The sequence below is a fragment of the Dipteris shenzhenensis genome, chromosome 10, assembly GCF_047967505.1.
Source record: "Dipteris shenzhenensis isolate YYH24624 ecotype China chromosome 10, Dip_SZ_1.0, whole genome shotgun sequence".
Classification (NCBI taxonomy): domain Eukaryota; kingdom Viridiplantae; phylum Streptophyta; class Polypodiopsida; order Gleicheniales; family Dipteridaceae; genus Dipteris; species Dipteris shenzhenensis.
In genome coordinates, this window is record NC_141605.1 from 21,985,259 (window position 1) to 22,057,347 (window position 72,089).

General features: G+C 41.8%; 1 protein-coding gene across 2 annotated transcripts; it reads left to right on the plus strand.

The window, feature by feature from the left end:
• The first annotated feature begins 4,000 nt into the window (after positions 1 to 4,000).
• Positions 4,001 to 46,580, plus strand: LOC147897553 (metal transporter Nramp1-like). 2 transcript variants are annotated; one of them, XR_015541662.1, is made up of 14 exons: positions 4,001 to 4,198; positions 5,029 to 5,107; positions 5,202 to 5,242; positions 5,508 to 5,586; positions 18,092 to 18,196; positions 24,832 to 24,941; positions 25,077 to 25,258; positions 25,387 to 25,456; positions 25,547 to 25,720; positions 27,923 to 28,027; positions 44,728 to 44,859; positions 45,127 to 45,222; positions 45,310 to 45,744; positions 46,216 to 46,580. XR_015541662.1 is itself a non-coding variant. In XM_087380211.1 (13 exons), the coding sequence occupies exons 1-13, from the start codon at positions 4,115 to 4,117 to the stop codon at positions 45,682 to 45,684; spliced, it is 1,632 nt and encodes a 543-aa protein (XP_087236337.1). In that variant the 5' UTR covers positions 4,001 to 4,114; the 3' UTR covers positions 45,685 to 46,194. The 2 variants fall into 2 exon arrangements, 1 of the variants encoding a protein (XP_087236337.1); XM_087380211.1 differs by lacking the exon at positions 46,216 to 46,580 and having other exon boundaries at positions 45,310 to 46,194.
• Positions 46,581 to 72,089: the final 25,509 nt, after the last annotated feature.

A 72,089-nucleotide genomic window follows, 5' to 3' on the forward strand; every position in this document is an offset into this window, starting at 1 on the left:
CCCATTAAACCTGATAGAGGTTTCAAACACCCTCCATAATCTCAAGCATGAGAGAGGTTGGTGCTTATAATTGGCATCCATCTATTCTATGGTTCAAGTGCCCATTGAGTTTGCTACTACTGCCGTGTATGTGGTGTCATTGCACCACCACCATTTGTCTTCTTTGCTCACCTACCATGGGGCTTTATGGGTGGTGCATGATCGCATACTGTGACAAGCACATTAGGGTATATAGGGTGTCGCCATTTGTACCACATGTTGGCACATGAGCTTCTCTTTTCTTTTTCCTAAGCTATAATCTATCACACCATGTTGTTGCTAGTTCTTTACTATTGTTGTGTTAATTTTAGTCTACTTGATCTAGACGACATGTATGATCACAACTCATGCCATTGAATGATTTCCTCAATGATTTCATGCTACTAGCTCTAAGACACGATGACAAGAATGGTATATTTGGAAGCTCAATTAGGTTGAAAGTTTCTTTAATCCAGGGATGATGTAGTGATATTTCTCAATAGAGGAGTTCTCCTTAAAAAAGTGACCAAAACATGGAAACTTAACAATGAGGCTATTGAGTTTCTATATGATGGAAAATCTTTGCCATGGTGGCAGGTCAATTTTCTCAGTAGATAAGATTTCTAATATGATGGGTGTATCTCTTTATTACTTGTGATATATGTAGGATAGATGTATTAAATATTCTCATTAGATAAGTTTTATCAATGTGTTGTGTGTTATGGATTGTTTTATATATAACATAAACTGGAAAAAGCTACAAACATATGCTATTTAAATACACATATGTTTGGAATTTTGATTATTCATTCAAGATGATGTTGACAGTTTGTGTATAGACAGACAATATGGAAATGAAAATGCTTTAAGGCCTACTTCAAAGAAGCTTCGTATACATTTTAAAGGCCTTGAGAAGATGTTGTCAATGTGTTGTGTGTTATGGATAACATAAACTGGAAAAAGCTACAAACATATGCTATTTAAATACATATATGTTTGGAATTTTGATGTGGATGTCGTTTAGATTCTAGGAGAGTGATAGTTTTAGATGCCCTCCTAATTATAATTTTTGTGTTTGTTTTTTTGTGTGTTAGCATCCATTGACAAAGTGATAAGATGAGGTTTCTACATGTAACATCTAAATTATTATTCATTCAAGGTGATGTTGACAGTTTGTGTATAGACAATATGGAAATGAAATTTACAAAAAGCTTAAAGGCCTACTTCAAAGAAGCTTTGTATACATTTTAAAGGCCTTGAGAAGATGTTGTAGTGTCACACCTTTCACTTTAAGCTTGCTAAAAGATAACTTCAAAAGTTGAACTTTTAACATCTTAAGAGCTCGTGCCTACGTGCATATTTGAGGAAAAGGCCATCTCCTTATGGAGAAGTATATGTTTTTGAATCCTTTATCTTTCTAAGGTAAAACAATATGATTCACACAACATGACACCTTTTACTATAGAATCAATGGTTAGGTTATAAGGTTATGTTACTCTTTCTGTCACTTTGACTATCATATCACATCTAGTCGTAGTAGTCACTCTTAGTATTCCGAGTTAAGTTTCTATAAAAATAATGCAATTTTGAGTTTGTATGTCGAAAATGGTATATTTGCAAGCTTAATTAGGTTGAAAGTTTCTTTAGTTCATGGATGATGTAGTGTAATTTATGTATATCAATAGAGGAGTTTTCCATTAAAAGCAACTAGAACGTGGAAACTTAACATGGAGGCTATTGTTGTTTATATGGTGATTGAAAATCTTTTTCATGGTGGCATGCAATTTTTTCTCATTAAATAAGGTTTGCTAATAAGATGGATGTACTTCTTCATTACTTGAAAATCTATGAAGAATAGATGTAACAATAAATATTCTCATTGGATAGTTTTATCAATATGCTGAGTGTGTTATTTGATTACTTCATAGAGTAGATACTTGACACATAAATCATAACCTTGGCTACACAAAATGGCAAGAACCTTGGTTACTTCATATAGTAGATATCTTGACACGTAAAGCATAACCTCGGCTATACAAAATGGCAAGAACTACAAAAATATGCTATTCAAATACATCTATGTTTGATAATTTGATGTGGCTATCATTTAGATCCTAGGAGAGTGGCAATTCTAGATGCTATATGACATTAGATTTTTGTGTTTGTTATTTTTTTGGTGTTGGTATTGTGACGCAAAAAATTGATATTTTTTTATTTGGCATTGGTATTGCTTTCTTCTATGTTTGATAAGAGTTTGAGTATCAAGTTATAGCCTAGCAGCTCTCACTTATTTCTATTTTCTAAGATATTGTATGAGATTGAGAATATGAGTGGAATGGATCATTGTAAATACCATGTGTATGAATGATAAATAAGTTGGTAGGGGATGAGAGTTATTTGTGCATGGGATATTATGGGGTTTTTAGAAAATAGGAAGAGTGAGTCATATAAAGAGGTGGGCTCATGTCCATGTGTTCCAATAATATAAGAGAGGCCACATGCCAAGCGTGTGGAAGGCATGTGGAGGAGTGTGGAGTCAAGAGGAATCCTTCTAGAATTTCTACGTGGAATAAGGAGGATGTGGATATTTGGAAAAGAGAGGGTCCCTCGGAACCTACCCATCCGACCCAATCAGCCCCTTCAAACTTCTTGATATATATCAGTTCATGTCATGTTGAGCCGCAAGATCTTCTTCCAACAATGTATCGCTCTAAAAAAAGTTCGTTCCATAGGAGGACATGGTCCCCACGATTGTTAGGGGCATAAAGGTTGATAAAACCAACCTTATGTCCCCCAATCAAAAGACTCAAGTATGTAAGAGCACATTTTCTTGTAGTCCTCCTTGGTCAAGATAACTTTGCTTCCTTCTAAATTTGAGATAAATTTGATATTGCACCTATTTCCATGCACGTTCAGTACATTGGATGTTGCATGCTTTGAAAACTTAAAGCCTTTCTGTCTAAGGGCATCGAGACATGCATCATGGCTTGGCCTCCTTTGTTGAGGTCATACTCGTAATTTAAAATGATGTGAACAATAGGTACATTGCTATGTATTTGAAATGAATGAACCAACACATTGCTATTTTTAACCTTAGTCATCATTTAATACGTGATATTGTTTGTGGGGTCATTTTGTTATTTTAAATCTAAGGGACAAGTGGCTTGGCTCTTCAATGATTTGTTATACTTTGTGCTTGCATTGAGGCTTATATGAGCTACTTACAGTGTTTCCATTTCCATATGTGGAAATTCTTTGTTGCCTATTCTTTTAGTAGTCGAATTTGCTTGTAAAATGAACAACTGTTTAATGACACGTTGAAAGCTTCAAGTGGGTTTAAAGGCTTAGAGATCAATTTCTTGTAAGTGTCATCATTGTATAATTTTGCAAATGTTATCCTTGTAGCTAGGAACCAATTTTATTATTGTAAGTGTCATCATTGTATAATTTTGCAAATGTTATCCTTGTAGCTAGGAACCAATTTTATTAAAAGAGAAGGCATTAGGCGGTTTATTGAAGGTATTTTTAAATTGTTATTAGAACTATTGTTAAGTGTTTGGAGGGGGGATTTTCTATTTTTAGGGTTGGAAAGTGATTGGACACTAGAAGAGCACACGGGGAATCTTGTTCCATCAAGGAATTGATGTTGCGGGCTGCATGGCACCATTGAAGGAGGGATGTCAAAAGAAAAGATGGGGAATATTGTATTTAAAAATCCATTAAGGCAAATGATGTGTGGTAGTGCCATTAAAGGAGGGTTCTCCTCAGTGTGCCTCGCTCCTCTCCCTTTCGAGACTGCACAGATCAAGAAAAGATGGGGAATATTGTATTAAAAAAGAGTCTTTGGGGGGGAGCACGTGTAAGCTGGTTGAGAGGGACACGTGTCGAAAGGGGGGCAATGTGATGTATTTATATTTATATAATTTATAATTATAATATAAAGATAAAGAAGATAAAGAAGATGAGAATCGAGTCAAATTTGAGCATTTGCACGTGAGCCGTCCTGCTTCTTATTCGTTTGTTTCCTTGCAAAATCGCACATTTTGTCGTCCTCGCCACCCTTTCCTCCTGCTGCCGCTGCTGCCCTCTCTCTGCCATGGCTCAATCCCCTCTCTCCCACACCCGCTTGCCCTCCCTCTCTTCCGACGGCGCTGCATCATACCAAGTCTCTGTACCAGAGGTAAGCTCCAGGGGTGATGGGCGAGGCGGGAGAGCTGCAGCGAGCGAGCGAGCGAGCGAGCGAGAGAGAGAGAGAGAGAGAGAGAGAGAGAGCGAGCGAGCGCTTAATTAGATCGACCCAAGTTGCTTTGCAGGAAGAAACAGAGATAGATAGATAGATAGAGAGATTGCTTCGACCCGAGGAAGAGAGATGGGTGCTCCATGTTTGGTTGCGCCTCGCTCCCTCTCTCTCTCTCTGGTTCTCTCCCAGAGACAGAGAGAGAGAGAGAGAGAGAGAGAGAGAGAGAGAGAGAGAGAGAGAGAGAGGACTCACGCTCTCACGTATGGCTCGCATTTCATTATCGGCACCGTGAACGTCCGAATTGCAGTTTTCTCGATCGTCCGGAGGAACACAAAATTTAAAGAATGCACACATTTTGATTGTACTTGCGAAGCTACTATAGATCGTTATAAAAAGAGCGACCGCGGACTCAGGGTTGCATTGCGAACGCAAGAGCCAAGACTGTCATGTCTTGTAATTTTCGAGGGTTTTCATGCAAAAGGACGAACTATTAGTTCGCAATTTCGGAATCCCTCTCATTTTGTAGAGGCGCTGGCTCTTCTGGTTTCAGATGGATCTTTCAAATAGCTAGACCGGCTAAACTAACAGCTCTAATTATTTCTGAATTCTCCATTTGATGACTAGGGAGTGAAATGGTAGTTAAAATCGATGCCATTCTTTGTTGAAAACTTCTGGCCTCGCTAGTTTACAAGCCTATATTTGGACAGATTTTCCTTATCGTGGTGTAATCATCAGAACTTATGAATGGGCCCTTTGAAACTTGTTTGCAGAAACGAGGCTTCAGAACATTGTTTGCATATCTAGGTCCTGGATTTTTGGTTGCTATAGCCTACATTGATCCTGGAAACTGTAAGTCTTCCAAAGTAATCTCTTTCCAAGCAGCGACTGAGTTTGCCCGCTAAAATGAAGGGGTTGATTCTTATATATTTAGCTTTTCTGGCAGTTGAGACCGATTTGCAATCAGGGGCGCAATACAAATATGAGGTTTGTGTGCTGCAACTCAGGCTAAAGCCAATAATTTCAGTGTTATCTCCTTTTATACTATTGCAGCTAACCTTTTCCTATCTAGTTTTCTTTTTCTCCATTGAGTGTTCAGCCCAGATTTGGATATCAGACTTTGACAAGGGAAAATTCATTGCTCAGTATGAAAGGATATGTGACGTTTTCCTTGCAATGGAAACGGAGCTTTGTAAATCTAGAGAGGGATTGGTTGACAAACTGATACCATGTCATTTTTCCCCCTTTTCAGCTGTTGTGGGTGATACTTCTGGCCTCTTGTGCTGCGTTGTTAATTCAGTCACTTGCAGCAAATCTGGGGGTTGTTACTGGTAAAAGACCTTCTGTTTACACAATTTCTGAACAAGTGTTCAATAAGATAAAAGGACGCATCTTTCTATTTGAATTTTGCGCCTCAGCTGCAAGGTGTTCGTAATCTATGTAGTTCATTTCTGTTGTGCATACGTGTTTCTCCCCAGTTATGACGTATTTTGCAAGAAGCAACCGTTTTTTCTTATTGAGTACTGGATATCAGTATTGGTTTAGGGCTCTTGAGTGTGAATGATAGATCTGAGTGTTCTTTGAGCATTCTAGCTCTTTTTGAAGCAAAGAAAAGTAATATATGCCTGTCAAAATAAAGAAAAGTAATATATGTTCACTCAGACTTTTTTACCATTGGTTTAGGGCTCTTGAGTGTGAATGATAGATCTGAGTGTTCTTTGAGCATCCTAGCTCTTTTTGAAGCAAAGAAAAGTAATATATGCCTGTCAAAATAAAGAAATTCATTGGACCTGCAAGTCTCGTACCCAAAGAACAAACCCTTTAGACATTCCCCAGCACATATGCGTACAGAAATCAAGTATTTATAAGTCTAGTTTGCAAACGTTGCAGACCAACGATGGATGAACAAAGGCAGGCCCTTTCCAATGCATGACGCTGTCTCGAAATAGGCTTAAGCAAATAGTGTACAGCTTCTGCTCTCCCAAGCAATGCCCTCCTTCACTGAAAGTTGAGTAGGCACCAATACTTCACAAAGATACGGTGAGGGGTGATTAGGTGGGGGGATGCAACCTCTACTGATAGTGGAGGGCTGAACCGTTACATTTAGCATCCATACTCCTCAAGGAGTGATGAGAGGTTGCATGATTAAACAGAGGGGGGGGGGTTTGCAACCCCTGCTCATATGGAGGGCTGAACCTTCACAAGACCAACCTTGGCAGTGGGGTTGAGGGCTGAACCTCACATGACCGATCTTGGCAGTGGGGTGTAGGGCTGACCCTACATGGCTGCCACATGGGACCAGGCTAGCTATGTGGCGGCCAATTGGCTGTTGACCTGCAACGTGGACATGTGGGAGAAAGCAATGGGTGAGTATTATAATCCTCCATTCTTAGTTCATTGAGGTATGCCATCCACTTTAGGACAACACTTGCAGCCTGAGTGCTGCTACAAACAAGTACCAAAAGGGGCCAGACTTGCCTAAGGGCCATTATTTAAGGGATGGCTGACCTTCCCCTTCCGACCTGACCTCAAATGGTGGGCTGATCCACTCTTTTGGCCAACCTGTTCCAGGCCCTTTGGCTGACCCTACATTCTCTCAGCCCATGGTGGGACTCTTCCAGGGCAAAGCCCTTTCCTGGTCACTCAGTCCATGTGGTTGTGGCTGCATCGCTGTTCATGGAGCAGCTAGATGTTGCATAGATATGCTGCACCATGTGGCTCATCATGCAGCCTAATATGGCTGCAACTTGCTGCTCACGAGGCAGCCCATAAATCCCTAGGTTGCTCAGGTAGCAGCCTATACTCCTGTTAATGTGGTAGTTATTGTGGGTGTCATGCCCCTTTGTCTACATCATTTGGGGTCTCATAAGTGAGTTGCTGACCCTCATATTCGAACAAAAGCAGCAATAAAGCAAGTCTTAGGTGAAGGAAGGGCAATCTGAAGCAGGCTTAAGGATTGCCAAGGATGCAAGGAGCACATGGATGGAAGGCTGGTGTTAGGTGGAAGATTACTTGCGAAATATTTAATTAAACTAACTTTGGGTTATTAATTGCATTAGTTTAATTAATCATCATTAGACCTTTTAAAATTTCAACCACATTCCCCCTCTACCAATGCATATATTAAACTGTACTTGCTAGGCTTGTAAGTTAAACTAGGGAACTTGAATTAACCCCAAATTTTCATTAGCCAATAGCTTTCAATGTGATCTGTCAACTATGCATGTGAGTGAAAATATGCAAAAAGACGAGTGGTTCTAGAGATCATGTCCATCTCACTTTGTATTCTATGTTATCTCATTCTGACCTCATTATCATCACCTTACACTCCAAGGCTCACCTCCCAAGGGCTGTACAAAGGTATTAGGAAATAGCTGATGACTATAGAAACCTAATGGATGTGGAAACCTTGTTTTGGTTGTGGCTTTGGACCACCCTTTGGCCACGAAAGATTTCTTATTTCTTCTACTGTTATCTGTGGACCAGCCTCAAGCCATGAAAGATTTCCTATTTTTTATAATTAGTGGCGCATGGTGGACTTCACGTTGGCCCCTTGTTGAAATGGGGAGAGATGTTACTTACCACTTATGCATGACAAGATTTCAGGGGACTGTCTCCCAGCGCTTTGTTGGGGCCTAATATCGGGGATTTGACAATGTTCATCAGTTGGAAATCATGTCGGAAATGGTAGCCGGCTGATGGAAGGGGCATGAATTCCTGTGGACCAGCCTCAAGCCATGAAAGATTTCCTATTTTTTATAGTTAGTGGCGCACGGTGGACTTCCCGTTGGCCCCTTGTTGAAATGGGGAGAGATGGTACTTACCACTTATGCATGACAAGATTTCAGGGGACTGTCTGCCAGCTCTTGTTGGGGCCTAATATCAGGGATTTGACAATGTTCATCAGTAGGAAATCATGTTGGAAGTGGTAGCCGGCTGATGGAAGGGGCATGACTTCTTCATTGAGATGGTATTTTTTGCTTAGTTGGAGACGTTCAGGCTCCGGGAGCCCCCTCCTAGGTAGTTACCTCCGAGTTTTTCAGAATGCAGCGTTTGGGGAGACCGTGGCCAGTACTACAGCCTAGAATCTTTGGATAGGCGGATGCTGCGTGGTGATAGCAGGGTGACATATTCGTTGGAAATTATTTACACCTTGGATGATTTGAAAGCAAGGTATTGAGGGTTCTTGGATGTTGGTGCTTGCTCCAAGGCTAGTTTAGGCGATAAGTTGGTTCTTGGTGAGGCCGCAACTTAGCTCTTTTCTCCTTTTACTTGTATGATTTCAAAGCATCTAAGAGTAGCTACTTTTTTGGGAAAAAGGCGATTTCCCCCCACAACAATGCTTCGTTGGCTGCCTCACTTCATCCATTTGTCTCAAAGTGAAAAGAAGAGGAAATTCCAGCTTAGTACCAAATTGTAGAATATTACTTGCTAAAAATTGTCAAAACTTATTATCTTTGTTAGACACAAGTGTCTTTGGGATACCATGTTGATAGGATTAATATCTTTCAAAGTTTTCTTACATCGAATAAAGGGTGCTTGCTTACTAAACCTATCCAACACTATTCAAACCATGTCATGACCTTGTGATGGTTTAGGAAACGCTATAACAAATTCAATGGTTTAGGAAACGCTTGGCAGTAGCAAAGGATGTAATAATATACTAGTAAACATCCTTTCACATTTGAAGTCAATGGCCATGTGCTCCCACAGCACTAGCAAAGGATGTAATAATAGACTAGTAAACATTCTTTCACATTTGAAGCCAATAGAAATACCTATAAAGTGGTATACTTGAGTTTGTTGTTGACTTTGCTAAGCATTCTCTTCTTGGGACTTGCGTTTGCCTTCTATGTGCATGTGTCCACATGTTTGCTAATGAGGTCTCAAGTGCCAGGTGATCTCTAGGAACACTCCCCTGAGGGGGTTTGGCTTTAGCAAGCAAGCCTCAATTATCTGATAGGGTATCACAACCCAAAAGACTAATGTTAGTGATGTAGTAGGACAACTAAAGGTTGAGGACCTTTGGGAGGACGAGACTCCAACTTAGTCTGGTGTGCTAGTGTCAAGTGTGAGGTTAGGAGTTTGACTTGTTGAGCTAGTACTTTGTTTCCTCTTTGGTTGGGCTTCACAAACGTTGATTCCCAGTTTCTGAGAGGGTGGCAAGCTAGATGGGACATAACATGTCAAGTTTTGTGGAGGTCCGTTTAACCTAAGGTCCCCTAACTTGGGACAATTAGGATTTAACATACCTTTGTATAGTTAGGGTGGGTGTTATGGTTGAGACACTGACACGTCCTCCCAGGCTCCTAAAATCTTGGACTTGCAAACAAACATAGAAATGACGAAGATGGGATCAGGCTAGCTCACACTTGAGAATTCGGACGTCCCCTCCGAGCCACGAGCTGAGCTGTTGGCACATGATCCCAACCAGCCTGGTGTTCCATACCACCACGTGGTGCCCGAGGGCCTTGGATTACCTGTTGGGTCTTGGGCTATGCTAGAAAGTAGGTGCGGGTCCGCAACACGATCCAAGATCTAGACTAGCAGGGAAGAGCTAAGCTGGCTCGGACTTGTGCCACAGAAATAATCCTTGGGCTCCTTATATAGGCTCATAATGAGTGCGCTAAAAATAGCAAAAACCCTAATTCGAACCCTAATCCATGTGTGCCCTTGCAACTCAACCCGAGAATCGCCTGCCTAGGCCTAAGCCTCCCCAGCCTTCTTGAGCTAGTCTTGTTCGCCTAAAGCACTCGTCAGATATTGTCCGTGCACATGACATACTCCCCCTCCTCTAAGAACTCCCTCTTGAGTTCATAAGAAAGTCTGGAAACTCTCTTTGAAGGTTAGTCAATGCCTCCCATGTAGAATCCTCCTTGACACGATCCTCCTCAACACCCAGTACTTCCTTTAGTCTACTAACATGAAAGATTGGATGAACTGTTACATTAGGAGATTACAATTCAAATGTAGCTTGTCCAATTCTTGTTTTAATCCGAAATGTACGTATCTAGGGGATAACTTCTTAACCTTACCAGTACTTAGGCTCTTGGATTCCTTGGGGACTCGTAAAAATACCCTCATTTCTTCCGAGAACTCTCTCAAAGAACGATGTCTCTATTAGAAGAAAATCTATCCCGATCTTGGGCACTTCTAATAGACTCCTTGGCAAATGTAACATTTTTTGCATATCTTGCAAGAAGGATTTGACAGCATCATTTTTAATTCCCTTGAATCCTACCATTACTCGTGACTTGGGTTGTCGTATACAAGCATAAAAGGACTGAACCATGTACTTGAATGTTGTGCACTGTTATAAGCAAATTCAAGCATGGGTAGATATTCTTCCCACGAAGAATGTCTCTTGGAAACATATGCCTGAAGCATATCTTCCAAAATTTAGTTGACTATTTCCGTTTGACCATCAGATTGTGCATGTTTAAAGGAACTTAAACTAAGAGTGGTATCTAACTTGCCAAAGACAAGTATCCAGAATTCACTCGTAAACTTAGAATCCCTACCATTGACTTATGTCAGCAAGCAACCCATAGAGACGAAATATTTGGTCGACAAAGTGTTGAGCCCATTGACTTGCTGTAACGGTTGTTCGAGTAGGTAAGAATCTAGCCATCTTTGTCAAATGGTCTACTCTAACCCATATGGCATCATGACCCATGCACGTTCTTGGCAAACCTGAAATAAAATCCATGGAAATACTTTCCCATTTATTACTAGGGATTTCCAAAGGCTGTAATAAACCCGTTCTCCAAAGGCATTCAGCCTTGGTGACTTTATAAACGTGGCAACCTACAACATAGTTTTGAACAAATTCCGCACCTTAGGCTAGTAAAAAGTATGCTTGACGGGAGACGGCATCTGGTTTACTCTTCGATGCCCCGCACTAGGTGCATCATGACACTCCCAGAGAATCTTGGATCTAAAGATTTGACACACCAGGTACACAAATCTTTTCATTTTGGAACAACAACCCATTCCAAATCATCCTCTGACCTCCCGCGCCCTGTATCCTAGGTGGTCATAATCCCTGAGTCTTGGTCAATCATGGAGCTCCCATCTTGGACCTGCTGCCAATAAAGACTCTGATGACTATCAGTGGCGCAAAGCCCTCTCTGTTGGAATCCCCATCCGTAAGCCCCCAAATGAGGAGAGCGTCGGGGAGGGAGACCTAGGGCAAAATATGCCCAGAAAAGAGAGAAGAGAAGACAAGGGTACCTGGCTGATCTGCAGGAGCATAAGGGGGACCAGAGGACAGCAGAAGGGACCCAAGAGAAGAGGGATAGAGGTGCAGACGTGTGGGCAGTTCAGGCAGCCAGAAAATGGCGCAGCAGAGCTGGGACAGATCAGCACACGGATCTGCCATAGAGAGAGGCTGGTTGGGCTGCTTGGAGGCAGCCAACCAGGCCTTATATAGAGCAGACCTAGGGACTGGGGCCCTGCCTTGATGTGAGGGCCAAAGCCCTAGTGTTGTGGGCCAAGGGCCCCTAGTTTTGAGCCCCAAAAAGGCGCATTTATGGAGCTGCTGGGTCGGTTTAATCTAGACCTAATATACGGTGCTCACAAAGCCATCTAATTAAAGTATTACGTTAAGCACTAAAGAAGTTTTGGTGCTCTTTCGTCTCACCACCCAAAGCTCATTGTCTCAAATCACCCTTCCAACGTTGCTTGGTAAGATCCTACAAGAGGATCACTTGCAGCAGCAGTTGAGGAGCTGACAGGAGCAGCAGGAAGCCATCCCTTGGACCTACACACAAGAGGAGGAGGAGGCTAACATAGGGCTGCAGACTGAGCTTCAGGTGCTGCCCACCAAGGCTGGCTTCCGGACAGAAAGGTGGAAGGAATCTGGACGGAGAGGAGAGTCTACATATGCTCGAGGTGGAGCACGGGGGCTCATTGTTCTAGAGATATCTGGTAGATAGTAGAAGTACCTTGTGGTAGGATCAAAGGACCATGCTCTGGTGGGACTTTGGATCTATGTCTTTTGTATTGTGTCCATAGTTATTGTTTTGGTGGTTTCTATATCTGGCTGGATCATTGTCTATTTACTAGTCTGCACATCTATTTGAAGCACATAAGCTAAGAAGTTTGTGATTCCACTCACCACACACACTGTGTGAGATCTTGGGCTATTCTATCAGTCTTCTACTGTGCGTACCCTCTGTTGGTTAATTTCTAACTTGATATTAGAGCCCAAGTAGGAGGCTCACAAGTGTGGGAGCTTGAAGGCAAGGACCTTGTTGAAGGACGACCCTGATTGGGAATTGACTTCCACGATTGGAGGACTTGCCCTTGCGAGAAAGAGGGTGACTCAGGTTCAGTTAGGTGCGTATAGAGCTATGTTCTATAGAAGGTTGAGTTTGCTTTTTGATTTTGCTGTGTGGTTTAGCAGCAAAGATGGCGATTTCAGAAGCAGAAGCCTCTTGAGCCCCTTCTCTTCCTTCCTCCTACCCCAATCTGGTTCTTTTTCACCATCCCTAACGTTGGAGAGTCTGGGAAACTGGATGGGACCAACTATCCTATGTGGAAGGTGAACATCCGGAGTCATTTATTGGCTCGAAAACTGTGGAAACTGACAACGAGCGGCTTCAAACGGAAGGAGATGTATAAATTCTGAAGGTTTTGGGTCCTTTTGGTGTATTGTCTAACCGAGGACCCAATTAAATAAAGTTGGGCCAATGGAACTTACTTTCTAATATCTTCACTTCATGTAAAGCATAACCCTTGAATAAACCTCCATCACATCGCGGTATTAAAGAGAAGTTGAAGATCAAGGCAATGGGACAAGCTCAAGTCTCCAATCCTTAAAGTGAGAGACGGTAGACATAAATCATTGCATATATACGTGCACCATCATAAAAGGGCTAACTAAGAAGGTTGTTTGCAAAAATGTGCATTCTCATTAGAATTCAAGCGGGATGTTTAGCTATGGTATCAATAGAAAATGTTCAAGTAGCAAAACAAGTGTGCGTAGTTGATGCTTGTTTAAAGTAATTTAAAAGAAAACCTCTTCTGAGTGACAGGGGGAGGGGACAAAGGGAAGGGCAAGTGTAAAATATGTGCATTCAATGGGAGGGTTATGTTTAAATGTCAATTTTCGTGGAAAGCTAAATGCATAGGGAATTTATTTATTTCACATCCCAGGGCTTTAAAAAGTATGTGATGGACAACAAGGGGAGGATACTTATACTAGTAGATGTAGAGGAGCTCGAAGCATGGGAAGATAGAGATGCCCACGCCGTGGCAATGATCATAGGGACTATGACAAACTCTGTGCTTCCTCACATCCAGAGGACCGACATGTCGGTAGAGGTGTGGGCCATTCTGAAGCATCCGTATGAGACAGATAACACATCCGGGATCTTGCTTCTTCAGCATCAGCTCTACAACTTGGATATGGATGAGGGAGATTTGGTACATGACCACTCGATGAAGGTCAAGGTGGTGAGGGATCGGTTGGTCAGAAGGTAGACTCGGACCAGTTGGCCTTGATGGTATTTCGGAGGCTACCATAGAGTTTCAAGAGCTTCGTTATGACTGTGATAGTAGGATAGAGGGCCAAACCTCTGACTTTTGAGGAGTTGGGTCCATTACTGCTCGAGGAAGAATCTAGGGAGAAGCTGTATAACAACGACAACAATGACAAGGCGTTGCTGGCAAATGATAAAGTTGGCAAAGGAAAGGGCAAGCCTAACGGTGGCAAGTCTAAGAAGAATGATTTTGGAGATGAAGATGACACTTCCAAGAAGTGGACGCACAAGATTAAGTGTTTTTATTGTGTTGAGCCAGGCCATTTTGCAAAGGATTGCAAAAAGAAGGCGGATCATAAGAACAAGGAGGAGTTTGACTCAGATTCAGATGCTGATACAAAAGCCAAAGCTACTGTGGTAATCAAAGAATTGTTCTTGGTGACATCTCCATGCGTTACTGAGGTCAGATATGCTGACCTAGAAGCCACCATGAAGATGTCTGACATTGAGATGTGGGCCGACGAGAGTCAGAGGCGTTTGTGAAGGTGAATGACAGCATGAAGTGCTTGGAATCTTCCAGGTGCGTGGCTGTTGATACTGGCGTGAGGATCCCCCTATGCTGCTCAATTTGATAGGGCTGCCTTGTGGTCCCCTTCTTGTTTTTCTTTTTGGTAGAGGCCTTGGAATCCTTGCATAAAAGGATGTAGGCCTAGCATGGATGCTTCTTCCAATCTTGGAGGAGGAGGAGGAGCTGTTTACTTGAGAGCTTCTAGATGACACGACCTTATATGTAGAGGGCTCAGCAACCAGCTTGGAGACGATGCGTACCTGCTAGAGATTTACTACTTGGCATCTAGGGCCAAGGTTAACTGGAACAAATTAGTCGCCTTCCTCACAGTGATAGAGGATGTACTTACCTAGGGGGTTGATCCTAGCTTCAGATGGATAAGATGACAGATACTTAGGATGCCAGGTGGATTGGACATTTTGATGGAGCAGCAAATAGCCTCGGTTCTAGAGAGCGTGCAACATAAACTGCTTTACTAGAACTCAAGCCAAGCTGTCCCTAGCAGGGACAATTTTAGCGGCAGTGAACTAGGTTCTTTTGGCCATGGCTTGGTAAATTGCAGCGTGCTGGTGCTTAGTCAGTGGAAAAGAGGGCCCGACTGTTCCACGGGAACTTGGAGTTGGCTTCCGGAGCACTTGGAGGAGCAACTTAGTGTGCTGTTGCATGTGACGGGAGCTGGTTGTAGGATAGAGGAGACTGATGCAGCCATTCTGGAGGCGTGGGGGGAGTGGCTTAGAGTGACCCACGATTTGGCAGACCGTCCTAAACGATTTGGCTAGTTTTCCAAGATGGGGGTTCCACTCAAATTTTTCTATATGGGCTATTATATTTTGAGCCATACCCGATTTTTTAAAGAATCGACAAGGGAGGTTTATTGCAGGTAGAGTCAGAGCCGGGAGCTAGAGACCTAGTGGCTTCGATGGACGACTAGGTGGGAGGTGGGCCATTGATCCTAGACCTTACAGAGATGAACTCACACAGTGGTGGTAATGGTTTTGAGATGGTCAGTTGCTCTGGGAGATTCGGTGGGACGATGGGGAATGGTTCTAACCATTCTAGACCTGGCATACAGAGAAGATAGAGGTGGTGGTTGTAGCTGGATGCCTTGTCTTGGGTCACAAGAGCACCATTGGGCGGAGCAACAACTACCCCTTGAGGTCATACCAGATTTTGCTCCTGTCTTTGGACCAGCTTCAGCCCAAGGAAGATCTCATAGTTCTTCTGGTTGTTGGCCCATGATGCCTACCCATTGGCTTGTGGCTGGTGCAGATGAGGTGAGACGGGAACTGGCATTGTTGCACGGTTGGAGACCTAGAGACTACACCACGTTGTCCATGGATCTATTGCTCTGCGCAGAGAATTTATTTGTGCTCTCTCAGGATTGCAGCCAGGATGCAGAGGATCCATCAATTCTTCACTTGTAAAGACGACCTCATTGGCCTATTTGATAGATGGAGAGCAGGTCAATAGCTAGGATATTCATCAGGCCTCCCCCCAAACTCATTGGCGTCTGGTCCTCTTGCCGGAGGACAGGCTTTGGCAGATGATTGCCAGCATCACAGCTTGTAATATCTGTGTTGCACGATGCAGTCTGTGAGGGGGCGGCAGTGGATTGGAGCCATGGCTACCCTTGCCAATATCTAGCATGATATCATTCACACTGTGCAAGCTGTCTAGGAGTAGGGCACAGAAGGTTCTTGGAAGACCGCTGAAAGGCGGGAGGATTTCTGCAAGGCATGGCCTGCAGGTATTTTCTACATCTTTACGGATCGAGCAACAACTACCCCTTGAGGTAATACCAGATTTTGGTCCTGTCTTTGGACCAGCTTCAGCCCAAGGAAGATCTCATACTTCTTCTGGCTGTTGGCCCATGATGCCTACCCATCGGCTTGTGGCTGGTGCAGATGAGGTGAGATGGGAGCTGGCATTGTTGCACGGTTGGAGATCTAGGGACTACACGACGTTGTCCATGGATCTATTGCTCTGCGCAGAGAATTTATTTGTGCTCTCTCAGGATTGCAGCCAGGATGCAGAGGATCCATCAATTCTTCACTTGTAAAGACAACCTCATTGGCCTATTTGATAGATGGAGAGCAGGTCAATAGCTAGGATATTCATCAGGCCTCCCCCCAAAATCATTGGCCTCTGGAGCTCTTGCCAGAGGACAGGCTTTGGCAGATGATTGCCACCATCACAGCTTGTAATATCTGTGTTGCACGATGCAGTTTGTGAGGGGGCCGCAAGGGATTGGAGCCATGGCTACCCTTGCCAATATCCAGCATGATATCATTCACACTGTGCAAGCTGTCTAGGAGTAGGGCACAGAAGGTTCTAGGAAGACCGCTGAAAGGCGGGAGCATTTCTGCAAGGCATGGCCTGCAGGTATTTTCTACATCTTTACGGATCGAGCAACAACTACCCCTTGAGGTAATACCAGATTTTGGTCCTGTCTTTGGACCAGCTTCAGCCCAAGGAAGATCTCATACTTCTTCTGGCTGTTGGCCCATGATGCCTACCCATTGGCTTGTGGCTGGTGCAGATGAGGTGAGACAGAAACTGGCATTGTTGCACGGTTGGAGACCTAGAGACTACACCATGTTGTCCATGGATCTATTGCTCTGCGCAGAGAATTTATTTGTGCTCTCTCAGGATTGCAGCCAGGATGCAGAGGATCCATCAATTCTTCACTTGTAAAGATGACCTCATTGGCCTATTTAATAGATGGAGAGCAGGTCAATAGCTAGGATATTCATCAGTCCTCCCCCCAAACTCATTGGCGTCTGGAGCTCTTGCCGGAGGACAGGCTTTGGTAGATGATTGCCAGCATCACAGCTTGTAATATCTGTGTTGCACGATGCAGTCTGTGAGGGGGCGGCAGCGGATTGGAGCCATGGCTACCCTCGCCAATATCTAGCATGATATCATTTACACTGTGCAAGCTGTCTGGGAGTAGGGCACAGAAGGTTTTCGGAAGACCGCCGAAAGGCGGGAGCATTTCTGCAAGGCATGGCCTGCAGGTATTTTCTACATCTTTACGGATCGAGCTATTTGCTGCTTCTATAATTCGGGCACTGGCCCTTGGCATCTGCTTTCGGGGTAATCTAGGCAGTGAGCTGGGACCTTCAGAGGTGGGCTGAGGCAGCAAGCGCTTTTTTCAGTGCCTCATGGATTGGTGATTTTTGAGCACTGTTAACAAAGCATCTAATAGATCATAACTTTTTCTGGGGGGTAGAAAAAAGGGAAAAAAAATGCTTTCTACCTTTAGGCTGTTGACATAGTGTATCTGCTTATGCTTGGGCATTGATGACGACATAAGCGTTGCTTTGCTTGCTAAGTATGTCTACCTTATGTTTTTCAAAAATTCTTTGTTACCTCATTTTTTTCTCTTTCGTTTTCTTTTTTAATTTTCTTTGTAGAAATTTGGACTTTAGGACAACAAAAATCTGAATTCGTACAATTGGTCTTACAAAGGTGTACACACACACACACACACATATACATGTTTGCTCACCTTTTGGAAGAGTAGCTTGAGAATAGCCCTTTTATTGGGACTAGCTGCAAAAGTTTAAAGATCAGGTAAGTTTGCAGTTTGCATATTAAGTTTGCAATCCACCTTTGTTCCTACAAGAAATGTTTTAATCACCCATTCTTTGTAAAGGGACATGATTGGTGCATACCTTAAGTGGATGGAAGCTTATGTGTCCACCTCTTTGTCTTAAGGAGATGGTGTGATTTTTTTTATTGGAACCATTTTTATGCTTGATGACATGATGCTTTGTGCAGGTAAACACTTGGCAGAGCACTGCAAAATAGAGTATCCAAGGAAAGTGAACTTTTGCTTGTGGTTAGCTGCTGAGGTGGCCATAGTCGCAAGTGACATCCCGGAAGGTGAAAGACATTAGCAATTAACTGAAACAAGCTAATATTTTACTGACAAAGTTTTTTAACGTTGAACTTTTAAGTGTGTGTGTAAGTACTTTTGATAGACATCAAGATTACCTTGCAGTAGAAAGGCTAATTGGCTCAAGGTATTAGAAGGTGTCATGCAGTACCAGTGATGCTACTTGCATCAAGATATTTTGAACTAGCTGAGGGACGATGCTTTAAACGAACTAGGGAAAATATCTTGCTGTGCCAAAAGCATCTGCTGTCAGTTTGTCTTGCTCATAGAGAATTTAGATCTCATAGATTGTGCTGTAAAGTGACTTCATCAACATCAAAAGGGGAAAATAGTTATTCCTTGGCTTGGAGTTCTGCTAATACAAATCAATCGTCCTCACTGCATATAAAATTGCTGCTCTACTTCCAGTAGAGCATGTGAACTAGACTTGAAGTACAACACAAACATATATAATCAACAAATACCCCCTTTAATGGAGGGTTTTTGAGCTTAAGAATAGTGCATAGTGCAGCGAATACAGCGGATGATAAATAAAGCAACACTAACATGTATATAAACTAAGATATAACCAAACCTTTTGAACATCCTGGCCATTTTTTTATTGCCTTGACTTTGTGTGGATCCATTAGGAAACATTATGTCCCAAATATTGAACTTCTTATACTCGAGCTTACTAAAAACGTGGAACAATGCTTCAAGCTGTTTTGTATGCTCTTCTTCATTTTTGCTATTCTGGCTGCAAATAAGTATGTTACAAGAACACTCGTGCACACTTCTTGTAATGCCTAAAAATGATGTATGTTATATAATAAAAGCCAAAATTAGGCCAAGTTAGTGGGGGTTAGGACTAATTTGGCTAAGAGTTGCTTGGCCTAGAGAGAGATACAAGGCTATGTCAAAGGGAATATATAAATCTACCTCCCCACTCATTTTATCTCACATTTTGATGTGGTATCTCCACTTGAGCTTCCTCCTCCTTTCCACCTCATCCCAAATAGGGATATACATCTTGTGGGACCATTAATGCTTTGTCTCTTGCTCTTTGGAATGAGAAGGGGACCATATTTCGCTCACTAGGCAAGAGACTTTCTAGGGGAAAGATCTCGTTTACATTTAGACACACCAGAGCCTAGAGAGGTGGCTACCATAGTACTTGGCTACACATGATTTTCCACATATTGATTGAAGATTCACATTGATGGAGAGTATATCACTTATGTGAGTGGCAATCCCCCAGCTGAGCATGCCCGCTATATGTGGATCCGACTCATGAGGCCCTCAGTCACAAGTGTGTATATTGTAGCATGCTACTTCCCTCCACAGGCATCGAACTATGCCAAGACAGCCTTTGGCATTCTATGAGGACATTGAGATGTACATGCAACTAGGAGAGGTCCTATTCTTGGAGGTTTCAAGGCTAGGACTAGGGACAGTTAGGGGGAGATCTTGAATTTTCAGGAGGATGCCATATGGAGTACATACTGGATCCATTGTCACACCGTATGGGAGATATTTACTTGTCCCACTTGAAAGCCGCTCATCTACAATGGAGAGATACACATGCTGCTCTGACGTTTAGCTTCAACATGAGGCTTTCATCTTTTCGAGGCAGGTAGTTGGGATCAGATCCTACATATACTTGGGATGCACTTTCATAGGTCCCAACTTTACCCTAAAGAGCCCAGGCCGCTTGACTAGAGGACATACTTCATTGTTGGGATCGTTTTCCTTGATTAGACTAGCATGAGTCTTGTTTGGATACCTTCTTGAGTCGTGTCCAATGGGGAGATCATTTCGATTCTCACTCTGTTAGCCCGAGTCGAGGCAGTGTCGGGGATGTGGTCACCCTCTAATGCCAAGCTCGCCTGGTTCCACTTTCGCACCTGGGTCGCCACCAAGATTTTCTTTTGCCTTAACAAGCACAAATGCTCCTGCTACAGGGAGGAAGAAGATTAAAAGGGGGGGTGGTGAGGAAGAAGGATGTCAGAGGGGGAGGCGGAGACGAGGACAGGCTGGGTGAAGGAGGAAGAAGGTAGGAAAGGAGGTGGAAGAAGGAAGAGGGGCGGCGGGAGGGGAGGCGATGGGGGGCTACGGAAGAGGCACGGTTGTTGTTTGGGATTTACTAAAGATTATATTTTGTGGGGGTTGCAGTTAATCCTTAACCAACAAAAATGCATTTCGTTGCCAGTGCCTACCTCCTCTAGCCTTAACTATCATACAACTAACCTGTCATATTCATCAATGTAATGTGTGGGGAATCTATCGGTACACGGGTCTTCGAAGATGGCAAAGATCTCACTGGATTACATCGTTGAGCATGCCAAGACGGCTTGATTTGACAGATTAGAATATGTGAACAATTACATCTTGGATAGCAGGAGAGCAAAGTAGTTCAAAAACCCGATAGGTCTCGAGTAAAGGAACATTGGAGGAATAGAGATGGAAAGCCATAGATGCAGCGGGACAGCTAGGGGGCAGCGGCAGCAGCTCCTAGAGCTCAGCCATAGCAATCTTTTTCAAGATGATTGGTCTTTCCATTGACGTGACCTTCTAAGAAACATGCAAAATGTCTTGGATGGGGGTATCTCGTTCTGCTAAGCCTTTGACCAATACATATAAGGATTTGCTGTCCTGTCTCTTGATGTGCCTTTTCTGACCACATCCTTTCATTACATCATCTTTGCCTCCCCCTTACTGATTTGTTGTTTAAGTTCAGCATGTTTCCCTTGCATTGTGGCCTACATAGCTGCATAGCTGCATAGCATCTGTTTAAGTTCAGCATGTTTCCCTTTCATTGTGGCCTACATAGCTGCATAGCTGCATAGCATCTTTGCCTCCCCCTTTCTGATTTGCTGTTTGAGTTCAGCATGTTCGCCTTCCAATGTGGCCTGCATTGTGGCCTGCATAGCTGCAATATCTTTCGTAAGATTGGCATTCTTTGTTTTGAGCTTTTCCATGGCATTATAAGTCCCTTCCGGGATCCCTTTCATATCTTTGATTTGCTGTAATTCAATTTCTAATAGATCCAGCTCTCATTGTAATTTGTACGGCGACACTCAGTGGATTCTTGTTCCCTCCAGGATGTTCCCTTCACTCCTTTCAGAGCTGCTCATGTCTCAGTAGACACGTCTTGGGAGATTCTGGCTAGCATTGCAGCTTGGCATATTTGGAGAGCCAAGTGTACAGAGGCGATGGAGGGTAACCAGGTTCACCCTTTCCAGGCTATAGCCAGTATTTGGACCGACACAGTACACACTCTGATGGCCATCTAGGTGAGCATGCAGGGAACCTCCAGAGCAGCCACTGCCAGGAGAGTTACTTTTTTCAGAGTTTGGAGAGGATCTCCTTTCTTCTCTGAGTCTCCCTGAGGGTAGAGGTGGCATTTTCGGCCTTCGCCTTGGTTTTTTATTAGCTCCTTTTGAGCTGTTTTTTCCCCCTCATGCATAGCATGATGTACTCCCGCATTTGAGCTTTCTCTCGCGGTTTTCATTTATACTTAATGAAGTAATTTTCTTGACTTTTTTTCCCCCTAATGCATGCACTTTGTCTTGGAGGTTGGTTTTGACAGATTTCCATTCTACTTCTTCCCTCTCCCACTCCTCTCGCTTCGCCTTCTCTTTCCTTCATTCTTCCTGCACCTTCCTCCCTTGCTTCTTCACTTCAGTTAGTGTCTTATACACGAGTGCTTTCTCAGCTCGCAGGGCCACATTTGTGGATTCCAGATTCTCTCTCTCTTCAATCAGGACTACGCATATTTTATTGAGACTGATGAGGACATTTTCTGCGGTCTTATCAGGTATCCGTGCAGAGTAGGCTGCCATGACATTCTATAGTGCTTGCTTCCCCCATCTGTCTTTAACGCACCTGCGTGTAGTCAAGAGAAGAAATGTAGAAAATGCTACCTCCCAGGTCTCCTGTGAGCATGTAGGAAATTGCAAGAGCTTCTCGAGGGATTGGGCCGGATTTTTGAAATGTTTGGCCTGTCCTTGTGGTTGTGACAGTCCAAAAGCCTCTGGTATCTGTTCACAGCTCCCTTCAATTGGTGCATCCAAACCCTAGTAGCATTTCTGGTACCTTTGTGTATTTAGGCCCCATGTGGGTTGATTCTTGATGTTTGTTGACAAGTTTAGCAGGTCCGGGGCAGTTGGAGGGGGTGTGATTGAAGCTAGGGTCCAGCAGGGGGCCTAGACAGGTCCGACAGCCTCTGAAGGGGGCTCTTTTGAGCAATGGGCCCCTCACACTGCCTGCAGCAACTTATGTAGGGTCTGGGCAGACCCTAGAGCTGCCCATAGTAGTAATGTGCTGCTTGGGTGGGTGTTAGGCTGCCCTAGCAGTTATACAGCCAGGGGTGATCCTGTGGCAGGGGTGAAGGCTGCTGGAGTGCGATTTGGAGGTGCACAGCTGCTACCCCTGCCAGGGTGCGATTAGAGAGAGAGAGATCCATTGCCTACCTGCAGCAGTGAACCAGGGTGCAGAACATCAGCAAATTGCCTGTATTTGGGGTTCAGATTCCATGCACCAGCAATACCATTCAGACAGCAGCAAGCTGAAAGAAAGAAAAATAAATTTTATTAAAATCTTTGAAAGACCAAAGGGTCTATGAGAGAAAGCAATACCATTCAGACAGCAGCAAGCTGAAAGAAAGAAAAATAAATTTTATTAAAATCTTTGAGGGTCAATGAGAGTGAAAGAAGCTTGATAATATGAGCTGAAAGGGTGGAGCCTCTAATTGGGCATCATCTCATCCACAATGAATACAACAGAATCATATCACATTAGATCTAATACGTGAGAGAAATTTGGACCTGTGGCCAGGGTGGAAGTTCAAGAGGAGCCCTGCGATGAATGAGGCTATGATGACAGGAAACATGTGATAGGGTGTTGATAGTGATCAATGTGTGTGATCCACTGTGGTCTCCTAGCAGCAACTTTGCGTTCGACAAGAGCCACTTTCACCCCCTTCAGGTGTGCCCCTGATCTAGTCAGCAAGCACAATTCGTGTGTCAACCAGCTATCAAGACTGTTGTGTCACTGGCCCTAGATCTTGGCTTCGCCGACTATCCGTGATCTGTTGGTCCATACGATCTGGCTGGAAAAGCTCCGTGATCATGCTCTGGGTAGAGTTTGGTTGTGTGCCCTGTGTAGAACGAGTGCTCTTTGTGTTTGATGGGATGACGGCAGCAAGGCATCTCTGATTTGGGGTAAGAAAGAAAGCTGGAGAGGGATCTGAAACCATCTCTGAATAGAAAGTGATAACGACCTCGAATCTCATAGTACTCAAGGCACCTGAAAGTAAAATGCTCCTCCGACTCAATCTCATGACAATCACACAGGGTATAGATGCAGCAGGTTTAACGAATGTCTTCCTGCAATTCACATGATCATCAACCGTCGCACATTACAAAGAGTGTGTTGAACAACAATTTGCTTGCATAAGGCTAGTTTGTTAATTTTCGAAGAAATGTGAAAAGGAAGTAATCACCTCAACATTGATGCTAGATGGTTTATACAAGAAGTTTTGTGGAGCTGTGAGGGAAGCATCTCCATTGCTAGCTTAACAGTGTTCTCATTATCCATGAGCCCGACAACTTCTACATCAATGGGAGTTCTCTTTTTGTGCTGGTTCTTAGAGTGCTCAAGTAAAGGGTAAATGTCATAGTAGCTAGTCCCTGCTATGCGTGATGGAGTTTATGGTTTTCAATCTTATGAGTGACTATCGTGAGATTGAAACTGCACTATGTTGTGTTTTTAGAGGATGAGTTTGGGAATGTTCCTGGATTCATCTAGGTATATGCTTCTGCCATATTAGTGGACATGCAAATTTTGTGAAGTTTTCATCCAAGTTGCGGCCTGTTGGTATTGCGATAATTCTTTCTATCTTAAATGGTGCGTTGCCCTATCAGCTAGATTTAGATTTAGATGCTCGTTTGGGAGAGACTAAAATGAAATCGTTTAGACTTCACAAGCAATTGTAGCTTGAATGAAGAGATTTGGACTACTTTTTGATTAGCCTTCTCCTTTAGTGCTAGCCTTCGTCATGGCTGAGTTTGCCCTTCACCTCCGAAGTGCGTTTCAGAGGATGAGTTTGGGAATGTTCCTGGATTCATCTAGGTATAAAAATTCAATATCCATGAAGGAATTGCCAGGAAAGTGAAGCAATTCTTTCTAGTTTTTTACATGGCAAACTCTTTCCCGTTAAGCCTACATGCTTATGTACATACATGCATACATACATACATAAATACGTTTGTCTTTAGAGACTTGAAAGTTAACTTTTTCTTATACAGTGTTTACCAAGGCTTTTACTGAGAACCAGTGAAACATAAATTTATGAACAGGTTTTTCCAACTAAGGGTACCATGTGGGTCTATTTTTGAGATTCTTTGATAAATAGTATGTCTTTTCTCCCGTATCCACTGTCTTAACGTGTGCTGCATTTTGAATGTTTTCTTGCCTTCTAGATCTGAATAAACAAGGATGAGTTATTCAAGAAAATTTCTCCTTTGCTGTCAAAGAAATCTCTCATTTGTTACATGTAAGCTTCTTTATGGTTTGTGTTAAGTATGTGGTTCATTCTTTCTAAATGATTACGAATTTGTGTTTTCCTTGCTAAATACTGCAGTTCTAGGAACAGCATTTGCTCTCAACTTACTATTCCATATTCCAGTTTGGGCTGCTGTTCTTCTCACTGGACTTAGCACCCTTATGCTGCTTGCTTTGCAACAATATGGGGTACATGTGCCCAGTCACTATTAATGTTCAAAATTTCCCTTGGGACTTTGGAAACCCTTTTTATCACTAGGTGCAGATTGGCTATTTTTGCACTTTATAAGTGGTTTTGAGTGTCAAATATCTTTTTTTGTGTAGGTACGAAAGCTGGAGATGCTTATTGCTCTCCTTGTTTTCACGATTGCAGCTTGCTTCTTCGCAGAGCTTGCTTATGCAAAACCTTCAACAACTGAAGTTATGAAAGGATTGTTTGTGCCTCAATTAAATGGAAATGGTGCTACTGGGCTTGCCATTTCTCTCCTTGGAGCTATGGTCATGCCGTATGTGTTTTGGGTGATCTAGTATTGTGAAGCAAGTTTTTGTTGTAAAGTGGATTACTTCTTAGTGTCGGCTATATTTCAAGTACCTGTTAATAATTTTGTCCTAGATTGATGGTTTGCATTTGCAGGCACAATCTTTTTCTTCATTCAGCTTTAGTTCTAAGCAGGAAAACCCCCAGAACTGTTCGCGGAATAAAGGCATCAACTTTGTGCCTTGGAAAGTTTTTATATTTGTTTGAAAATGTGTTTCGTTTTGAAATTCACTATCCTTTACCATGATGTATACAGGATGCACGCAGATTCTACTTTTTAGAAAGTGCTTTTGCTCTATTTGTAGCATTCATGATCAATGTTTCAATCATGTGCGTGAGTGGAGCTGTATGTGGAAACCCTGCCCTGGCAGTGGAGGATCGCAAAAAGTGTGACGCGCTTGACTTAAATCAAGCTTCCTTTTTGCTTGAGGTATGTGAATAATCGTAGTTGTCAAATGATTTCAAAACTCAGTCTATTGTGCTTGTGAAGAAGTGTCCATATAGTTTATGAGAGCACGAATTTGAAATCACACTAAGCAAGAATGAGAATGAGCACCATAGCTTTTATGGATGAAGTAGTGAGTATCACGAGGAGAAATACGGAATTCAATGAACTTACTCACAGTGTAAGAAACATATACCTATATTTACCTAGGAAGATGGCGATGGTCATCCTCTAAAAGAGACCAAGTTATCTCATGGGTCATGAGAGTCACCCATAAGATTGAAAAGCAAAAACTCTATCATGCATAGCAAGGACTATGCCCTCAAACATACATATTATCACTCCCACAAAGACATGAGCATTCATTTATACAAAGGTCTTCATACGGAGTTTCTTCAGCAGTGCGGATGTGAAGGGCAGCTGAGTACTTTAGGGTGTACTACACACCTCTAGTTTCCCTACCTCTAGTGACCGAAAGGTGATGTTGTTGAGATCGTGGGGGACGACTACGTCGTAGTTATTCTTGATCACATTCTAGCTATCACTAACACAAGACTTGCCATCAACTTGGCTGCTCTAAATTGTATGGAGTACTGAGCGATATCTATGTGACATGTAGCAAAAGCCACCTACCATTGACCAATGGAATGGAGCCATGTGGCACGGCATCCCCTTCATCTAAAATATATGGTACATTGTATCATGAGGCCCCTTAAAATTGTCTAATCAATACCAAGGACATAATGCCTATCCTAGCCCCTAAGGTCAACCTACCAATCTAGGTACTTATTGATCACCCAAAGGTGAATTAATTAGCTAAATCCATAGTTCATCACTCACTTTTCTAACAGTTGGGCCCTATGCTACCCCCCATCCTTTTTTTGATAAAAAGAGGTGATGAAATCTTGTCTGGTATTTGGTTGTGCAATAGTCTCTGTGTCTCTTGACATCTATAAAGAGATCAACTCAACATCTCTGAGTTGAGTATCTAATAGTCATTGAAACTCTCTCATTATAGAACAAATGGGTGATCCCTCTCTCTCCCTCACTCTCTCTCGAGCATCGTGAACGTGGATGGCTCATTCATGTAGGGGCCAACGAATGTTGGTGGTTGGTGGTAGAGGGAAACCTGGTTTGACTCCTATAGTCCTAATGATCTCCTTGGTCCATTTTTTTCCTTTTTGGACTCCCATACTCTCACATAAAGGTCACTACTCAAAGATGGTATCCCTTGGTATTTGTAACGAGTATAGTCTCTCGAAATCCACAGTTGTGGAATGCCTTAGTGTACACCCATTGGTGTCTTATTGTGCTCACCATGAGGGTAAGAATATGGTTCAATGTAAAGGGAAACTTGCATGCCCGCAAGTTATTTGTCCTATTGCACTCCATGATACATGCATGTGAAAATGAATCCAATGTCTTGCAAACATGAGCAAGGTGATCTTTAGCCCTCCCATGTGAAGCTACAATATGGCCTGTCACACATTTGCCAAAGATTGAGGCTGAATGATGTCTAGTATTCATGGAGAGATCTAGGGCTAGTTGATTGGGGACCCCCTCACATGACGTGTGTGCATATGCTGATCAAGTGATTGGTGAAGATGCAGTTTTCTTGAAGCATTTCATCCAAATTTCTTGCTCAAGAGAAGCTGAATAGCTTTCTTTTGTGGTAACTAGCCATGGGTACTTTATCTTGGCCATGATGGAGAGAAGCCACTACTCCTTTCAAAGTGTCTTGGATTACAAGGATTTGCAATTTTTATTATACAAGTGGTTTTGAGGAACACTCCCTATATGTATTTCCTTGATGGATCTTATGGTGTAGGGGAAGGTTTGGTGTGTGGTGATGCGCAGAGATTTTGTGGTGGCAGCTTTCGTTTTAAGAGAGGGCAGGTTGTGGATGTGTGCAGGAAGAGTGAGTAGGTTGGCATCATGTGTGTGCTTTGGTGCGCATGTGCATAATGTGTGTGCACGTGCTCACGCGTGTGTGGATGGTTCATGTTTTTAAAACCAAACAACAATGGTGTGCCCTTACTCCATAACACCACTCTTTGGTTCCAGTCCTTTCTGTCTGTGAGACGGCTTTAGCTCTGTCATCTTTTATTATGTCTTATTGTTGAAACTCCATATAGTGTGTTGCCTTTTCAATTTAAAAATTACAAGTGCTTGAATGGTACTATGCAGAGTGTTTTGGGAAGCTGGAGCTCCAAAATATTTGGTATTGCCCTTCTTGCCGCTGGACAGAGCTCGACAATTACTGGAACATATGCTGGTCAATTTGTTATGCAGGTATGTAGCTAAAAGCCTAAAAAATAGGCTTAATTTCTATTTACAAAAGAGCAAATTTTTTGTTTTTTATCGTCTTGTTTTTATAGCAGTGATACAAACCAATTAGTATTGGAAGCCAAGAGGTTTAACGCTTGCACAATAGCTTTTTAATCAAGGATCTTTTGAATCTAGTCAAGCAAAAGTTTTTTGAATTGCATCTTCGTTTGATAAGTTTTTCCATTGCAGAAGGCCTATCTTTTGCCCGATTTCTAATTTTGTTGAACATTGTCCTCAAGTCTTCTTAGTAGAAAATGTTTGAACTGCAAACATGAAAGATGAGAACAGAGCATGATATCATTTTCCTTAATTGGGATGTCAAGTATTGAAGAGTATGTCCAAACATCCTCTAGACACCCACCTATATCTAGAGCATGATGCTCAACATGCAAGTGCCCCCTGTGAGGAGAAGCTAGTCAGCAATTCCTCGTTCTCTCATACAAAAGTGAGCAAAGGCCCAGCTCATAAATGACCCCAGGATCTGCAAGATCCAAGGATGCCTATGTGACAGCCGCATGTCAGTGTCGGTTGATGATGTGGCAAAAGGTCTATAGATGAGATGGCAATGTTGGCTGATTTGGGAGCGGTCCACAGCTCAATTTTTCAAGCCCTCGTGGGGCCTATAAAAAGCAAGGAGTTTCAGTTGCTCTTCATCACAGAATCTTTGGTGCTTTCTAGGAAGGCTATTGACCTTCAATAGAAGAGCGTGGCTACTTGGAGAGTTTGTTGTAGCTCTTCAGCCTATTTGACGCAGTATCTATATGAGATCTCTTGTTCATCTTCACCTCTTGACGTGTGAGGATGGCTCGAGCTTATTGCTTTCGGTTTTATGCATATGTGCATGGTGATTCTCTCACATATTATCAAACATTGAGCTTGCTCACTAGGGAGGTCTTGAGGAAGTCACAAGCTAACATGAGTGTCCTTGAATCACTTGCTACTCCCAAGTGTTGGATAAATCATAGCCAAAGAGTGTGTTTTGGTAGGAGTTCTATGCTAGAAACATTGTGGAGAGAGAGGGAGAAAAGGTTAGGGTATGAGGAAAGGATACATGAATGAAAACATAATGAAAGGCTATCTTATTCGTAATCATGAGAAGTACAAGCCTTATATAGGCTACTCACTCACACACTAGCACCTAGTGCATATGGGATAAGTCCCATAATGACATGTGGCACTCACACATGACTCACACACATGAACTAGTACTAGATCACCTAGTACTACACACTAACACATCACATCACCACACTCTTTGGCTATGATATCTCCAACACCCCCCTTCAGAGCAAAGAGTGTGAGACCCAACACGCAAAGAGTAGACCGATCCCCCCTACACCGCAATATTGCAAAGAGCAAGTCCAACTATCCAACACCTCCCGTGTGATAGCATCTTCCTGTGTTGGGTCTATCCTTGCGGTCGGCAAGGATAGACCCAACACGCAAAGAGTAGACTGATCCCCCCTCACCGCAATACTGCAAAGAGCAAGTACAACTACGTGTGATAGTGGACTACTTAGTCAGCTTGCGACCAGCGAGGATAGACAATCACTCGTCACCCCCCCTTACTTTGAACTGGGTGGTCAATACCATCAAACCAAAGTAAAAAGACAATACATTCATTTTTGGGGGACAACCTAGGGCAGATTACCTCTTATTGACTCCAAATACATTCACTTTAGAGGGACAACTCAAGGCTGAGAACCTTTATTTGACTCAACACAAGCACACATAGCATAGGGGCCTAGAATGCCCAACCCTGGTCAAAAGGATCCTCATTGTCAAGAGAGAGGCCGTGAACCTCTGCTATAGATGCATGTATCTCCTCCGGGGGCTCTTCAGGTTCAGCTTGTTCTTCAGCAAGGAGATTGGCATGAGTTTCATCAATAAGGGGGGCTGTCTTTCCATCAATGGAGGTCTCTTGAGCACTGAAAACAACCATGACCTGATAGGGTGTAGATATGTCTTCAAATGTACCGAGAAGATAAAACTAAGAAAGCCCTAATTTCTAGAACAGCGCAGGACAGCTCCAAATGTCTTCAAAACTGGCTGTATTCCAAAGCAACTGAACTGAAACCCTGTGTACCAAAACACAACAGCAGGTCTCTGAAGTGAAAAGCGGCTCGCTGCAACAGCCCCCGAATGTTGCAGCAGGCCACTACAATGAAAATGGCAGTTGTAGATGACCTAAAAGCCAAGAATCAGTTTCGAAATGGCTCTGTTAGGGGCGGCTATGCAGCAACAGCCTCAGAACAGGTCAGAAATGCAGCAGCAGCCTCAGAATAGCTCGAAAAAGCCTTCAAAGACCTTGAACTTCTGCCAAGAATGTGCGCAGGTGGTCGGCTCTGCTGCAGCAGCAATGGAAGGGCTGTTCTTGGTGATGAAAACCTCCAAAACAGCTCCGGAAGAGCTTTGTTGAACCACTCGGGCAGGTGCACCTTGCAGGAGTCCGACCAGCTAGCAGGGAGGCTGCCAAGAGCCTAGTTACAGCTCCAAGAGGGCTTAAATGAAGGTGGCTATGAAGACATCAAGGAATGAAGAGGCTGCTGGCTATGGAGGAGGCAAAAAACAGAAGCAAGTGGCTGCAAGAGGAGGCAGAATAGAGGCGGAAATGAGGCGGCTGCAAGGAGGAAGCTGAGCAGAGTTAGGATAGGAAGATGATGACGTGGCAGGGTGTCTAGGGCAGGATTGGCCTGCTCTGATACCATGTTGGAAACATGGTAGAGAAAGAAAGAAAGAAAGGTGTATTAACGTCTTCAAGAGACCTTGCGGGTCTATGAGACAAGGTACAAAATATATGTAACCCATACAAGCCACTGTGGGCTGAAGCAAAGGGCTCACTAAGGCCCTTGTTGAGTGCTAAGTGCTAAAAATGCAAAAAGCTAGTACAAAATTGTAGGGAAAGAGCAATCAAGTACTGCTTAGAACCAGAGCTCCAAGTACATGCGCAGGCTCCCTGATGGCCCTCTGATGTGATGCAACTAGCTCACGTATCTGTGTTTGTTGGGCTGTCTTCCGCGGTGGCGGGGGGCGCGCTCTTTGCCACTGCAGAGAGCACGCCTTATGAATGAAAAGGTTAGGGTTTGAGGAAATGATACATGAATGAAAACATAATGAAAGGCTATCTTATTCATAATCATGAGAAGTACAAGCCTTATATAGGCTACTCACACACTAGCACCTAGTGCATATGGGATAAGTCCCATAATGACACGTGGCACTCACACATGAACTAGTACTAGATCACCTAGTACTGCACACTAACACATCACATCACCACACTCTTTGGCTATGATATCTCCAACATTGTAGAAGTAGTTCTATGTGTGAGTGCCAGTCTGTGTGCCTATTCTATAAAGGCTTGTACTTCTCATGTCAGTATGAAGACTTTGTATAAATGGATGCTCAAGTATGTGTTGGTGTAAGTTGTATGTGTGAGAGCATATTTTTATACTATGGTCTACACCCACTATTGGGCACTGATGACATCCGTGGGGATGCCAGTAGCTAGTCCCTGCTATGCATGATGGAGTTTATGGTTTTCAACCTTCTGATTGACTATCATGAGACTATGTTGTGTTTTTAGAGGATGAGTTTGGGAATGTATCCTGGATTCATCTAGGTATATGTATTTCTCATGTCACATTAATGAAATCAAACCTCAAGCTCTTTTAGTCATGTGAGTACTTTGTCATTTCATTTTCATTATGTTTTCATTTGAGTATCATTACCTCTCACCCTAGCCTACTCTCTCTCTCTCTCTCTCTCTCTCTCTCTCTCTCTCTCTCAACCATGTTTCTAACATGGTATTAGAACAGGTCAGCCCTGCCCTAACTTGTCTTGCCATGTCATCTGCCCAAACCCTAAATCTGTTGAAACCCTAAACTTATCTCCTCCTAGTCGCCTCTTAGTCACCTCTCCTTTCATTCGTTTGCACTTGGTTTGACCCGATTTTGGTACTTCTTTGAACCTCCACTTGCTGCCACCTCCATTTGGGCTGTTTCAGACCTGATGCAGAGGATAGTCGCCTACAAGGAGCCTTCCATCACCGGAAATCACTATTTTGGTGGTGGTGCTGCATAGCTGACTACGTTTGAGCTACTTTTCGAGCACTTCGATGTGTTTGAAGCCACCTCCGAGCAATTCCAACGTTTGCAAGTGTTACGTTTTGATCTGGTTCTACATTCGGGGCACCCTTTTGCTGTATTTTGATCAGGGTTTGCATTTTGGAGCACCTAAGGCCACCGGCTAGCTGTTGCAATGCCTATCGGAGCACCTAGATCAGCCGCCTTGCACACCTGGAGCCTACTGTTGCATTTTGGAGCCCTAGACCAGCCGACTTATTTGCTGGTTCTTCACTTCAGGCTGTGAGCTTGTCACCTCAGGTTGTTTCCTGCCTTCACAAAGCCCTCTTCCATCATGATTGACTTGTCTTCAAGTTCATTGCTCGTGGAGAGGTTCAAGGGGAAAGGATTCCTAACTTGGCAAACAAAGATGCAATTGCTTCTTATGTGCGAAGGAGTTTGGGACGCCATTGAGGAAGACCAATTCGATACAATTGATCAGCAACAACGCAAACTATGGAAGCAACAGAATGCAAGAGCAATTGCTCTAATTGGTCTTTGTTTGGCTGACTCCCTCATTCACCATGTGGATTTCAAGTCAACTGCTAAGGAGATTTGGAATTGTCTTGAGAGCTTATTTGGTAACAAAATCACCAACTCTAAAGTCTTTTTGAAACTCAAGTTCTATGATTTAAAATGGAAGAGAATGAAGAGTTGAGTGATCATTTAGCAAAATTTCAGTCTCTTGTTCAACAACTCTCAAACTTGAAAAGCCCGCCTGATGATGAGGATAAAATGGCTGTCCTTATGAAGAGTATGCAAGGGATACCTCGTTTTGAGCAAACCCTTGAAGTTCTACACCTTGCCACTACCATGTTTGATGATATCGTGGCTCTACTTATTCAAAAGGACCGCTGTAATATTGATGTCATTCTCGCCTTTGATGGTGATCATGCATTTGCTTCCACAAGCAAATGGAAGACCAATAAAAATACTATTTGCAGATTTTGTAAAAGAAAAGGACATGTTGAAGCTAATTTCTTCAAAAAGAAGAAACAAGAACAAGAGAAGCACCATGCCAATCTCATTATTAAAGACCAAGCTTAACCAGAAGAGCCCCTTGAGGAGATACATGCAGCCACACTGCTGAGGTTCACGGCCTCTCTCTTGTGGGACAATATGACTGGGATTCTTGGGCTTTCTAGGCCCTCTATGATGTCTGTTTTTTGAGTTAAGTCAATAAAGGTTCTCTGCCTTGAGTAGTCTCTCTAAAATGATTGTATTTGGAGTCAATAAGGGTACTTTGCCTTGGGTAGTCCCCCAAAAATGAATGTATTGTCTTTTACTACTTTGGTAGGATTGTATTGACCACCCAGTCCAGAGTAAAGGGGGTGAAGAGTGATGGTCTACCCTTGCCGGTTGCAAGCTGACTGAGAAATCACTATCACACGGGAGGTGTTGGATAGTCGGACTTGCTCTTTGCAGTATTGCGGTGGAGGGGGGATCGGTCTACTCCTTTCGTGTTAGGTCTCACACTCTTTGCTCTGAAGGGGGATGTCCACTTATGTACCCATGAACTGGAATGCCTTTTGGAATTTAGGCAACGATGGCTTACAAACATAACTGTTCTAGAGCTGAAGGCTAGGTGGAAAGCTCATTGCAATGAGACAACACTTAGGAAAGTGTTGATTCTCTTTGACATCACTTCCCATGATTTACGTCTCAGTCCTTCTCTTTAAGAGGGGGAGAATTATTGGGTGCGGGAAGCAATGGAAACAAAGTGGAATGCAAGAAAGAAAAAAACAAGCTTAAGCAAACGTGAGTACTTGCAAATGGATAATGAGAAAGTACAAAGGGGTGGCCTATATGGCCCCGAAGTCAACCACATGGTTGACCAGTGAAGTCAATCTAAGGGTTGACTGTGTCCTAAGACTAGCCTACAAGGCCATACCAGGACTAAGTGCTAGCAAATCCCCCTCCATGGTATGGATGAAGTATCTTGGATACATCTTAGGTATACCTAGAAACTATATCGTGGTTGCACATATTCGTCCAAGATTAAAATATAGCAACCTATGATAGTACATGGGGATCAAAATCACGTAACAAATGGTGCCAAGTGTAAGACATGTCGAAAATCCTCAAACTTGGGCCGTGGTAGAGCCTTCGTGAAGAGATCTGCTAAGTTGTCCTCCGTGGGAACATAGGACAACTGTATGTCTTCAACTGACAGTCGCTCTCGAACATAATGATAACGAACCTCAACGCGCTTTATGCGCGCATGAAACATTGGGTTTCTTGCAATAGGCAAAGCACTTTGGTTGTCAGTGTAGATGGTAGTAGACGCTGGCTAGCTGATGTCAAGATCTATGAGTAGCTTATGGAGCCAGACACACTCGACTGTAGCTGTGAAGGCTGCCCTGTATTCAGCTTCACAATTGGAAGTAGCAACTATAGACTGCTTCTTGCTGAACCATGAAATGCATGAGGATCCAAGCATGAAACAGTTGCCACTGTGGGACACTCTTGTGTCATAACAACCTACCTAGCCACTATCCGTGAAACCATGCAAGACCAGTGGAGACTCGTCACCATAGAGCAGTCCCAAATTTTGTATGGCCTTCAGGTAACGGAAGACCTGCTTCATTGCTTGCCAATGCTGTGTACTAGGCATGATGCATGTACCTGCTCAACTGAGAGATGGCATATTGAAGATCAGGCCAGGTATGACATAAATAAATTAGGCAGCCCACAACCTAGTGATAAAGGGTGGCATCAAATGGTGCACTCCCATCCTCAGAGGAGAAACAAAAGCCAGGCTCCAGTGGTGTAGAAACTGGCTTGTAATCTTCAAACTGGAAGCGGTTTAAGAGTTGTCCAATATACTTGGACTGACTCATCATTATACCCCCTTCAACATATGCAAACTAGATGACCAAGTAATAGTGCACCCGGTCCATATTTGTCAAGGCAAAATATTTTTGCAAAGCTGCCTTGAAATCTGCAATTTTCTGCAAGTCTGGCCCAGTGATAAGCATGTCATCCACATATAGAATCTGCTTGCTGTCCCTGAGGGTATCCAAAAGCCAACGAGGGACTGATTTTTTCTGTCTTATGACAGCCTTCTCCTCTTGAACTGCTTGCTCAATAGCATGGCCATCTGGCGGTGGAAAATCAGGCTGAGGAGCAACGGGAGGAGGATTGGAGCTGCTAGAAGCATGTGGCATGGAGCTCTGCACTGTGTCTTCTGTATCTATGAAAGGCGGAATAGAATCAAACACATCAGAGGTTTCCACTGAAGGCTGTGTTTTACAGTCCAGTCAAGGTAAAGGGGCATGCTCATCAAAAACCACGTCCCTACTGACAATCACCATGCATGTGCTAGGCTGAAACAACTTGTAACCTTTGCTTTGTGAGCTGTAGCCAATGAAGATCCATTTGACAGCCTTATCATCAAGTTTATGCCTCAACTGAAAGGGTACATGCACATACGCAAGAGACCCAAACACCCGCATGTGAGAAATGATAGGCTTACGACTTGTCCATGTTTCTACGACCTGTCCATGCTTCATAGGGAGTCATGGTCTTCCATGCTTGAGTGGGTGCTCGGTTGAGCACATAGTTGGCACACACAATCGCATCCAACCAGAATTTCTTTCTGGAAAAGACTTTCCTTAAGCATGTACTTGCCCATTTCCATTTCTATTCTTTTTGGCGCTTGGCAAGTTCATTTGTTGTGGAGTGTAGGCCACTGTGCACTCATGAATGATATCCCGGGCTGCTAAAAACTCAAAAAATTCCTGGGACAAGTACTCACCCCCCCTGTCAGTGCGGAAGGTAAAGAGTTTCTCCCCACTCTCATTCTCTGCCAAGGCAATATAATGCTTGAAACAAGAGAAGACATCTGACTTCTGCTTCATGGGATATATCCAAGTGAACCTGGTGAAGTCATCTATAAAAGTAACAAAGTAATAGTACCCCCCAAGTGATGCTGTCCGCATCAGTCCGCACACATCACATGTACGAGATGCAACTTCCTAGATGCACCAAGGGTCCCGTCCTTGGGAAATAGAATCCTATGCATTTTGCCCAACAAGCAGCCCTCACATTCAGGTTTTTTAGTGCATGCATGGGTGGACGATCTACGACCATGTTATGTGAATGCATCTTCACCAAACTGTGGAACATATAAAACTCCCACAAGTGGAATGGTATCACCTGACACTGTAGTGACAAGAACTTGACCAATCCCTTTCACGGGATATGCTGCATTATTTTCACAAGTGACAGTGCCCCCCTTTGGAACACCACTGAATGTGTGAAAGAGGATTTTGCAGGAAGCGATGTGCTTGGAAGCTCCACTATCAAAGTATCAGTTTGAGGCAGAATCTAAGGCTTCAAAAGCTGAATTATGCATAGTAGGATTATAATGACACTCCACAATAAACGCCCACTCATCATGAGCAAGATTGGCTGCCTCTTTATTTGTGACATTAGTAGCTGGAGTATTTGTGACAACAAGACCTTGCTGTCCTGGCTTTCCTTGCTTCTTCTCGGAAGTAATATGCTTCCGGCACTCAGAGATGTCATGACCTGGTTTCCTGCAATAATTGCAGCGTTTCTTCTTCTTCCCATCAGCAGGGGAGGAAGAGGATGAGGTACCAAATGTAGGTTTGGGCTTGCTGTAAATTCCCCCCCCCCTTTTCCTTTGCCCCTGTGATCAGTTGCAAAGGCTTGATCTGCATGAGTGGAAGCAGCCTTGTTTTGGCGACTCGGCTCCTCCTTGGAGGAGTAGGGAAACAAGCTGGGAATCGCGACTATTGAAGATGAAGGGCTGTCTGAAGCGGCGCGTTTCAGGTTGCCCATGCATGGCATCAACCTTTCAAAAAGCATCATATGCATGCATTCCACGCCCTTTTCATGTAGCCCACGCATGCAGCCTCTAGAGGTCCACAATCAGCCCATAAGCTTCACAGCCACAAGGCGAACAGCATAGCAGCCGCGATTCCTGAATTCACACCCCTTCCTTGCAGCCCCAAACTGCAAATCGCAGTTCCAAAGCAGTATGCGACTGCTTCAAGCTACTCCCCAACCTCAACCAATTAGGCGCAAACAGCTTGCAAGAACATTGCCCAACCTTGGAACAGCAGCGTGCCTGTTCCAAGTTGCTGTGCGGCCGGAATCTGCAGGATTTTCCTCTCTTGCGGATTGCCTTCAGCAAATTCATCTACTTGTGACAAATCATTATTAGGAGAAACTCATTGTACTTGCTGTGAATTCTCTCCTTGCTTGTATTTATAGGCTACCTCCGTAGATGAAAGAGTGACCATGGGTTACTTCTTAATAAGCCAAGAAATGACTCCTGACCCTAGTAGAAAGCATTAGCCAGTCGTGGAATGTCGAGTGTCCACATCTCCGGCCCAATCCGAATCACAATACCCGATCCTGTGCTTATGGGTATTGTTACCTAAGGTACCCTTCAAGTAACGTAGCACATGCAAGCAAGCTTGCCACTGATGCCCTTGGGGTTTTAATGAGAACTGGCAAGGTAGCTCCAATGGGAATGCAATGTCAAGAAGACTGTTTGGGAGCCCCACAAATTGCGGATCCTTGGTCAAGTCCACTATTTTGAAGCTTCCTTATTGAATTTGTTCCTAGCTTCCGTAGGCAATATGCCTCTTTGCACTCTTCCATTTGAAACCACTTCAGGATCTCTTGGCAGTACTTTTCTTGAGAGATGAAAGTCTTCTCCTCCTCCTACCATATCTTTGTCCCCAAAAAGTAGTGCAGCAAAACAAGGTTAGTCATTTCAAGCTCTTCATGCAAGAGAGTCTTTACCTTCCTTAACTTGCTACATGATCGTTAGTTGCATGAAACACCATTTCATGCAACCGAAACAGGAAAAAAAAGGCACCATTTTTGAAACGGCGAAACACCGTTTCGAAAATCTTGTTGTTGTGAAAAAACCTGAGCAGGGTTTTAGCCACACCTTGCTTCATTTTGCCTCTTGAATTGTCCGCTCCAGCCTCTCCACTCTCCAGCTCTCCTACTCTAGCCTCTACACTCTCCTATTCTAGCTTCTCGAGTCTCCACTCTCCTACCGTCCTACTTTTACTCCGCTCCTTCTCCTACTCCTCTCATGCTTCTCCTCTCCTACAATATACTTCAGCCTCTCCATCCTCCTAAATTTTACTTTGGCATCTAGCTGCCCAGTGCCTTTTTTCCTGAGTCATGATCATGGGTGATGCTACTATGGGTGTGCTTTTATTTTTTTGACATTGATATGTGACATGTCACATGGTTCATGAATCTGGAATCTGGATAACAGTAGATACTATGGATGCTTTTTACTTATGCAGCTGCAAATTGTAATAACTTGTTGATTCTTGAATCATCATTCATTCATGATAGTTCCGTTTTGGCGTGCAACTATGTACCTGATTCTCCGTTAGGATAAGATCATTGATGTAGAGAATCACCATCGTTCTTCTGTCGCCCTCTGAATGGAGGTACAGGTTTGCATCCGACAAACTTCAAGAAAGACCAATCTGTGAGAAGTAATCATCCATGCTTTGGGAGCTTGTTTCTGTCCGTAGAGTGCCGTCCCCGAATGTGCACACCATCGAATGTCTAGCGAGGTAGGTAGACTTTAGATCCATCTGGTAGATGGGCCACCTATGTTGGGAAGCGAGTGTCATCAATGTCCAAATTATCTCCATCTAGGCCGTTGGGGCAAAAGTCTCGTTGTAATTTATACCTTCAGTATGTGGCTCTTTTGGTTCTAGTTTGAATTCGCCATACGCGCTTCTACTTCTTTTGCTTTGATGTGAGCATCGCTGAGAGTAGTGCAAGTGTAGAGGCAGTCACGTTGTTGAGATAGGGATGAGTCTCATGGAAGACTACATCCCCTACTGACCACCACCTTCTTTACTTCTTTGTTGTACAATCAATAAGCCTTGGACTTGTCACTGTAAGTGATGAATATGCATTTCTAGCTCCTCGCATCTAGTTTGCTTTTGTTATCTATGAGAACATGCACCAGTCATGAGAATCGAAAACTCCGAAGTGCTTAATGATAGGTTTCTTACCTAAGTAAGCTTGTACAGATTTCTTCCCCGCAACTGCTTTGGTCATTGTGCTGTTACGGATGTGGACAATAGTATTGACGGCCTTTGCCCGAAAGGAGCTTGGGACATTGTTGCCTCTCAGCATGCTCAAACCCATCTCTAGCATGCTCGATTCTTCTTCTCAGCCACCCCATGTTGTTGGGATATGCGTGATATTGTCAACTGCTGTTTGATGTCGATCTTTTTGCAGTAAGAATTGTACTCTTTTGACATGGATTCTCCCCTTCGGTCTGTTTTGAAAGTTTGAGTCTCTTTCGTGCCTTCCATTCCTTGAATTTCTCAAGGTTGTGACTTCTCAGAAAGACAATAAACCCTAGTCATTCTTCTCATCTAGGAAGGTGAGAAAGTACTTTGACCTTGAAGTGATCTTGTAGGCATGGCTCCATAGATATCTGAATGAATCACCTTCAATGGCTTTGTGGTCCCATTCATGGCATCCATCGAGAATGGTGCCTGGTGCTACTTGCCTTGCATGCAAGCTCACTTGCTTGACAATTGTGGAAGTACTTCCACCATACCGGCCTTGTACATCTCCAGAGTGGTGTAGCTAGTGTGCTCGAACCTCTCGTGCCATAGTTGAGACATCCTAGTGTCCCCTTGTACCTTCATAGCGTTATCTTGGATGTGATGACCACTTCGTCCTTGTTGAAGACGACTCTCATCTTGTTCTTTGCAAGTGGCTAAGTGAAAGTAAATTCTTACAAGGTTTTGGACATATAAAACATTCGTTTATACCTTGTCTTCACACATGGTTATTGTGAATCGATCCCAATGCCTTTAATCAAGCAGCTTCAACTATCCCACAGTAATGGATGAACAGAAATGACTCTAGCAAGGTTCTTTAACTAGTCTTCATCTTGGTCATGTGCTTTGAGGCTCCACTGTCGGCGTACCTATTGTCTCCTCCATTTTGTGATTGCAAGTGATGAGCACTTCTCAGTGATTTTGACTAGGAAGATTTCATTTGTGATGACAGGATGGCTTTTGACTTGTTGTCTCCCTTTGACTTGTTAGTGTCTTTCTTCTTTCGATCCACCTTCCTCTTAGCAGCTTTTGGCAAAATGCCCCATTTTCTCAAGAGTAGAAGCACTTTTGTCCTTCTTAGAACCATTTGACTCGTCTTCCTTGGAGTCTCCATCACATTGTGGCTTACCCCTTAATGAGGACTGCTTTGTCGCTCGATCTGTCGAACTTGGGGCACTAGTTCTCCGAAATTGACTCGTGTCGACAGCTGCCTTGCAATCGTGGTCATTACGGAACCCTTGTAACTTCTGGGGGGCATGCCAAGCAAGAGCCTTGCAACTCAAGTTAAATCTGTATGTTGATTGACTGTGGAGAGTTGATCTCTTACCATCTTCCTCTTGGTGATGTGCTCCTGAACTGAGTCATCCTCATCTGTGTGTATGTTGTAGAGCTCTGTCTCGAGGTTGAGGATTCCTTCAGCGTTGTTGATTTTGTACATGCCTTTTAGGATGGTCCATGCTTGAAAAGCAGTGTCCGCAAGCTGAATATGCAGGAGGACGAAATCTGCAGTCTTGCCAATGATAATGGTAAGGACCTATGCATCACATAGTACCCAATCCACTGCATTTTGGGATGTAGCTCCCCTCCAGATGTGATTTCCCAAATCATCCTCACACAAGGGGGCTCTGGATCTTTATCTTCCAAAGTGGATACTTTGTCCCATCGAGTTTTCCCAAATCCCCAAAGCTTGGGATGGGAGGTCTGCTTGCCATGATGAGGATGTGAAAGGCTTAGGAGGGCGAGTGCGACTTTTCTGTAAACTGTTTAACAGAAATCTCTTCCTGAAACGGGGTCACCTCTTTCTTGGGAGGGGCTTCTTCCTTCAGGGCCGAGGGGTACGACAAGAGTTGCTGATGAGGCTCTGAAACCATGTCAGAATTTCAGGAGCTGAAGCATGCCCCTGTGCACAGTGAAAACGTAGATAACTCTCTCCCGATACACAACAGTAAACTGACCCGACAACCTCTAAATAAAACAGTAAATAGGGCAGCAAAGGAACTTCCACAATATACTCAGTTGTAAGTCACCACGAGATCGGCTAGGACTGCTCCAGGGTGAAGCAACAAACATCTAGCAGGGTGCTGGGACTCTTCAAAACTGAGGTATGGATGAATGAAATGATGCTCCAGAAATTCTGCTCGTGCACGCAGCACGACTTTGAAAGGGCTTGAGCAGGATGCAGACTAGAGAGGCTGGAGCTTAGGCCTCCCTTATATATGGCAAGGAACCCTAATAAACTGACCAACTGGGTCTGCCCGCGCTAGCCAACCAGCCAACCTGGTTTGGTGCTTCAGGTCAGTTTGACTGCCAGGTCAGCCGACCTGGTCAGTCCCAAAATTTGGCCCAAAGCACAGTCGAAACAAGTGCCTGAAATGCACACTGTTTGCTGCCGTGTTTTCTGCTGACAGATGCTGCTGTGTGAAACCCTAATTTGATGACAGTTGCACAGTTGCAGGTCATCCTACACTTACCTGCCTACAGATGCACTGCCCTCATGTCCTCCTCATATGGGGGCTCACAGGTGGGTCAGTGATCTTTTGTAACATCAAAAGCCATAGAGAAAGTAGTTTCAAAGTTTGCAATCCATATAGAAGCATCTTTAGAGTCCAAGGTCTTTTGTCACGTTGAAAATCAATAGTTTTGTATCTTCAGGTTCTCACATTTGGTAGCTCTCTCTCTTCTTTGTTATTTTCCTTTGTGCTATTACATGTATATTTTGCTTGGGGTGGCATTTTATAGCTTAGTAAGCACTGGGTGTACCCAAGAGATTCTGGAATGTTCTGAAACTTGATGCTGGCTTATGCTAGGTACTGATGTGACCATAAGCATAGCTTTGCTTAGTAAGTTATTTTGATTTTTGAAACCTTAAAGACTTCTTGAAATTGACAATGAATACGACACATCAACTGAAATCTCAAACCATGTGCCAAACAGGCTGAAGAACACATGCGATGAGAAAACTTCACGCACAGGCTGGGAACCTTGAATGGGCTAGGGGCAGCAACTGTAGACTCTAAGAAATCATGCGCAATTGATAGAAGTGAGGAGGGAAAACAGCAATACTTCATCGCAATAGAGGAGTGGGGTGGGAGAGGGTAGAAGAGAGGGAAAACACAGCACTAGGGGCCAGAAATAAGGGCTGCCCCCCCCCCCCCCCCCCGGTCCCCAACCACTACACACACACACACACACACACCGCCCCGGCGCGTGCACATAGGTTTTTATTGCAAGAGGAATCTCTTTACAACTGGCTCACGGAGGAGCATGAAGCTGATACAACTTGAATTCTAATTCTAGGAGCTTAGAAGCTCTCTTATTTATATATCTAGGGGTAGCCATGCTTTTTAGCTTTGCTTGAAAGTATATGGAGCTTTTCAGCTAAAGAAAGCTGGCTGAATTAGTCCCTATAAAGCTGTAGTTGGGCTTTACTCCATGGGTCCCTTCCCTAAAAGCTGGCTGTCCACCTTTGTGCACTTTTTCCCTACAATTCCAATGTTGGGCATTTCTAAGATAGAAATGTATCATACAACTCAGAGCAGAACCACAAAAGCTGCCACAACAGGCATTCTAACATGGTACATTAGGATGATAGACTCAGGAAGACCAACTATTGCCTATGGGATCTGAAGTTCAAAACCAAATCATATAGAGACCCCTTTGCCGTGACCTTTGAAAGGTTTCGTGGCACGAGGGCATTATATTATACAATGGTATGTGCCTAGTGTTGGGTACTGATGAAGCCTGTGGGAATTTTCTGGCATGCAAAATGTAGTCGATGGTTTTTAATCTTGTGGGTGATTCTACCTTGGAGTGATTCATTTCTACATGAGGTTTTTGGGTATGTTTCTGGTCCATCTAGATAGATTGTAGGCTATATGTATCTTTGTATGTATACAAATGAGATCCATCCATTGCAAAAAATGGAGAATTTGGATGTTTTGTACACTCAATAATATGTTCAAATTAATGAGCTACTGGATAATCACAACTTTTTTCTAGCATACTAGCCATGCCAAGTCAGTAAAAGGGATAAGCTTTTATTTCTAGTCTTGAATGCGTCGTTTAAGCTACTGGATAATCACAACTTATTCTAGCATACTAGCCATGCCAAGTCAGTAAAAGGGATAAGCTTTTATTTCTAGTCTTGAATGTGTTGTTTAAGCTACTGGATAATGACAAGTTTTTCTAGCATACCATGCCAAGTTAGTAAAAGGGATAAGCTTTTATTTCTAGTCTTGAATGCTTTGTTTCAATAAATTATAGGAATCCCCATGGGCACTAATTGTGCCGTCTTTCTAGCAAACTTTATCTTTTCACTCATGAAATTGAGTTTATGCAACGTCTTGTTTCTATCAATATCTGCCCTATCATTTTACATAAGCTTAGCCAAGTTAGGCGTTTTATAGATGATTTATTTGTACCAGATGTTTTTTACGTTCAAGACTTTATGTACAAAGACGCTTGTGCTTTTGGAGAAGGAATCTATCCTCGTGACTCTTGTGAACTGCACTGCACTTCAAGAGGGGATTCTTGTGTTTTCTTAGATCTTAGACTTTCTCATTCTACCATAGGATTAGAGGTTGATATATACATTAAACGCGAACAACCTGAATATAGTGGTTTACACATTATAAAAATGTCTCACATTGACTAAAACATTTCTGATTTGGCAAAATATGGAGTCATTTCTTCCCAATTCCATAGATTTTCCCGCCTTTGTACAACTAAGGAGTCTTTTATCACTCAATGTAGTAATTTGATCACTTTACTTTTACACAAGGATGTTTAGAATGATTGAACATAAGCTGAAAACAAAGAGCGGGGAGCTGAATAGCCTGTTTTTCTTTTAGTTTCAAAAGAGAGTTTGATTGAGTATGCTTGTTCTTTCTAAGTTAGGAATGTAATTTTGCCTCTTTGTAGGAATCGATACATAAGTGTAAAGGGTCCATTTAGCGTTTTATATTTTAAATGAGAGAGAGAGAGAGAGAGAGAGAGAGAGAGAGAATTCCAGTTTTTTGGAAGATTTTGTTTCCGGACTTTTATTTTTGCTTAGTCACCTTCTTCCTTTCTTCTTTATTTCTTATTTTCATTCTCTTTTGTTTATTTGACGTATTTTAGTAAGCATTGGGTTTGCCCAAGAGACTCTGTGGGTCTTTAGAAACCCAGTATAGCTGCTTATGCTTGGGCACTGATGACGACATAAGTGTTGCTTTGCTTGCTAAGTATGTCTTCCTTTTGTTTTTCATAAAAGTTTTTGTTTACCTCTTTTTTCTTCTCTTTCATTTTCTCTTTTATTTTTTGTGGAGATTTTTGGTCTTTAGAACAACAAAAAATCTAAATTTGTATGATCGGACTTATTCTAGTCTTACAAAGGTATATTGAATGCGTTGTTTAAGACCTCAGCGTTATTTGTCTCCATGTGGAAATTACAATAGTGCGTCTTCTACAGGGTTTTCTGAGTTTGCGGTTTGTACCATGGATTCGGAACCTGCTGACACGTTCTGTAGCCATTGTACCTAGTCTAGTTGCAGCTTTGGTTGGAGGTTCCTCTGGAGCAGGAAATTTGATCATTATATCATCGGTAGGTTCACTCCTTCTACATATGATAACTTTTCCTTGTTGGCAAACCCAAATCTTGCACATTGGAACATATGTGCTATGGGCTTCGAATCCATCCTTGCAGGTACAATGATATGAATTCAATTTCATAACATATAACCATGCCTTGAAAATGACTGTCTTTTGCATGCTCCATAGTGGTTATATTAGACTTGTTAATGTCATGGTCCACATCTCATATTCTTGGTAAAGTTGTAAGTTCTGTGATGCATTTAGCTTGTGTTGTCAGATGATCTTATCATTTGAGCTCCCATTTGCCCTTCTTCCTTTGTTGAAATTCACAAGCAGTAAAACAAAGATGGGTCCTCATCAAAATCCTCTTGTGGTAAAGTATACATTCTATTTTCTTTTCTTTTATTGTATGTTACACTATCATCGGCTATGCTAATTATAGTTTTTGAATTATTTACAGGTGACTATCATCACTTGGGCTATTGGATGTGTAATTATGATAGTTAATATGTATTACCTGTCCACTGCATTTTACAAATGGCTTGTCTCGAATAATGGACTACCCAAGGTTGGGCAAGTCTTTATTGGTATAGTTGGATTCAGTGCCATGGTGGTATACTTGGGTGCAATTTGTTACCTTGCTTTCCGGACTGAGAAAGAGGTGACATACCTCTTGCCACCGGAAGAATCGATGGCCAATCATTCAAATACAGATGGGGTGGGAGTGGGAGCAGAGATTCAAGAATTGGAGTTGCATGGACCATTTGGTTTACTTCCACGAGAAGACTTAGTGAGCTTGCAGCTTCCACAGAATGGCTATAGCAATAATCTGTGATCATTGATAACAAATGAGAATCAATGTGTTATCGTAGATGGCATTTACTTGCAAATTCTCTCATGAAAACAGTGATGCCTGGAAATTACATATTTTTTCAAGGCCTTCAGAAGGTCTCATGGGGAAAATCATGCCAGTGGAATGGTGCCAATAAAGAAGCATTGACCTGTACAGCTGCCATTGGCCCCTGAACTTAACGAAGGGCTACTTAATTTCAAGATTTCTGAGTGTTTTGGTTACCACATCACATGTGGGGGGCTCGTTTCATCAAATGGTTGCTTATACCAATCTGGTTGACGCTTAAGGTTACTAGCAGGCTATTTCTGCAATGCCCCTTGGCAAAAAGAGCTCACTATATCAAATGCTGGGGGTCAGGCTTTGTATTCAGCTTATAGTTGAATGATTAAAAACAGCTCTCGTGAGCCTTAAAGTGTAACCTTGTGAAGGACTTTGGGAGGTGCAACACGTAATGTGATAATTTGAAGGTGCAGGTGGTGAATTAATGATGGTGATAGTTAAGTGTTACTCGGTTATGATGTACTTCTGAACGTGAATAGCTCAATTGTTGGCATGATTGACAACTCTGCTATGGAATGCCTGAGAGTATGTTGAAAATTCAACCAACACAAGTGCAGGAAATATTAAAGCATGGTCAACGGGTGGTAGTAGAGGTTTGGATTCAACGAGTCGTTCATTTCTTTAAGATCACCATTTCTCCTGTACCTTTTATATGGTTCCAAATAGGAACTTAGGGAGAATTATGATGGTGACGATGAATTTGTCAGTTTGAAGTGAATTTTTATGTAAAGATAATCTTTGCAGATTATCTCAGGTTTCAAGACTTTATTGCAAAGTGAAAACCTTGCGAAACATCCCTGGATTTTAATTCTAAGTTGACTCTCCTTGTGCTTCTGTCCAATTCCATATACAGTTCAAGGAAACTTTTTCTTATTCTTATTCTCTTCCTCCAACTGTGCTTCTCTTCGTTCTTGAGGTGTTTGTAATATTTCTATCTTTCCCTATAACCTTTTGTGGGATACTGTGTCATTCTTGCATGTACTGCAAGATTCTTCATTACACACTCAGACTATATGAAAAGGTAAGAGCTGAACCGGCAAAGTGAGGGGTCAAACATGGACAGTTCTCTAATCAACCTCTTCGAATTAGAAGAATAGATGAGAACATAGTGTGGAGAGGGAGACCAAATTGTTTGATATGCCTTACTCGTGCTTATCTATGCAGACGACATAGCTATCTTTGCGAAAGACAAAAAGGACGCATAGAAACACTTAATGCATTAAGTAAAATTTGCAAACACTCAACGATGCAAGTCAATACTGCATTGAGTGGTTGTCTGAACATGAAACATTTTTACATTTAAAAGGAAGATTCTAGAAGCAATCATAATACAAGTATTTGGGGCTTTGAGTTAAAGAGCAATTTGAACTCATGCATGGAAAAAGGAGGTTTGAAAGTCTTAACGTTGTTGCCACTTTAGCCTTGGTATGGCCTTGTAGGTTAGTTCGGACCAATTAGTCCTAGTTCAGGACATGTAGTCCTAAGTTGTTTGGGCCATATGTTGGCCTCCATTGTTTCATTATCCATTTGCAAGTACACGCCATTGCTTGTCTGCTCTCTTGCATTGTAGTTTCCATCCATTTCTCCCTGCATCTGACAGTGGTATCAAGACAGTGTTCTAGATTCCTACCTACTCCCCCCAATGTTCATCTTTAGTCCAGTCCACTCCTGTGGCTTGTAGCAGCTCATTGGAGGCTATAAACAGCCCGATTTTTCTAGATTTCTGTGGCGTCTTTTGCAAACTAATTTCTACATCTTGTCAGAATTGTTTCACTTAGCTCTAGCAGCATTTGGCTTGGTTTCGCTTCACATTGGCTCAAATTGTCTCTATATGGTAGAGACAATTTGGGGATTTTATGCATTTGCTGTCCACAAATTTAGTGCTTTTGCTAAATTTGCAGGTAAGGCGTGCTCCTCCACTTTTCTTTACATTGGACTAATGAAACCATGCCCCGCATGCCTCGGTCGGAGGCGACGAGTCCCGCATGCTTGGGTTTGTCAGGGCCTTTGTATCTTCTCCGCTCTTTGGTGTGTTGTTTTGCAAAGGGTCCACACTTGAGGTGGCACCGAATACATAAGGTGGGGGGAGTTCTCCATGAGATGTCTCGTGGGTGTAAGCCTCACACAGCAAAGCCGGCTCTCAAAACAAAACAAAACAAAAATTGTTTTGCATTGGCCTCATGTTGTGGGAATTTTCCTTTTCGGGAACATTTGAGCAGCCTTAGAAGATTTTGCCCTGGATTTAGTGGTAATAGATTTTTCTTGGTTAGATCTTTGTAGTCAATCTACTTGCATCCAGGTTTTGAGAGGCAGATTTATGCATTTGGCTCAGTGTTGAGAAGTTAGTTAGGCATTCACATTTGCAAACACTTTGCTATAATTTTTGCTTGACATTTGTAGATTTGTGGTCAATTTTTTGGGTAGCAAGCTCATTGCAACAATAGCCTTGAGGCTTTGACATTTGTGTAGTTTTTATGTTTTCAGGGATTTTTGGAATGACAAATAATAATTTGCTTTGAATGCTTGGAGCTGAGGACAAGCTTGATGGACCATCCCATGTGGTCGTGCATGGTGCTCAACTTGGTGGTGCTAAGAATTTTTGGGGGGTTGTTGTAGGAACAGAGGTCAGCCTTTCCAACACAGGCACCTACTATTGCCAGTGTAGCGGTGGTGTTACCATTGCTACATCTGGATCATCTACCACTACTATTGTAGTGCCCCCAATTCCTTCCACATAAGATTAGATCTGATGGGATTAGAGGGATGTTGCACATGCCTTGATTGGTTTGTCTTGCAAGAGGTTCATTATACCTCATATTCGGTCTTGCAGAACAGCTACGGCTACATGGGATAATACTTTGTCTAATCTTTATCAAATTCAATGAGGCCATGGTTGCCTTTTTGCACAGGCAGTTGGGATAATAAGGAGACAACGTGGATGCCTATCTCACAAGAGTCAAGGATTAAGAGAGCAGATCATCAATGTTGATGAGATTGTGCCAAATTCTCAAGTGGTTTCCATGACATTGGATGGACTACCCGATTCTTATTAGAGCTTTACTATGATGTTGAGGATAGTGGCCATGGATAACCCCAATCTTGTACCTTCGATTGACTTGTCACCTTGCTCTTGTAGTAGGAGCAAAGGTGCTCTAGTAGGATTGCCTCCATCGTAGATCAAGCCTTTGCCACAAATCACAAAGGCAAAGGAAAGGGGGGCAATCATTTCAACAAAGCCCAAACCTCTTCTGGTACCTCACATTCTTCTAGCGCGACTAACGGGAGAAGAAAAGATGCTGCAACTTTTGCAGAAAGCTCGAACATGACATCTTAGAGTGCATTGCTTTGGAGGAAAACAACCAAACAAACCCCCTTGGATATTAAAAATTGAATTTTTAGATAGGGCCCTAGATTTTGCCACATGTAAGCTAACTCTAAATGGGGATTTTTAATAAACTCCATCCATTCCTTCCCATAAACGATACTTTGACGGAATTCCTAAGACCTCTAACAAGGTCAAAAAATTAAATCTCTACCCTCACCCTTTAAAAGCCTCCCTTTGTAGGATTGTTCAAAAAAATCTACGTTTAATGTAAGGGGAATTGCAAATATTCTAAATTTCCCTCAATTTTTAAAATTGGTGGTCATAAAAACCTTTACATTTTGTTTCATTTCACCCAAAAAATTGTACATTATGCAAAAACTCCAAACATGTGATCTTGAAGGTTGTGTGCATACCTTAAAATGTTTTCTATGAACACTATGCAATTATATGCATGACCCTTCATTAGCCTCTCATGTTTTCCATCAAGTCCTTGACAGGCTTGTAATACCCATCATAACCATAGAATATGAGGGCATTGGCCCCTAATAGCCACACAGAAGAGTCACAATGAATGTGGACAAGGTGGTAGATAAGTGGGGTGCATGTGGGTTGACAAGGCAAGAACGATTAAGCATACACAAGATGTTCAAGAATTTAAGGCAATGGCATTGATCTTGGGCAAAGGAGGTGATACACAAATAGATCCTATATAAGAGGCGATAGGGACTTTGTGTGGCTTAGACACCCAGAGAGAGGGCCAGAGCTTGAAGAAGTCACCAAGACTTGGTTGGATTTTGCATGATTTCACCAGATCGAGAAAGAAAGAAAGAAAGAAAATTTATTAAAGTCTTCGGAAGACCGATGGGTCTATGAGACTACGAAAAAACGTGAATACAATGAGCTTTGGTGGTGGAGCTACTAACTGAGCATCCACACGAATGCAGAATGCAATAAAATGCAACATGGCAATACTAAGTCCTAAGTACAACATAGTCATATCCCGACTATATATATATATATATCAATCTCAGCATCATTGTTAGCATCATCATCATAACCATCATCATCATCATCGTCAGCAACAGGACATCAGGATGGATGAGGCTGTGGAAGCGGAGGCATGAGGTCAGCAATAGAACGTTGTTGCTCCCTCAAGGGTGCAGTCCTGGTATGTCTCTTGGTCATAGCTATGCGTCTAACCAAGGCCACTGTCACCTCCATCGGTTGGGCTCCGACCCTAAACAAGGAGGGGATGTCCCCAAGTGTGATATGTGAGTCTATCTGAGCTGCACATACACATAGAGAGCACTAAGCATGTAGCCACCACTATTTGTAATCAACCCTAGAGCCCCCTATTCCTAAAACAACTCAGAATTTTTTTCAATATATGGTCTATGTCTTTAATGTTCATCGCACTTAAAGTCTTTATACATTTATGACCATATTGCAGCGACCTTTAGTATAGTGGTGATTATTTTCCCCCCACCACACCATAGCATCGATAGTAGCACTTGGTACATAGGATAGTCATAGGTTGTATGAGTGAACACCCAAGTGGACAAGGGAAAAAGATAACACTTGGCAACCACAGTAGGATTTGTTGCAAAGGGTGGTGTAAGTCGTCTGGAGTGAGCGTTAGAAGCCTTTAGCCATAAGAGCACAATAGGTAGAGTGTGCCAATTGCTATAATTTTAATCCTACTTCAAAAGAGTCAAATGAGTATCACATGAAGACTTGCAACTTCTCAGAACTTGCACATGTACATGTATCTAGATGGAAGAGTACTAATGAACAGTCATCAAAACACTCGCAATGGTGGGAAATGTTCAAAATGAGGTTTGAATGCCATCAAAGGTACACTTCCTGCCAATGAGAGGAGCACCTTAGGAAAGACAGAATGGATTGGTAGAACCAAGTACCAAGAAGAGTGGAGATGAACTTGGAATCAGGAATGGATGACCAAAGGCCAAGAGAGAGAGTGGAGGATGGCATCAAAGAATGTAGAGCATGAGATACAAGAAGATCAAGAGGTGCTCCATCCAGGTATTACATCAAGACCAAGACTAGATTGATCCCCATCTTTCAAGCAAGGTACAAAAGGGATTGCAAATAAAGGGAAGTGGCCTTCGAAGAGCAATGTGGTATACACCTCGAGGATTCATTGTGAGAAAGTGAAGGCTTTCTTGATGAGTACTTCCATGAGGATCCAATGTATGAGCAAAGATATGAGCGAGGCTATCAAAAAATGCAACGAAACATACCAAGTCTAGAGTCAAGACGTGCATCCAACAGAGAGCAATGTGAAGGATTGGACGATTAAAGAAAAAGTCTCTAGTTAAGACGCACATTCAATAAAGAGCAACACAGAAGATAGAATGAAGAAAGGAGAAGCCTAGAGTCGAGGCATGCACTTGACAAAGAGTGTAAGCATGCACAACAGGAACCAAGGCAAAGCCTAGAGTGAATGTATTCCTAAATCAAGAACACCAACATAGAAAATCATGGAACCCAAGACATGAGAATCCTTGACCAAGAAGCCTTCCAAGCTACTAAGAGATGGAACCCAAGACATGAGAATCCTTGATCAAGAAGCCTTCCAAGCTACTAGAAGAGGCCAAAGGGTGTAGAAATGAAGTCACACCCAAGAAGCCCCTTAGTAGTAAGATAAGCATATCAACCCATCAAAGTGATCAAGACTTGGAGTAGAAGACAAAGACCCTACAACCACAATAAAAATTTTCTTTGTGTGTGTCTCATCAATAGGCATACTACTGAAGGCAAGCACATGAACTATGTCCCATGCATGTTAGTAAGAATGGCATAGTGGTGGCTCAACCATTTCCCATTGGATACTTCCAAGATTACATCACATGACAGAGGATGTCTCGAGGCATTTTTGCCAAGAAGTTTGACGAGGATGTCAAAGTAAAACTCAATGAACAAAGAAGTGGTTCAAGATTTGTCTTATGGATGAGAGACTTGATCAATCAAGTAGATTGCTTGATGACAAAATGATGTGTACCTAGCTACTAAGTGGGATGGTAATGGATCTTTCTTCATTGGAAATAGTGAGCCCAACAAAAATCTATGAGGAACTTCTCAATGAGGCCATTGCTCAAGAGAAGAGTGGATTGTTGGTCAAGATAGAGCAAAAGAAGAAGACTAAGCAAAGCAATAAGGAAGGCAACTCATCTCCAATATAAAAAAAGGAGCATAAAGAACACAACCCTAGAAAGCACTATAAGAATTGGCCATCTGAGAAAGACCGAGATCCTGGTATAACAAATGTACTTGAAGCAGCTACAAAGTGTCACACCAAGTATTGCAAGGCTTGTGTTAAGCACGATCATGATAGCTCAAAATGCTAGTAATGATAACATGCAGATATCAGATGCCAATCATGTCACCAAGAAGCTAGACCAAGGGATGATAGACCACCACATATTAACCAAGGAAGAGGAAGAAGTTTTGGATCAAGGGGAAAAGGAGACCATGACTGAGAAAGACTAAGGGAAGACATGGGTCAAATGCTACTTCTATGAAAAAGAGACCCATGTTAAGAGCAAGTGCAAGCTATGGCAAGAACATATCAAACTTTTCCACAAAACAACTCTAAAATGAGGGAAGTGGACCCTAATGTGGGATGTAGAGCAATATTCATAGAGATGCATGAGACAACGGATGCCAATGTAGTCTATGTATAAGCAATAGAGCAAGAAAGGGTGCAAAAAGGAAAAGATATCAACTAGAAAGACTAGATTAATGCTACAATAGAAATGAAAAGCGAATTGAATGGAAAAGCTCCCATAGTCGAATTCCAAGAGGAGCATTCTTCAAAAGTCCAAGTAGAACCAACCTCAATTGAGCAACAAGCAAACATGTCACCAAGCACCACAAAGGATCCAAAGATGAGCTATGGCAAAGAACCAAGGAAAGACCTGAAGTTTAGCTTAACAATAAAATAGCTATTTTTTGCAAGATAGGTCACACGAGGTTAAGAATAGAACATAGCTATGATTGACTCACTACCCACCATTCCAATGCTTGACACCTCAATGGTAGATGAGGCAATGCTCATCATCACAAATCAAGAAAAAGAAGAAAAACATACAAAGGCATCATTGTTGATGGGGGATTAGGGGTCAACATTATTTTGAGACCTTGGTTAAGATCAATAGCCAGGGGATCCCCTAAGAGTGTTCTTGGATGTGGTAATCACAATAGGTGGAGTCCATTACATGGTGAGCCTAATTGTTGTAGCCATCGAAGAAAAGTCTATCCACTTCTTTTGGGAAGGCCTTAGCTAAAAAGTGAAAGAGTACTCCTTGATTGGGGCTTTAAAGTGATGATAATTTGAACAAGGAGAAAGAGGCAAAGGTACTAACCAAACCCAATAGGATCGCAAAGAGCTCCAGGCCACAAGATTTGGAAGCAAAAGACAAATTCCTGCAAGACATGGAAAGAAGGTTGACAGAGATATTTTGTTGTGGGTGACATCCACATCTTCTAAGTGGCAATTGAAAATCAAATAAAGGCCAAAAGAGGAACATCTAGCATGTAGAAAGACCTCTTCCCCAAGAAATACTCCTAAAATGTAATCGGAGAAAGAAAATTGGTTGAGCCAAAGATGACAATAAGTTGACTCTAGTAGAGAAAACTGATTTCTCAAGCCAATTCAAGATCTAAAAACAAATCAAGAGCCTAAGAAAATAAGGGCAAGTCAGAACATGATGGTAGCTCAACTCAAGAAAATGAAGGCTTTATTCACAAGTTTCAAGGACATCTTTGCACTGATCCAAGATGTGTACCTCTCATGCTCTGCTTACACAAAGTCACCTTGGTACTTGACACCAAGCTAGTATAACAATAGAGGTATAGAATGCTTACCAACTACATTAAGTAGGTTAAGACCAAATGATCAGAGCTAGATCCTCTATGCAATCGACAGGAGTGATTGGTTGTTTCCAATTGTGGTGGTCCCAAAGAAGAATGGAAAACTTTGAGTACGTGCAAATCACTGAAAGTTGAATGCTTACGGACCCATTCCCATTCCCTTCACAGATAGTATCATTGAACAAGTAGCAAACCAGAAATGTATTCATTCATGGAGGATACAATGGATACAATCAAATATCCTAGAACTAGTAGTAGACCACCAAATGTACACATTCATGGATGGGTACAACGGAGACAATCAAATATCCTTGGCACCAAAAGACTTGTCCTTCATCACCGAGTGGGTGCATATGCATGTAAAGTCATGCCCTTAGGACTACAAAATGCACCATCAAGTTTTCAAAGGTTTATGGTAGAAACTTTCAAATAGTATTTGGCCATTTACTTAGATGTACAAGCTCATGGTAGAAACCTTCAAAGAGTATTTGATTGAGTTTTTTGCCATTTACTAAATCATTTTTGCATATACACGAAAGAAACTAGTCATCTCCCCTTCTAAGAAAACGTCCTTAGAAGTGTTGAGAAGTAGGGATCTCACTAAATTAGGTAATGTGTGTTTTCTATGTGGAAGCTAGCATTTTTCTTGGGCATGTTATCTCTAAGGATGGGATCAGAACCAAGAAATCAAAGATAGAAAATGCCAAAACCCAAGAACTTTACCCAACTATTCTCATTCATTGTCTTAATTCACTTCTATAGGAGATTTATTAAGGATTCTGCAAGGGTTGCAATGCCACTTTACGAGCTCACCAAAAAGGAGGTGAAATTTCTCTAGAATGAAGACTTGTCCCGTGCATTCTCAAGTTTTGAAAATCCAAGAAGTAGCAAGACTCATTCTACACCAATCAAGATGATTTCCACGTACATTTCAATGCCTGAGGTTATATAGGCATCATCTTAGCACAACTAGATGGGTGATTGGAGTACCTAGTCTATTATGCCAACCAAATAATGACACCCCTTGGGTGCAATTATAGCACACAAAGTGAGAGGCTCTTGGCATGGTGTATAGTGTTAGAAATATTAGGTACTACTTGCTTGTTGTAACCCATTTGTATTCTATGTTGATCACCAAGCATTGCTCTATCTAATAAACAAAACAATCATCCAAAGAAGACTAGTGCATTGGATGTTCTCCAAAGAAGACTAGTGCATTTCATAATAATAAACAACCCTAAGAAGTCACATGTTGGAGTGGATTGCCTATCAAGGCTCCCAACACTAGGAGATGAACAAGAAGTTTGCACCAAGCTACTAAATGCACACCTCTTTAAAGTTAACATACCCATGAATGAGTATGAAGATATGCTTCATCACCTCTCACATGTACTATTTCTTGAATATATGCCAGTGAGACTTTTTTTGGATTTGACATAAACTGTGCTAGTGAGCTTACTATTTGGCTGTGTGATAGCCATATATATAAGAGATCCGATGAGCTACTGAATAGTACCTATCATTGATGGTTGGCTTTTCTAAATCTTTAGTAAGTTTCACACTCTGTTCCATGGGGTGGCTGCAATCTTGCAATTTGCCATATACTGTCAACATATTTCAGTTGACTCATAAAGGTGCTGCCTGAATCTCTCTAGAACTCAATACCAAGACAATAGTGCTTTTGATGAACTCTGCACAGATAAGTCTTGTTTCAACCTTTTGATGAAGCTATCATTGCTTCCGGTCACAATCAAATCATCTACATACAAAACTACAAATGTGATTCTCTTTTCCTGGCTCAACATAACTTGCTAGTTGTTGCATGTAGACTTCCTCGTCTAGGTAACCATTGAGAAAAGCATTCTTAACATCGAGCTGATATACATTCCATTTGCTGAGTGTCGCTAGTGATATCAAGAACCATATGGAATCCATCTTTGCTATACTGGAGCATAAGTCTCATCATAATCTTGACCATATTGCTGTGCAAATCCTTTTACAATTGTCTGGCCTTGTATCTTTCAATGCTTCCATCTGGATTGTACTTCACGTTGTATACCCATTTGTTTGCTATGGTCTGCTTTCCTAGTGGAAGATCACATAATTCCCAAGTATTATTCTTGTACAAAGCTTCCATTTCTTCATTCATAGTAGTTTGCCATTCTGGCTTGTCAACTGCATCTTCAAAGTACATTGGCTCTTCTGTAGCCATGATGGTAGTCATAAGAGCATAGCTGGTGGTTTCAACCTGAATTGCTTTGCCTTTCTAAGCATATGTCAATCTAGCTAGAGGTTTGGTTTCCCTAATAGACCATATGAGTTGTTGTGGCTCTTCTTGAGGTGCTTCTGGCAATTTTTGCTCTTTTTATCAACCTTTTCTATAGATGGCTGTGTAATCGGTGTGTCTATCTCCTGTGTATTTGAGGTTTTCCATTTTGATTCCTTATTAATGATTACATCTCTAGAGATAATGACCTTTCAGTTGATGGGATCATACACCTTGCATGCTTTGTTGTCTTCACTCTAGTCAACCATGATGCATTTACGTGACTTCGCATCTAATTTTCTACGATGATCATCATGTATGTGGGCATATGCTATGCAACCAAATATGCGGAGATGCCCAATGTATGGCTTGTGTCTAGTGAATGCTTCATAAGGTGTCATACCCCAATCGGTTTGGTCGGAAGCCGATTAAGCAAGTAGTTTGCAGTGGTTATTGCTTCTGCCCAATATTGATTCGGAAGATGCTTCTCACTGAGCATTGCTCTAGCACTGTCTGCTAAAGTACCATTCTTCCTTTCAGTTTGGCATTCTGCTGAGGAGCATGAGCATAAGTGAATTGTCTTCAAATGTCGTGACTTGTGCAAAAGTTCATGAATGTTCAAAATATGTATTCACCTCCTCTATCTGATCTCATGACTTTGATCTTTCTACCTTTCTGGTGAAGTATGAATTACAATTCTAACACATACAATAGCATCATAAATTGAATATGCACAGAAACTCATGAAAAGAGAAGAGGCAATCACTAGGTACAATCTCCCCCCTCGAGGTGTGTGGCTCATGATCCCACACCAAGAATATTTATAATATAATAATAAGAGCATGAGCCATTGATACAAAGTTATGTATTCATCTCTTGAACATCCCTTTTCCATACTTTTCTCTTGAGCATCCTTTTACCATACTTTTCTCTTTGTCACTCCTTTACTCACGTTCTCATCCAAAATTACATGCCAAAAATGGAAAGGCTTTTAAGCACTCTTCCTTATAAAAAATGTAATGACCCTTGGCCATTTAATACATTTCATAGCACTAGCATAAAACCATGGCATTTAACCTTTATTCCTTTGAGCTTGTTTACTCCAATCCGTCCATGTCATTTCTTGTACTCAATAAACCAATTCACCATTAATCAAATACTTAGCACAATGATATACATCAAATGATTAGCCAATCATGCTAAGTAATGGTATTTACAAATGATTACCCATTAATGTGACTATTTCTCTTAATGGCATCACCCATGATACTTATTAATGGCACACGTTTAGTCAGGCATCCCTGACTAAACCAAAGTACTAAATAGAACCCCCGCCATGTCTACTGTGATCCTATAAATACTTTACATCATTTCGAACAAGAGTTTTGAGAAATGCTTTCTCGTAACATTCCCTCTTGCTTAAGGTGCAATTGACCTCAGTGGTGATTTTGTTTGCATGAGTTAAGGATATCAGGATGGTCTCAGAAAAACTGCTCAGGGAACCACTGTACATTTTCTTTTGGATGATTTTTAAACTTCAGCAAATGGGAGTTATAAATCTTTCCTTTGCGCGTTGTCCTTTGCCGAGCATCTAGAATACAATCAGGCTCAAGAACTTCAACTTCATCCACAATTAAAGGTGGCTCTTCATAAACAGAATGCGTGGGTAATTCTCCTTTAAAAGGTTTCAAGAGATGAATGTGAAAGGCATTATGAATCTTCCAATGATTGGGCAATTCCAAAAGATAAGTCAAATCATTTATCTTAGAGATAACCTTGAAAGGTCCATAAAACCTTGGTGCTAATTTTACTGCATGGCATTTATCAACACTTTTTAAACACCTCTTTTCAATTCGTAGGAGGACAAAATCTACTTCTTTATACATCATATGTTGTCTTTTCTTGTTTGCTTGTTTAGTATACTTTTCTTGAGCTCTCTTGATGGCTTCAGTTACTTCTCTCATGATTTGATCATACTTTCTTGTAAAATCATCAGCAGCTTCAATCTTTTAAACTAATTCTTGTGATAGGAATCGGTAATAACTTTCCATATATTATTTTGAATGGCGCTCTTCCTATAGTAGAATGGATTGTATTGTTATAAGCAAATTGCAATAAATGCAAATACTTATCCCAAATCTTGCCTCGAGAATCAACATATATTCGTTGCATATCCAAGATAGTATTACTGGTTACTTTTGTTTGTCCATTTGCCTGAGGATGGAAAGCTGAAGTAAAATCCACCTTAGTGCCAAGATTTTTAAATAAAGTCCTCCAAAAGGCACTACAAAACTTGGAATCTTGATCTGATACTATAATTTTTGGTAATCCATGATGTGGGAAAACATACTTCAAATACATGTGTGTAGCTTGTGGTGCAGACAATGTCTTTTTGCAAGGCAAGAAATATGCTTGCTTGCTGAAGTGATCCACGATGGTCCAGGTTATGTTATTTTGATTAAAAGTAAAGGGAAATCTAGTAATAAAATCCATGGATATTTGTTCCTAGGATGGTGAAGGAATAGGCAAAGGCATTAATAGTCTTGGTGTTTTTCCTTTAAAACTTTTAAACTTTTGACAAATCAAACACTCAACATACTTAGAAATATCTTTCTTCATCAAAGGCTAATGAAATTCTTTAAAAATACTTTGATAAGTTGCAGTCACCCCTTGATGTCCCACATAAGGAGGTTGATGCATTTCCTCCATAACTTGTAATCTAAATGGTTTGGTGATGCAAAGTCTTTTCTCATAAAAGAGATATCCATCATTAACTGAATAGCTAGACATAGGACTCCAATTGTTTTGTTCAAGCTTAGTCCATATATTAGAGAAGTCAGAGTCATCTTGATAAGAAATTTTCATTGCCTCGAATGGTTATATTTCAATCATTGAAACGTTGTTGATTTGTGGTCTTCGACTTAATGCATCTACAACCACATTTTCTTTACTGGGCTAATATTGAATCATTGGCTGAAAAGTTTGAATAAAAGGAACCCATTTGATATATCTATCTGAAATCAATGGTTGCATCAAAATATGCTTAATGCTTTAGTGATCAGTCTTGATTAAGAATTCTGAGCCCATTAGATAATGCTTCCAAATTCTTAGGGCATGTACCACTGCTATCAATTCTTTTTCATAGGTACTATAATTGAATTCTGTTGGCTTAAGCTTTCTACTTTCAAATGCTATATGATGATTGTCCTGTAGAAGCACAGCTCCAATCCCAGTTCCACTTGCATTAGTTATTACCGACTCATCTGCATCCATCCACAAATATAGCATGTTAGAACATGTACACTATGAATTGTGGGACTGCAGGGTTCAATGCCAGCACACAATTGTTATTCATATCACTCAATCTAGATTAGCATAATCAAATCCTAGCATTTTACTATTCAATAGTAATGAGAGGTGGGCCATTAAAGAAATGAAAAAATGTATATAAAATGTGAGTGAAATCCAAGTAACAAGTGGGAATCACAAACAAACCATAAATATGGGTGTTCCAACCAAGTCCAAGGGAATCCCCAAGGTCGAAAAATCCAGATATAACCTCCGTGTACTTATACCTTATCTTGATTTCCTGTTAGCATTTTCTAATTACCAGTATTGAAGGATAGACTCCATGCTATAAGGCCATGGTCCCATTCCAAATCCAATTTTACTAATTATAACAAGTTATCGACTCATGGCAAATAAATGAGAAATATTGGCCTTTTCCATTTGATAGAGTATAAAGTGTAAAGTGTAAAATATCAAAGCATAAAGTGTAAAATATACCCATTACCATACAAGTCCTCATGAGATAAAATTCCAATGGCCATAAGTCCTCATGAGACCAAGCTTTAGGGATCTTCAAATAAACCAAGGACTAATCCAATCCAATGATCATAGAATACATAAATAAAATTTCAAACAGTAGATAGCAAAAAAACTCTAAATTCCATGGTAAAGTAGGCTATATCATAAAGAAATTTTATTATAACCCATATCATAAATAAATCTTCCTTTATAATAACCATCAAAGACATTTTTTCTCTCATAAGGCAAAAAATTCCAATTGTGGGAAATTCTACATGTGATTTCCTTTCTTATGTTTCTACCATAACCTATAGTTCAATGGAAACTTTCTATCTCTTTTATCTCAAAATAATTGATCATTAGTAAGAAATTATCAACTAACACCCCTCGTGAGAGAAACTTAAAAAGACCTCCAACATATCTCTATCCATGAGGGGTCTCTTCTCTTTAAATTCTTAGGAAAAATCTTATAAATAATCCCTCTATTTTTGCAATCAAGGAATAGAATTTAACATTTAATACTGTAGCATCCCAAGGAATAGAATTTAACATTTAATACTGTAGCATCCCAATGGCTTTTAGGATACATAGCAATTACTATGTCAGTAGCCATAGTTAAGAGGTAAGTTAGATGAAGAGAAATGATGGCCTTAACTTTCAAGTTAGCGCCCCATGACAAATACATGAGAAATGATGGCCTTTTCCATTCTAATACTCCAATGGTAATACAATAGATGGATTCAAAAATTTAAAGAGATGCTATAAATTGCTAGAGACATTTCTAAGTGGATTTTTGGAAACCCAAGAATAGGCAGTCTTAATTGGTCTAACAAAGGGAATCCCATTGCTATTTAATGAGAAGATCCTTAAGAAAGAATTAGTAAACCTTAGTTAACAAGCTATTCTTCCAAAACCATATGTACTTGGAGTGGTGGTAATAGCCCTATGCTATAAAAATCATAGTCCAATAAAAATAAGGGGTCATAAAGTCCCAATTGTCACTTCAACTCTGAGTACCACCAGCTATGCCACGATCTATGTGAATGCCTACCATCAATCTGTATGAATGGCCATCCAAAGTAATCCTATGACCATTTCCAACTTTGAGACTATTAAAAATGGAGAATTTTTTCCAAATAGATCCCATAAATCATTCAATGGGAGGTTTACCAAAAAGCGATCAAGAAAAACTGAGCAAAGCTATTACACCAAGCATAAAAAAGTGAGCAAACCATCCAAATCATTCATTTATTGTATTGGGAAAAGAATATTGTAACCAACATCAAATACAACTGAAAAACATGAAAGGGTCAGAAGTGTGGTGTAGGGAAATTTGTTACTCATTTCTGTAGGCTCTAAGCATCCTATTTCTCATTATAGGCACCTCTAAAGATCCATTACCTCTCACATGGATGAACGAAATCTGTCTATATATATATTACCTCTCACATGGATGATCAAAATCTATCTATATATGTATCTATTTCTTATTTACAACAAATAAAAGGAGCATAAGAAGCTTCAATTTTTGGATTATTTTCCTAACCTTTTATCCGTCTATCCTAACATCATATGAGCATAGAAATAAACTTTTATTTTGGCTTTTGCATGACACTATATTGTACTTCAAAGCCACACACATTTTTCATGAATAATCTGAGGATAGAAGAGTTTCACAGTCTCCTTAATCATGGCACCTTAAATTTATGGAAATGGGGTAAGCCATTAGAGAAAGCATTTAGTAACAGCAAGGAAGCCATGCAAAGAATTAAGCCAGGCATGCAGTGATGCCAAATTAGTTCTCAAACAATTAAATACCATCAGTCCACTTTCATGTACTTGCTTTATGTAGTGGAGCATATTTCATAATGCATCCAGTATTTTAATGGAAAAAAGTTCATGCACAGTAGAGTGAAGTACCAAAGGTACTGAAGCTAGTCCAAACCAAAAGATCTTCATTATTTCCATGTATATGAAAATCACAGCCCATCGACCTTGCACTTACAAATCCTTGTTATTGTATGTGCAAAACATTACCAAAATTGAGATAGGGATCTCTTTTCATCTCCCATACATTGCTACCCTTCTCCATACACTCTGCACATGTTAGGATTTTGCCACCTTCTTGTGCACCTACTCCATGCGTGCAAGGTTTCTACCATCGGCTAAGGCATGAAACAACTCCACCTTTGTAAGTACAGCTTGATGCATGAATTGATGGACTTCTACAACGAGGCCGAGCACCAAAATGAATATGAAGTATATGTGTTTGCAAGGCATGTATGCATTCTTTTTTGCATCACGTTGTGCAAAGTCCAAACAAGTGCAATGTGGAAACTCCGCAATTGTCATAGCATAACTAACCTTCTTAGCTATTGAGCCTGGAGTTCGCACGTGAAACACATGCAACACATTTGGAACAATGATATCCTCTTTCAAAACCTCGCCATTTTCTATCATTGCCTTCGCAATCCTTTCTTTGAATTCTTTACTCAATTTAGATCTCCATCTCACAATCTTTCCATCATGATGACATGGACGTGCATGGCTTACTGTGTTGCCTTATTGCACTGGATCACCTTGCCCAAAATCCTCAAGGACAAAGCCTGCTTTTATCAATTTAGCTCTCTCTTCAATACTTAGAGAGGCTCCCTCAGTAACCTTCCACATACTAGGTGAATCCCCAGGCACACCTTAAATAGATCGGTCCACGTTCCAAGTATGGGTCACCATTGTATTGCAAAACCAGATAAATTGCTCTGTGATTCCATTTGGATGTTGTCTTCTACCTTTGAAGCATGGTGCAGGCACTCCATGATCAGCCCCTCTACCCTGTGCATTAATCAACACCCCACACCTCCTTCGCATATCTTTCATGTACCCAAAGCATGTGACACCACTGTGTGGATTAGTTCTCTGTATTGCCCAATTGGCAACATGCACATCTGTCTCTTTACAAATTGGTTGACCTAAATGGCTTGCTATATTTGGCTTTCCTCTTTTACCAAGCACTCTATTTGTTGTCACTGTGATGTACTCAGGATGATGACTGTCTAATTCATGCTCCTCAGTAGGTAATCTTGAACCCCTCTTTCTTCTTGTTGTCAAGGGTTCAATCATGGGTCTCTTCAACTCTGGAGAGTTCAATCCAGCCTCTTCTAGCACAACCTCTGTCAAATCCACAAGCTTATTTTGTTGTGCTGTACTAGAATTACCCTCAGAAACATCTTCGCAAAACCTCCAAATCTGGTCCAGTCCAGAGTGCTTTCCTAACATGTATGCATGATGATGGGCACTTTGTAAAGCACTCATTACAAGATCTGAAACCGAAGCTTCGTATAGAGACACATATTTTTGCAACCCATGACCCGCTCTAATGCTAGAGTGCTTGTTCTCAAATAGATTCACTGTAGGTACAAAGCCAACATTTTCATGTTGCATTAAGAACATGCCTCCCCATTCACTAACACGAATGTCCCAAAAGGCCATCCAGACTTGGAGGACAGTTAATTCACCTTCCTCCACATGGGTAGGAGACCAAAACTTTCTAATCCTATTTTTCCATTCATCTGCTGTGGCATCTGTGGTTGCATTTCTCCAACTTTGGCATAATGATTTGTGTTCCTCTTGAAACTGGGAGGCAATGCAGCGTCTTGTGTGATCAACCATACTCATTTCCCAATGGAAAATACAAGTTCTCTCTTTTCCCTCCATTCTATTTTTCGGCCCTCCATTGTACATAGTCCTTATAGCCAACCAATTTGAACCAGTACTATCTGCCATAAACCCTCGAAAGTCTGGTTTCTCAAATCCATTTTGCAACATTTGCTCATTTAACATGTGCCAAAATTGCACCTGTGCATCTGTGTTCTGTACTTTAAACTCACATGTAGCAATGGTCAATAGCTCACATATATAGGGGTCATATACATGAGTAGCCATAGTGGCCCACCCTTTAACATGTATGTGATCAAAATGCACCCACATTTGACCAAGATTTCCCCCAAGCCTCATTCTATTAACAAGATCTACTCCAGAGGCAGGGCCTATAGAGGACATTTTAAAAATATGAGGTTGACTCTTATCTTGATGTTGGCCAGGAAACAATATACTTTGCAGGAAAGGATAAGTACATCTCTTCTTCAAGGCAAGGATTGCATCCAAGCTCCATCACCAATGGAAGAATTCTTTCTTGCACACTCAATAGATCTTTAAAGGCGCCTTTGATGGCACAAAGGGGTTATTGTTTCCAGCATTTCATTAAGCCTTGTCTCAGTTAATTCTTCATGCTTAGTGTCTTCATCAACAAGCAACATGTCCATCAATATGTCTCTTGTAGCTATCATCTCAATGTTCTTACAGGATGCATTTGGAGACACCTTAGCACACATCAAAACCATGTCCTCTACCTGTTGTATTTTTTGCCTTGAGATCCCTTGTTCCACAGGGTGGTTGTGCATACCCTTATGAATTGCGCATCTGGTAACTCTTTCATGGTCATGCAGGAGACAATAGTACATGATTGCAGCACATGGTTCTACACACTCTGGTGACTCACCACAATGCTTGCAAAGTGATGTTCCTATCTCCTTGTTGAGTGGCCCTACAGAGGGTGTCTTCTTTAGCTTGCCTTTCCACTGTGTTTCATTTACTAAATCAGTGCGCTCATTGTAAGCACAATCCACATTATAACACCTCAAATAACCTCCACATCTGCTAAATCTTACAACACCTCTAAAAAACTCTTGTGTGCTTATCGTATACTCTGTCCAAATATGCCCATCACACCTCTGATCCATTTCTTTCATAGGAGAGCCTGAACTTATTGGTGGTAGCTCAAACAAAACATATCCATCATATCTCACTGGAAGTTATTGCACGACATGCATCGATTGCGCACTTGAAAAGGCGACATGCAAAGAGCTAGACAATGGAAGCCTTTGCAACATTGTAAGTACACTCACCTCTTCAACAAAAGTTGATGATGCATTTGACACTATTTTTCTTACGACCACCATGAAATGTTGATGGGTTCGGCCATCCAATCTGAACCCTTTCTCTCCCCCTTCCAAATCCACCAAAGGTTGACAAATAGCAACATCTTCAATTCCAATCTATTGATGTACTTGAATCTCTCTCTTGATCTCCAATGGCAAAATGGTCCTTAATGTCTGTTAATGCAACCTCACAAAACTCAGTATCATATCTAATAGCAAGTGTTTGAGATTGCAGATATTTCAGTAGAATAATTTGAGGTGCCATTCTATTGTCTTAGATAGAAGAACATAAGTGCAAAGCCAGTAGAAGGTGACAAGAAGGGGAGGCCTTAGAGAATTGCAAAACCAATAGAAGGTGTCAAGAAATGGAGAGCTTTGAGAATTGCAAAGCTACTAGTAGAAGGTGATGAGAAGTGGAGAAAGGTAACAAGGATGAATACGTGTGTTAATCTTGAATTTATCATTTTAAATTGATATTATTATTATATTGCAAAGGTGGATACGAATTTATTCTGTGAACTTGTACATGATGCACTATATTTATTAGTAGGAGAACAGTCCAAAAAAACGGACCAGTAGATGGTGCACATTGCCAGATATGTATTAATTGTGTGAATCTCTGCCCACCACTCCTTTTCTTCATGCCACTTTGGAGGAAACCTACAACTCATGCAATGAGCTACCAACTGATGATGTCGATATTGAAGCTCGAGAGTGTGAACAACTAACTTCATGTTAACTTCTATTATCATGCCAAGTTCTAACTTCATTTTTATGATCTTGTAACTATCCATCAACAAAACTATGATCTTCTAACTTCACGCTAACTTCTAACCTCCTTCTAACTATCATGATAATGATCTAGCTTTCCATCAAGCTAACTTCTAACTTCATGCTAATAATTATGCCTAACCAAGTGTTCTGCCTAACTGGAAGAACTAACCGAGTGCTACCGATAATCTAAAGCGGCTGCCATCTGTTAGTTTTCATGAAAACTGACGCTCCATCTATTAGTTTTCATGAAAATATGATGCTCCTAACTCAATGAAAATTGACATTCAATGAAACTGTCAGTTCCATCTTCACTCAAGCTTTGCTTCAAGCTTGCTCTCAAGCATCTTCGCTCTTCTCCCCTTCCCCCTCCTCCTTTTTCCTCTTGCCATCCCAGAGGATTCCGATCTCTTCTTATTCTGATGACGAGAGGGTCCAAGCCCTTTGCCACGTCCAACTGCTTCAGCTGCACTCCCATCCTTCAGTCCACTAGAGAAGTTGACATCGCTAGATCGGCAGCTCGAGTTTCTTGAAGCGACAGGATTGTCTGGAATGGAACCACATTGATTAAGAAGCCGATCCGTATTCCAAGTCTTCAAAGTCTTCAAAGATGGGGTCGATGGGATCTATATTCCAAGGGGAGACTTGCAGATACTTATCATAGTGCCACCTATTTACAAAGTGCTTACTGTGTAATTGTATCTCATAATAAGCCAAGGACTTCCGATGAAGTTAAATCTGTGGTGCAAGTCCATGACTAGTAAACTCACATTGTTTTCTTATCCTAAATTCTATTGCAAATTTCTCATCCTAATTTCTATCGTCTCTCTTCCAAATCACTGCTTTTTGTAGTGTGCCATGCTCTTCCTCCTTACATTTTCGTAGCTTGCAATTCACTACACACACTTCCCAGAACTCCTTATATATTTTCCCTCCATCCAGTTCCAACTCCTATTGCTTCAAGAAGCTCAAGTACTCATGGGTGTCACGACGCTTTCACGTTGGTTCCTTCATGCTCCAAGCTTACATGATTCTCCCATACTTTCCTTATTCTTCATAAGTAAGTGCTCTTCCTGTTTAGTCAACGACCAGTTTGATTACAAAAGCACTTATGACTACCGGATCTACAACTGCATCGACTTACAAGCTTGGGCTAGCTTCTCACTCATGCTTATTACACTGACATGCTTGGCCACTCTTCCTATTGTATAATTTATCTTCTTCGACCTTCATCATCAGTGCCTCATGGCCTTCCCTTCTTGCTTAGACTCTTTTGTTTAGCTCTTCATTCTATTGCTTGTTTTATACTCTCTTGCTCATTGTTCGTCGTCTCTACGTTTGTTCTCCTGATTTTTTGGGCACTTGATCTCAGTTCGGTGGCTCCTACTTGGCTTCTACTTTGTGAAGCTACTGGTATTGTGTCGTGCCTGCTCTAGCATTTGGTTTTACATTTGGTAAAGGATTTCTCCGACCTTCTTGTAAAGGATTTACATTTGGTAAAGGATTTCTTCATCGTATTGGTGTCACTGGTTGGCAAGGTCAGAACCTTCAAGACTTTTGAGCTTCATAATGTTTGTGTTCATAATGTTTTGAGCTTCATATTGTTTCGTCGTTTCGGTTTTGCGCTCCTTGCGCCTTTCTTACTTTCTCCTCGTTCACTCTACTCCTTCCTTGTGCCGTTAGAATACCTCTGCCCTTCACTCTACTCCTCCTTTCAAGCTCAAGCTCTATCTCTAGTCGAGCTTTCTCTCTCTTTCCATAGCTCATTGGAGATGGCCAACTGTCCTTTGTTAGTGAGCGGGTCGTGGAGTTCTTTCTACTCATAGAAGACAAGCTTCTTCAAGTCTTTGCCTTGCAGATTGCGTGTAGACCCTCAAGCTTTACCGAGATGCAAAGGAAGGCAGCGCCCTTTCATGGCTTGAGCACCACATATTAATATGCGGTGCGAAAGTGTATTATATAAGCTCTTCTCTACAAAGTGCCAAAGTGCCTTCTCTACAAGCTCTTTATCCATGGAACTGACATATATCTTCGCCTTTTCATGGCTTGAGCACCGCGTATTAATACGCGGTGCCAAACTCTCGTATCAAAGCAAGCTGAAATGACTTCCTTACATGTGAGGAAGTAGTTTATGCTTGAATTATCACTTCCTCTTAGCTTGAATTATCGCTTCCTCTTTAATTAAATCACTCTTTGAATTGCCACTTCCTCATAGATCACAAAGCTTTTTGATCAAATCTTTGTCTCCAACTCAACTAGAGCTGTGGAGATAAAATCAAGTACCATTGTAACAAGTTTGGAATGAAGGCCTTTCAGGCAAGCTCTAAATGCATTTTTTTCATTGGTAGAGCACACGTATTAATACGTGGTTAAAAACCTTTTAATCTTGCTTTTTTCCAAATGTTCTACCATTTTCTCATGCTACAAAGATTTTATAGTTTGCCTTTTATCAATTCTCCATTGAGGTGATTTGTTGGCAAGAATGCTATGTTTTAGGCAACGATTTGTTGGCCAAAACACAGCGTATTAATGCACAGTTCCAAACATTATGAAAATTCCAGATTTGCACTTGAGGAAGGCAAGATTTTAGATGTCATTAAACAAGGCAATTTGCAGGTTTTAGCTCAGTGTATTAATACGTTGTGCAAAAGGTTGTTCCTCGTGCAGATTTAGGAGGGCATATTGGTGTTGTGCTCGTGCTTACTCTTGGAGCCATTTGTTGGGGCTTGAGCAAAAAGGTGAATTTTGGCTTGCCTTGATATAGCAAATGCTTGAAAAATAATGGATTGATTGTTTTTTCATCATGGATTGCTTTTTGTTATTGGTTGATTTTAGTCTTCGAATCATGGTCAAGAAGAGGGTTTTGAAACTTTCTAAAAACAAAAAACCTCCTCTTGCCACTACTGCAAGGGTACAAAGAAGGAAAAGAGAGTGCCCCCCAAGTGAGGGATCTGTCCATGACAATGTAGGGAACGAAAGAGAGGTTCTTGAAGTGGATAATGTTGCAATTCAAGGTATGGATGAAGAAATTGAGCGGTCACTTCCACAAGAGGATGAAGAGATAGATGTCGATCTTGCAGAAATGGAGGTGGAGATGGCAAGAGGAGGTGATGTCATAGGCAGATGCAGACTCCTTGGCTTTGATGAGTGTCCACGAATACCATTGTGTAGGATGACTCCATATGCTCATGTACATGGTCTGAGGTCTGATGTGGCAACACTTAAAAGTGCTTTTCAATATGAAGGTTACTTACCAGAAAAAGGGGCTTTCATTGTTTCTCTTTGCACTTCAAATGGGGAGGAAACAAAAGTCACAAATGAAGTCAGAGAAACATGGACACCATTGTGGAGGGAAGTTGAAGGTGAATTTGAAAAGGAGCTTACAAGTAAAAAAGAGTGGCAGTTTATGTGTAAGAAGATGTTTTATGTATGGGAGGGCAATCATCATACCACTGCATGGATGCAATTGATTTCTGAGGCCTACATGGAGACTAAGGCAAGACACATTAGGGTGATGTGCACAGTGATAGACCCTCACCATACTTCAAAGATTGCATTGCTTGTTGGATTGCAAAGAATGAATTTGTAAGTACATTAAAATATTTTATTTGATGCCATGCATGATTTGATATGGAAACTACTAACTAGAATGCTATTTGAACCTTGTCTATTTGTGCATATTGAATGAGCATGCTATCATTAAACCTAGTGTACGAGACACTCTTGTTAACACAAACAATATATGTGAGTGTGATGCCACCTTGTTTCTTAGTACTTTGAGTAGTGAACAATGTGTAGTCATTGAAAAAGCAAGGACAAGGGATTCAAAAGGGAAAAAACAATGGTATCCTTTGACAAGAGGATATCTTGCACGTTTGGTGTTTCAGGTGTGCTCATTTTTATTGTATTCACATTTCTCATTGTATTCATGCTTTTCATTTAGCAAAATTAGCATTTTTTTGTATCCATTCACTATTTCTCAAGGGTCTTGATTTCGTAGGAGGTTGAATACACTAGAGACCTTACGCAAGCAATAGAACATGTGGGAAAGACAGTTTCTGAAGAGAGGAGGGCAGAGGCTGAGCACAAAGAGCATACAAGAATTCACAAAAAGTACTATTAGCTGAAAAAGAAATTAGAACCAAAGGCTAGAGCCTAAGCATAGCGACGCTCGAGGGCCATAGAGGAAAGGAGAACGTGAGGGCAAAACATTATCATGGGAGGGGAAAAGGAATTAGAAGGGGAGGGAATGAAGAGGGAGACTATGACACAAGGGGAAAGGGAGAGGAGGAAGAGAAGCATGTACTTTTAGCCGGAAAATGTTATCGAGATCAGAGGCTAGAGACTAAGTATGGCTACGCTCAAAGGCCATAGAGAAAAGGAGATCACGAGGGCGAAGGGATGTCATAGGGGTGAACAAGGAATTAGAAGTGGAGGGAAGGAAAAGGGAGACTATGACACAAGGGGAAAGGGAGAGGGGGAAGAGAAGCATGTACATGATAGGAAGAGGAATGTTGAGATGTAGACATCAAGGGAAGTGATCCATACTTTATTGGAAAGAAGGGATGAGAGGGAAATATCAAAATACTAGCTAGGTGGCTTTACAAGAATGAGCGTGTCCCATCAAGGAATTGCCCCTTCCTTTTATAGCCAAAAGAGGGGGTCTCTCCACATTAATGTATCCTCCCACATGCATGGTGTGTGTAGAAAAGTCTCCCATGTGGGCTAGGTGGGTACGCACTCTCAATTGTGTGCGACAACCCTTTGCCTCAATTTTCCACATAAATCAAGCCCCATATCTCAAGTCTATGATACTCCCTTGGTCTCTTTCCAATTTTATAATATGTTCAAACCTCTAGGAGGACAAGTGGAGGGTTGGCACAAGGAATCTTGCCACCTCATCCTACTTTCCCCATTATTTAACTAGCTCTCTTGGTCCTTCTATACCTCCCCCACATGGGCCTATCTCATATGGAGGGAATAACTCAATATAATAGCCATCTCCACCCATTTTATATTGCTTCTCCCATGGACTTTGAGCCATATCTCACTTAATGCATCCTAGGTGGAGGGGTGGTACATGGAGGAGCCATGCCACCTTGCATTTTATAATATTACTATCATGGATTATGTACAACACACCTTATGGGTCCTCTTACATGGAAGGGTGGCACATGGTCATGCCCTGCCACCTCAACCTTGGGCCCTATGCACACCATATTTTATTATACTATTACCACATATACAAACACACATACATATTAATGCCTTTTTCCTTAGACAATTTTATCCATAACAGTTCCCCCCCCCAGGCAGGGAATGCACAGCATTTCCATGCATGGGACCATCACACACAAAGAAAGGCTTGAGGTAACGCTTGTTGATCACCTTCTTGCCATATGGTTCATGTAGCTCTTGAACTTGTACAGACCCATTGCTACGTTCTTTGATGACTTTGTATGGACCAGCCCACAGTGGCAGAAACTTCTTATCCATTTGGTGGTCCAATCTATTATCAAAGCATAGCACAACATCCCCCTCAGCAAAGTGTCTTACCCATCCCTTGCGAATCTTAGCATCCAATCGGGCCTTTTGTCGATTCTTTTGGATCTCTGTTTGGTGTAGTGCATGGCGTCGGGTCTCATCTAACTTCTCAAGTTGTACCAATCTGGCCTCTACATGTTCATCTTCTGTCATCCTCTGTTCCTGTGCCAATCTCAAGGCCGGAATCTCTATCTCTAGTGGTAAAACTGCCTCAGTACCATACACCAACTCAAAAGGGGTGTGACCTGTAGATGTTTTATGAGTGATGTTGTAAGCCCACACAGCTTCAGTGACCTTCTGATCCCATTGACTCCTATTCCCTGCGGCCATATGGTTTTACAAAGGAGGCCATTGGTCCGCTCTGTTTGACCCATGGATGCTGGGTAATAGATGCTAGAAGTGTAATGATCAATGCCCATGCGATCCATGAGTAACTCCACTGCTTCATTTAAGAATGGACTCCCATGGTCAGAGACTATCTCCATGGGTGTCCCAAACCTTGTGCAGATACGTTCAAAGATGAAATTTGAAACTGCCTTGCCATTTGCAGCAGAGAGGGCGATAGCTTCAGCCCACTTAGTGACATACTGAGTGGCTACCAAAAGATACTTCTTTTTGCGGGCAGTCATGGGCAAGGGTCCGACAAAATCTATGCCCCACTTCTGAAACGGATGGATGGACATCACTGGGTGATGTTGCCCGGGACGCAAATCCTTCCTACTGA

Bases quoted from the DNA above. Each gene is read 5' to 3' on its own strand.
- LOC147897553 (XM_087380211.1), top strand. From the start codon at position 4,115: ATGGCTCAATCCCCTCTCTCCCACACCCGCTTGCCCTCCCTCTCTTCC. The intron at 18,197-24,831 runs GTGAAAGACATT...TAAATACTGCAG, and splicing joins CGCAAGTGACATCCCGGAAG to TTCTAGGAACAGCATTTGCT. The intron at 28,028-44,727 runs GTATGTAGCTAA...CGTCTTCTACAG, and splicing joins CTGGTCAATTTGTTATGCAG to GGTTTTCTGAGTTTGCGGTT.